The sequence below is a fragment of the Lampris incognitus genome, chromosome 5, assembly GCF_029633865.1.
Source record: "Lampris incognitus isolate fLamInc1 chromosome 5, fLamInc1.hap2, whole genome shotgun sequence".
Taxonomy (NCBI): domain Eukaryota; kingdom Metazoa; phylum Chordata; class Actinopteri; order Lampriformes; family Lampridae; genus Lampris; species Lampris incognitus.
In genome coordinates, this window is record NC_079215.1 from 33,576,048 (window position 1) to 33,648,136 (window position 72,089).

The window sequence follows — 72,089 nt, forward strand, 5'->3', positions numbered from 1 at the left end:
TGGTGGCGATCATTGGTAACCTGGGCCTTGACCGATCCGGTATGGAAATCTGATTCATGATCCGCATATTTGTGGATTTGCGGTACTGAAGGGCTGTCTGGGCTGTTTCCCCGCCTTCTGTCCAACTGCTGGGATAGGCTCCAGCATCCTCTGACCCTAATTAGGATAAGTGGCTTGGAAAATGGATGGATGGATGGATATTTGATTTGGCAAAGGTTTTATGCTGGATGCCCCCCCTGACACAACCCTCCCCATTTATCCGGGCTGGGGACCGGTACTAAGAATGCACTGGCTTGTGCATCCTCAGTGGCTGGGTTCATGGAAGCACTATTGGATAACTGATTTTTGCAAGATAATTATTAGCAATGCTTCATTGACAGGTGTTTGCATTTCTGCAATCTGAGTACTGAAATCCCATTGCTATAATACAGTCCAATGTTCCCTAACCCTGCTGTTTAAATGCTTTTATGTAAATACTTATTTTTCATTAACTTTGGGTATATGTTTAACATACACAAACAGTTAATGCTAGGGCAAACAGCATTTGAGCCCTACATAGACGTCAGCAAACAGCGTTGTCTTTTAAACTACACATGATTTAGAGAAAAGTACATCTTCTAGCCCAATCTATACAAACCTATTTCAGGGCATATCAGTCAATGGCCTGGAGAATGGCCATGGTCATTTTCTTCAGCTCATCTCTTGTAGTAGTGGGATGAGATATGGACGCACAACAGAATGGATTGCAATGCAGGTAAGTAGAGATTATCTATCAATTTCCATTAGAAATAGATAGAATGCTGATATTTCTAGAATATCTGTTACAGTACCACAGCTGTGCAGCTACAATAAAGATTACCTACTGAATCGGTGGTAAGGTGCGCACTTTGCTAGACGGTATAATTAACTGTAACCTGCCATTACACTAAAAGTAGCTCTGACCACTGGTCATTTACTAAAGCTGCAGACCAGACACCCATAACTGCTCATTGAGTCGCTTCAGTCTACTCTGATTGGATCTGAGATCAAGTGCTACACTATAAAAGCAAAAATAAGCGTTGTGGAGATATGAGACGGCCTAACAGTCACCTTTTTCTTCCACATCACCTTCAACATCTTTGTCCTTGCTGCTGTTGTCACAAAAGGTGAGATTCTTTGAACTTCAAAATGAGTTCATATGGAAATGTATTATATATATATATATATATATATAGTGTTTTTTTTCTGAAACTGTCAATGGTGTTGTTATTAGTGCTCAAATAATGAGGTGCGGAATATGAACACGGATACAGGAAAAAATATTTTAATTGTATTAAAATCTTTTTTCCTGTATCCGTGCTGATATATATATATATATATATATATATATATATATATATATATATATATATATATATATATATATATAGGACAGCACCTTCTTTTGTCCATTTTGAATGTGGATGAATTTGAACTCTCTCTATAGATCCTACACGATCCCACAAAAATGAAACTTGCCATTCTCCTGTGTCTCTATTTGACCAGCATGGTCTCTGCTGCACCAGTAAGTGCAAAATATAAATAACGATTGACATCATAACTGAGACAATATTTATTAATCTATGGAAACTACCATCTTGGTTGAGTTTACCACACTTGTTTCTGTGTTAACCCTTCCCTGTTCACCCACAGCCCTTCTTCAATTACCTGCCCCATTACGGTGGTCCCAGACAAGCTGGAGGGCCAACACAGGTAATCGCCTGTAAATTGAATTGTTGATATTCCACTGTGTAGGCCCTTGAATTCTCTGAAGGCAATATCCTGTTAAGAAACAGTTCTGCCTCTATGTTCTTAAGAGAGATTACTCTGTCAAAAGCAATGCCACTTGTCAGACTGATACTTCAATATAAATTTGTTGTGCATCACTTTAATTACATTTTTTACTCCTCTCAGGTGAATAATGGCTACCCAGCAGGTCAGCCTCCACTTCAACCTGGAGCTCCAGCCGCTATCAGCATGGAAATAGTACGTTACAGTCTGTCTTGTTGTGTATTGTTTCCCTCCATCTAAGTAGATGTATTAAGGTTCATGACACATTTATTAATTATGTGACAACAAACCTACTGCTTTCAAAGACATGAGTCTGCCTATCTTTATGTGATTACATTATTTTACGTGACTTTTGGTGGTTCTCTTTTTCTAATCATAACTGTGAAAGTTGTCACAAATGAAATTATGAATATTTGTGCCTTTTCTGCAAAGGTGTTCCCACACAGATTTGCTGGAGGCGCCGCAGGCGGGCCAATGCCTGCACCAGTAAGCATAATTGGAAAACTTTTTTGCATACCATTCATTACTTGTGACAGAATGGAATTGCATGATCTTATCTGAACGGCTCACTTTTCAGTAATTTTCACTTTTCTTTCATCTCTCCTTTGCAGTCCTATCCATCTCAAGGCTACATTAAATATTCCTTACCCAAGGCACCAGGAAGAAAGAGTGTGGAAATTGTAAGTGTTACTGTTGTCTTTCAAATTGCAGGGGCATGTGATAAAAAACACAATCTCACGTATTGCTCACAGGCTCTTAATATGCATGGTTTCTAATTTGTTGCATCATGAACTATTAATACATGTGGGTTTCGCCAAATTATACGTGAAAAAAATTATGGTTATGGCTTAACGTAACTAATGTCACGGTTCATTTCTGCCTCTGACAAATGTTTCTGACGTATTCGTATTTTTTTCTCTCCACATCCAAGTACTACCCCTATGACTTTACACAGAATAAGGTAAGTAATTCATCTTGAGATGCCAAATATTCATTTGAGTTTTTGCAACACTGTATACAACAAAGTTAATAAAGGACGCCACTCAATTTTGTTTTAGATGATGCCAAACTTCCCTTCGCTGCCACAGATTCCAAATGTGAGAGAGCGCACATCTCACAATCTAAAATATGCAAACTCGTGATTCTTTGGAGTCAGCTTGCCTTATTCACTAATCTTGATTGTGTTTCCACAGCCTTTCCCATATGAATACCCACCTCAAAACGTGCCCCAGCAAACACCCAATGTGAGCAATTCCAATAAAAATTCTCTTTCCATTGAGGTCAAAGGGTTTTCTACATCTCCCTATGTTTCTTGCACACTTCTCCTGTGAACCTGTTACTTGTTTTGTGCAGATTCCCTCCTATGACGCCAATCCTCCTCCTCCTCAGCTGCAGGGTGCTTCACCAGCAGCCCAGCAGGACCAGGTAAATCAATTTTTTATAATATTTTTATATTATTTTTATATTAATTTATAAAAAAATGTATCCACTTTATAGTAAAGCCATTGTTTCCCAATTGTTATTTATTTATTTGTTATTTATTTTTATATTGTTTATATCTTATACTTTTATAATTTTACATTTTTAATTCTTTATATTTTTCTTTCACCACCTTATTTCAATTGTTTTCATCATAATCCTTGTTTTATCAGCTCTAATTCTCTTCGCTTTAATTATGCTCTTGTGACTTTATCCTGACTGTGTTTTGCCTTGTTCTGTGTAGCGGATCTGACATTATGTCCTATATTTTTATTATATTTTGTTGTTTATCTTGACTATGTGCATTATTTTATCCTGTTGTGTAAGGCACCTTGTAATGCTGTTTAGAAAGTTGCAATATAAATAAAGTTAATTATTTATTGTTTTTATATAAAGTCATATATTTTAATAGCAAATTAAAGTGATGAATGAAGGATTTCAGGGTTAACAGTTGATTACAATCATAATGTAACTTGAATCTTTGGGTGTCCAAAAAAGAAGAATACATTCATAGACTTCATCTTCTCTATTTAGGGACATGTCTCTAAAATGAATATAGAATACTTGGAAATGAGCTCTTCAAAAGTAAAAAAAAAGAAAAAAGCTGAGGTATTTCTTTTTGTTTTTGCAGAGCCCAGTCAAGCCATAATGCAGCTACAGAAAAGAGGAAGGGGATTTTCCTCCCCTTCCTTGGATGACCCATTTGAGCAATAGCCAATATGACATCAAATGATTTTTTTTAGATTCAGACGTATATTCTTTTACCATTTTTGATGCAGTAAATACATGTACCAACCAAAGCACCTGCCTTCGCTTCTCTTTACTGTTTGAATAATGTAAGAGATAGATCCATGATAACATATTATGACATGCCATGTATATGAATAAGTGAAGAATTGACAGATCAACCTTGTCTTCTTGTATATCTTGTACATCAATGATGGGCACATCATTAGTGTACAAGATATGCAAATTATATAGTAATTTTCCAAGGAAACTTGCATATTTTTGATGTTCATTTTCATTTTGTCCCACGTAAATGTCCTTTTCTTAGTGTATTAAAACCAACATTTTCGAGCAAACATTTTCTAGCCTGTTGTTTGACAATGTGTTTGACTGATGAAATTGAGATGAAGTTGAATTGATTTCAAAGTTTATTCATTCAGAGGTTAAATTATAAAACGATTCCTAACTAACTGAATTGGATGGACACACTAGAATGAGTCTTCAACACTGAACATATCATATAGTTGCACAGTTTTAATGACACTTGCTGCTCTGCTCAGCCAAATTTTCTCTATATGGTAAGATGTGAGCATCTCAGGAGCAGATATCAAGCCTCAGGATATTGGCTGAGATCTTCATCTAATTTATTCTTCCTCTAGGGCACTGAGAGCTGCTCCAACATGTCCCCCCATCTTCTTCTCACATGGCTGTCTCTTAAAAGATTGACTATAAGACAGGCACCCTCCTCCAAAACTATGGAGATCTGTCTTGTTCTTATACGTTCTCCTGCCTGTAAATACATTTCTAGTTTTCCCATTATCAGCCACAGAACAGCTTGAGTTGTCAAAATAAGATTTAAAAGACCTGATTTAGTACGTCATTATTATTATAGGTTTTTCTTTCTCTTGCATCATCATGATGTGTACTCAAACATAAAAAAAGAATGTAAACCATTCTGACCACTTGATTGTGTATAGGACAAGTTGTCAGTTTGTAGTCTGGACTGTAAGAGCCAGATGCTCTGGGCATGCACCAGGGTAATACACAACAGCACGTTCATGCCCTACTGGGATAAATCTCGTAACCTTAGGGCAGTATTTCTCAAACTTTTTCTGTTATGCCCCCCTTTGGAGGAAGAAAAATGTTCATGCCCCCTGTCCCAACAAAATGGTGACAAAATGGGCCAAGTTTAACTTTAACTTTATTTATCATGAACATTCCTTTCAAATTTCTTTCCATAATTTCTGTTGTACAAATAATGTATGCAAGTTCCATTTCAACTTTATCAAACCTCTTTTTGTGACATTTGTCACTAGATTGCGCCATCAGTCTGTGTACTTTTTCAAAAACAGAGAAAAACGAAATACAATTTAAAAATCACTTTGCTAGAACAATAATAATAAAGTGCAATCCGTGCAAAAAAGAAGAAATGTAGATATTTGGGGAAAAACGATGAGCAAGCCAACTTGTGAGCGCTCAACTCTTATCACTGCATTGGTGGTTGCAATTACCTTTTTTTGCACTGCACGTCTTTTCAAAATGGGGTTGCAGGCTTGATACTGCCACTCAAGTCATGCCCAAAGTTGAGCTTAGATCTGCACTTTGTTTTGAGTGAGGCAACATCAGAAAAGCCCATCTCCCAGAGATAGGATGTGGCGAAGGGAAGCAGAATGCCCAAAGCCCTCTGTCCTATGAGTGGATACTCCCTCTCCACATCAAGCCAGATTTCATTCAGTGTCTGAGCTGTAAAACTCAGCCTCAGGGTGGAGCCAGATGTCATCTCGATGAACTGGTCCTCTTCAGCAGAGCTGAAATCAGCAGGTGCTGCTGCATTGAATGGATCTGTCACCCAGTCATACTGAGCACTGTTGTTTGGGAAATATTTTTGAAAGAATCTTCTCATGGAATAGATGTGTTCCTTAAGACACGAAATCATTGTGGTGCCCCCAGAATCACTGGTTTCAACAAATTCACTCTCAAAGAAATCAGTATTTCCTTGATCAAGTCGCCTGCTTCACGTCTCAAGCTTTCGAGTGAACGCACCGATCTTGTCTGCCAGGTGAGGGAGGTGCTTGTGTCTGCCTTGAAGCTGAAGATTTAGTTCATTCAGCTTTCCAAATATATCGCCGAGAAAGGCAAATTTCATCAGAAATTGTTCATCACTAAACTTGCTTGCAATTTCTTGTATAGTGTAACGTGCATGGGTAAGTAGACACGTTGACCTTTGGCTAACGGGTCGGACCCTTTAGTCGACTGGTTAACGTTGTCGCTTGCGGAGCGGGAGATACGGGCTCGCGTCCCGGCTGCGGCAGTTTCTGTGGTTGCGTATGCGCCCAGGGGCGTGAAGGAGTTGATATTGTAGCGAATTCAGCTCCTTCACGCCTCAGGGCGCATACGCTTCCGATGGCCTTACGGTCGCTCCATCCCACTTCTGACACCAATGTAGCGAATTCGGGGGACAACGCAACCACAGGAACTGCCGCGGCCGGGAAGCGAACCCGTATCGCCCGCACCGCAGGAGACATCGCTAACCGCTAAACTAAAGGGTCAGACTCGCGAGCCAGCGGCCAGCGTGTCTTCTTACACTATGCTTAAGCGCGGGGGCGCGCTTCCCGAAGGAGGGGGGTAGTGTAACGTGTATGGGTAAGTAGACACGTTGGCTAACGGGTCGGACACTTTAGTTGACAGGTTAACGTTGTACAGAAGAGTGTGTCACTGTGAAATATGTATGTTCTTTTGGTAAATACAAACAAGCCTGCATTTAAACTTACTTCCAGGTCTGTGGTCTATTATTGCCATTGTCTACTACTCCTCCGAACTTAGTCTCTGGTCCTAGATATCCTTTTACCCTCACAGGTGATACAGTAAAAATTGGTGGGCCAGCCAGGAGCAGTTAAATAAACTAAGTAAATAAGTAAACAGTTTTACTTTTGACCCAGACCTTTAACTAGTTGCAGGTCCGGTAAATATGGAATTAGTAAATAGGGAAAAATTTAAAGCACCAACCTCAGTCATTGTTAGCGGGCTCACTGATCGAGAGTTCAATGAAGGCTTAACTGATTTCTAGAGCAATAAGGGTAGATGACCCCCCAGTCTCCATATCACAGAAACGTCATTGTAGACTATGAGAGTGGGGCTGCACTGAGAAGTCTTGAACCTATGTTGCCCTACAGCTATGAGATCCCAAACCAAGTCACATATCAGATCAGAGCCCTGTCAAGTGAATATCTACCAGCTGTGATTGATAGCGCCACCCAGAGCTTTCTAAGTAAACTGCAAGAAATTGCTAAAGTGAGTGGCAAATTTTTTGAAGACATTCTTCACGAGCAGATTTCCAGATGCAGAGAATCAGTTGCTGCTAATCCCGAGTCCATTAATGAGTCTAAAATTGAGTCCTCCATCCCAGAGTCTCAAAGTGAACCTTCAACCCCAGTAATGACTGAAATACAAGTGACTTACCAAGCTTTTCCAAGTGAAACTGTGGAGCTAAGTAAATCCCTTCCAAGTGCAGCTGAGACCAAATCACTCAGCCAGACACAAGATGAAACACCTAAGGTTGCTAAACGTCCTGTAAGTCCTCCGGAGGTGCAAAGAATGGTTATAGAACTCATAGTGAGAAGCAAAGCACCTGTTTTACAGATGGGTGCACCATTCAGAATCAGACCATTCTCTGGTAAAATTCCTTGTCCTAGCCACGAGGTAGACTTCGACACATGGTGAAACAGCGTTGAGCTCATTCTACAAGATCCAGCTCTGTCAGACTTACAGTGTTCTAGAGAAATTCTTGACAGTCTTATGCCACCAGCAGCAAATGTTGTGAAGAATTTAGGTCCCCATCCTTCACCCTCAGCTTATCTTGAGCTTCTCAATTCAGCTTTCGGCACCATAGAAGATGGTGATGAGCTTTTTGTCAGATTCCTTTATACTGTCCAGGATGCTGGGGAGAAGCCGTCGCATTATCTACACCGATTACAGACAACTGTCTCCAAAGCACTGAAGAGAGGTAGTGTTTCAGCCAGTGAAGCAGGCAAATATCTTCTACATCAATTTTGTCAAGAGTGTTGGGATGATGTGCTTATAGCAGACCTTCAGCTTGAACATAAGAGACCACCCACCTCCATTCTCTGAGTTACTGCTGCAGTTACATGTTGAAGAGAATAAGTGCACTGCAAAAGACAACCGAATGGGAAAAACCAAACAAACAAAAAAACACCTTTGTGCGACCAGGACAAAAGTCACTTTGTATCTCTCACTGCAACCTCTGGTAGGCATGACACCTCATTGGAAAGCACCATTATTGAAATGAGAAAACAAGTCACTGAGCTGCAAAGTCAATTACCGAACTAAAGACATAGAAATCAGACCTACATGTTCCTTCTCAAGACAGTCTTGTCTCTGAGCTAAAAGCACAAGGTACTGAGCTTCAGGAACACCTCACAAGCCTTAAATCAACCCCCCCCCAAAAAAGAAAGAAAACGGCTAGTGTGGCTAAGGTTAGTGTGAGACATCAGACCAAATCAAAAGCACTTGACCGTCCCCCAGCAGCAGCACACCAAAAGCCTAGCAGCAGACCAAAACCATGGTATTGTTTCCAGTGCGGTGAGGATGGCCATATTGCAACTGCCTGCTCAACTGACCCCAACTGATCCTTGGTAGCTGGCTAGCTGCTAAGAGGAAACAGCTAAGAGAGAGACAATCCCTGTGGGATAGCAAAAATGACTCAGCTCCTCCTCAGTTTTTTAAATTAGAACCAGCGCTCATTGCGGGACAAATGAAGGGCTACTGGTACGCTGAAACCAGTCCCACCTCTGATATTGAACACGGAGCCAAGAAAACTGTTTTACGCACCAGACCAACCACTGTGAAAATACCTAAATATTTGATTTGAGCTAAGTATACAGCTCATATGCTCATTGATGGACAAGCTTGCAATTGTCTTCTTGATACAAGATCACAAGTGACCACAGTGTAATATCGACTCCTGTATTTTCACAATGTGTGTCTGGTGTGTGTCTGTGTGGGAGTCTATAAACGGCCAAACTAAAGCACTTGGGGCCTTGATTCTTTTTGGAGGTTATTGGGGATGATCGGGGGCACCTATAAAAAATAGCGGAAAATTAAAATTATGCATAATATGCGGAATATGCATAAAATGTGTGGAATCCCTTCAGAATCCTGAGCAGTTCAACAAGATGGCGGGCTCTGGCTACGTCACGACTCGGCTCTTTCCGCCGTTCGCACAAACCTCGCGTTCTTAACGGCTTGCTGGATGGCGGTCGGAGACAGCGAGCAGCGTTGGAAATAGAAAGCGTCCGTGAAATAAGCCACAACGTCAGAGTCGCATTTGCATGGGTCGAGCACGGGCGTATATGACGGCTGTCACGTGAAGTGAACTCAATAAAGTTTTCTGTTTTTCAATGTAAATCAGCGCGTGCGGGCGGTTCGGGTTTTGGCGGGTCTGACGAACAATAAAGTTGTCCGCTGTTGCGCGCGTGGAAGTGTCCGAGTGTCTTATCTGATGAATCAGATTTAAAGGCCCAAACATACTCGGGCGGAACGTACGCGGAGCGGACTCCACGAGGAATGTCCGCAGTCATTTGGGCTTCCATAGTCGAGCGTACTTCCGCGTTGTAGTTTCCTGTAAAACCGTCCGTGAAACACTAAATTACCCACAATGCATGCGTGTTGTTTACACTCTTCTGTCATGGCGTCCGACACTGACGACGAGGAAGAGATGCTCTTGCCTGCTGGCTCTACAAGACAATAAACTGAAGAGACGTTGGTATGTATCCTCTCTGTGACGTGTCGTACAGGTGTGGGTACTTTCGCACCTTCTACTCATATATTTTCGGAATGTGTGTGTGTGTGGTGTTAGTGTGTGTGTGTGTTAGTGTAGATAGCGGGACCGAAAACTAAAGCATTTATGATCCTAATTCTTTTTGGAGGTAGTAGGTATTGTCTCAGAGAGTAAGGGAAAAATCCCAGAAAATTAAAATTATGCATAATTATGCATAATTATGCAAAATATGCATTTTTCTAAAAATGGCTAAAAACCACTTCTCGGCATTTCAGATGATTCTGAGCATTTGGGGGGAGGGAGTTGGAGTGGGGGGGGGTTAGGGGCAGGGGGAAGGCGGTTATCTGGCAGGATGAAGAGGAGGGAGAGTGTTGGAAATAGAAAGCGTCCGATTTAGACGGGTGGATAGCTAATAAACGTCATGATCACCGCAACTTGGTTGCGGGTCACTTACTAGTTCTCTAGAATATAATAGCCCGTTTGGCTATAAGGTGGATGTGATACAAGCACTCCTATTGGCTGTTAAGTTAGCTGCAAGCTGATTGGTCCATCTGACGCATGAGTGCACAGGGGAACCACATAATCGTCAGTCTATGTTTAGCACTCAGACGAGTCACTACTGCGGAGCTAGCTACTGTATGGTTGTAACCGTCACCGTTGAAATGAAGACACTGAACTATAAAGTCGTCGTCGGATCCCTCCATATAGACAGAAAGTCAGACGTGGTGTCAGAGTAAAAGCTTGAAAAGGAGAAGAAAGAAGAAACAGAAAAGTCAGAATGGACGTCGCTGGAGTTCCTACACCCCGCATGGACTGGGAAGCTAGCAGTCTGCCCCAAGCATGGCGCAAGTTTAAACTGCACGTCGAGCTGATGTTTTCTGGACCTTTAAAGAGGAAATCGGAGGAAGAAAAATGCAGCTACCTACTGATTTGGGTAGGAGAAAATGGACGGGACATTTACAATACATGGACGCTCTCAGAAGCGGAAGGAAAGTTGTTGGAAACATACTACGGTCGTTTTGAACGGTATGTAAAACCCAAAGCAAATGTGATCTTCGCGCGCTGTAAGTTCCATGGAAGGGCACAGGCAGCTAGCGAGCCTTTCGAACAGTTTGTGACTGATTTGAGACTGCTTGTGAAGGACTGTAATTATAGAGAGAGTGAAGAGGAGATCAGAGACCGTATCGTTTTCGGAGTTCATTCACCGAGAGTGAGAGAGAAACTACTGAACATCGGTTCCGAGCTAACATTGGAAAAAGCAATAGACGTTGCTAGGTCTCATGAACTATCACAGGCACCGCTCAAAACCATTGCTAGCACCAGCACGGGCACGCGCGAACAGGCTGTGCATGCAATCGGTAGGAATGCAACAAAGAAGAAGCACTGGAAAAGGCGCGAGGATGACACAAAAGGGCGCGCAGCGTCAGACAACGCCTCATGGAGAGAGGGAGACAGCAACCGCAGTAAAGGATGCAAATACTGTGGGAACAAGACTCACAGTGGAAACGAAACCTGCCCAGCAAAAGGCAAGCAATGCAAAAGCTACAGCAAATGGAACAATTTCGCTAAAGTGTGTCTCTCCAGACCAGGAAAAGGCGTACACGCTGTGGAGGAAAATGAGTCTGACAGATGCTCAGACAATGAAGAACTGTTCATCGACGCATTGACACAAGGTAAAGACAGTAAAAATATGGATCAAGTTTCGCTGATATGCAAGTAGGTCCAAACAAAAACACAGTCAGTTTTAAAGTAGACACTGGGTCCTCAGCTAATGTCATTCCCACACAAGCTTTCAGAAGACTGGGAATACAGAGTGCATTGCAGCCCTCCACTCGCCCACTATATGGCTATGGTGGTGAGCGGCCCGTCGTTCAAGGTAAACGTGACCTGAAATGCCAGTACAAAGGCACCCAGTCAAAGTTGAAGTTCTACGTTGTTGACACACAGGCACCACCTGTGCTAGGATTAAAAGCATGCCTAGACTTTGGACTGATCAAGCTCATACTGTCTGTATCCAACACACCCGAGGTGTCACTCATTGAGGAGTACTCAGATGTTTTCAAAGGAATAGGACTGTTTCCTGGTGAATGCATAATTCACGTTGACCCAAATGTAACACCTGTGGTCCACCCACCGAGGCGCGTTCCAGTAGCCTTACGCGACCGTCTCAAAGAGGAGCTACAGAACATGGAGAAGCAATACATTATTGTGAAAGTCACCGAACCGACTGAAAGGGTCAACTCAATGGCGGCAGCAGAAAAGCCATGCACAGGAAAGCTCAGAGTGTGCCTCGACCCGAAGGACCTGAACAAGGCTGTGAAACGACCTCATTATCCTCTACCTACCCTCGACAACATCACCTCCAAACTGGCAGGGGCCTGCTATTTCAGTGTCATGGATGCTCGCTCAGGGTACTGGGCGATAAAACTCGCAGAAGAGTCGTCCAAGTTGACAACATTCAACACGGTGTTCGGAAGATACCATTTCCTTCGTCTACCCTTTGGGTTGATCTCCGCCCAGGACGAGTTTCAAGGGAAGGTTGGTGAGACCTACGAAGGTCTACAAGGAGTCACAGCCATAGTGGATGATGTCCTCGTATATGGAAAGAGCAAGGAGGAGCACGACAGCAACCTCCGAGCCATGTTGCAGCGCTCCAGAGAGCGAGGAGTGAAACTCAACCTGGAGAAGAGCACGATCTGCGCCACCGAGGTCAGCTATTTCGGGCATCGCATCACAAAGGATGGACTCAAGCCTGACCCTGGCAAGATTTCTGCTGTGAGAAACATGGAGCCACCCAAGGACAAGGGTGAGTTGGAGACAATCCTCGGTATGGTTAACTATCCGTCCAAGTTTGCCCCGATGCTCTCAGACATCAACGCCCCCATGCGTCACCTGCTGAAGGAGTCAAGTGAATTCAGATGGGATGCGCAACATGACGAAGCTGTCAGGAAGATGAAAGAAGTGATCACATGCGAACCAGGACCAGTCTTAGCCTACTATGACCCTGGTAAAGAGCTCAGACTACAAGTCGACACATCGAAGTACGGACTAGGTGCAGTCCTGCTACAGGAAGAAAAGCCATCGGATATGCATCCAAATCGCTAAATGACAGTGAAGTCAATTACGGACAAATAGAGAAAGAGATATATGCTATTCTGTTCGGATGCAAGCGTTTTCACCAATACTTCTGTGGTCGTCATGTCATCGTGGAGAGTGACAAACCGCTTGAGTCCATTATGAGAAAACCACTCGCAGCAGTGCCTCCGAGACTACAGCGGATGATCCTCCAGTTATAGCGGTATGACTTCACCATCGTGCACAGACCAGGCAAGGAGTTCCCCGTGGCAGACACGCTGTCCCGCAAGTCACTCACAGACCAGGATGACAGCCTCAGAGAAGGCATGGACATGCAGGCACATACAGTGTACAGTGGCCTGCCGGTCAGTGACACGAAACTGACAGAAATCAGAGCTGCAACTGCCGCAGACACACAGCTCACAATGCTAAGAGAGACAATCAGAGAAGGATGGCCTGAGGAGAGGAGAAGATGCCCTCAGACAGTTGCAGAATACTGGAACCACCGAGATGAACTGTCAGAGATGAATAACATTTTGTTTAAAGGCGAGAAAATCATCATACCTACCTCGCTCCGCGCAGAGATGTTATCCCGGATACACACAAGACACAGGGGCATGGAGAAATGCAAGCAGAGAGCCCGTGACATAGTGTTCTGGCCTGGGATGAACAAGCAGATTGAGGAGATGGTTGGACAGTGCCCCACCTGTCTCACCTACAGACCGTCAAACACTAAAGAGCCCATGATCAGCCACAAGATCCCGGACAGGCCATGGCAAGTTGTCGCTACTGACTTGTTCACCTGGAATCAGGACAATTACATCGTCACAGTGGACTATCACAGCAGATAATTCGAACTCGACAAGCTACACAGCACAACATCCTCAGCTGTGATACGCAAGCTGAAGGCAACCTTCGCCAGACACGGCATACCTGAGACTGTTATTTCGGATAATGGACCTCAGTACTCAAGTATGGAGTTTGAGACCTTCGCGAAGACTTGGGAGTTCACCCACACGACTACCAGTCCGCATTATCCCCAAAGCAACAGCCGCGCTGAAAAGGCAGTACAGATTGCCAAGTTGCTGATGGAAAAGGCCAAGGCTGACCAGAGAGACCCCTACCTGAGTGTACTTGAGTATCGGAACACACCTGCCGACAGCTTCAGATCACCAGCCCAGCTGCTCATGAGTCGTCGTCTACGCTCAATTCTACCCAACACACACCAGCAGCTACAGCCCAAGGTCATCAGTCACAGAGACATGCATGCCAGGAGAGTCCAACGTCAGCTGCAGCAGAAAAGGTACTACGACAGGTCAAGGAAGCCGATGTCACGGCTGCACGAAGGACAACGCATCAGACTCCAGGAGCACGGCTGTTGGAAACCAGCAGTTGTCATCCAGCCAGCGGATACAAACAGATCCTACCACGTCCGCACAGCTGAAGGACAGGAGTACAGACGAAACAGACGTCACCTCCTGGACACAAAAGAAACACACACTTGACACTCACACCAACACAGGCACTGACGAGAACTACAGTCAACTCACAATTCACAACACACCACACGTCTCACAGCCTCAGAGACTGTCCCCTACCAGACAAGGTATGGACGAGCAGTGAAGCCCAGAGAGGTTCTGGACATATAATGTACAAAGGTGTAGGCGGATCGCTGCCCTTATCTAAAAAAAAAAAAACATTATTGAAAAATGTTCTTGTGATTTGTATTACCTCTTAAGTGTTTGATTACTTACCGTAGTTTAATAAGCATACAGTAATATTGAATGAATGATATTACCTGTTTTATTAAGAGTATTGACTCTATCAGTGATTACTATAAAAGGTGTTTTCTTTCGTCCTGATTGTTCATCTGTTTGATATAGGACATGTGCTGCTAATGTTGGGAGTCTAATGTTGATTTCATTTTCTTAAGAAGGGGGATGTAATATTCTCTAGAATATAATAGCCCGTTTGGCTATAAGGTTGATGTGATACAAGCACTCCTATTGGCTGTTAAGTTAGCTGCAAGCTGATTGGTCCATCTGACACATGAGTGCGCAGGGGAACCACATAATCGTCAGTCTATGTTTAGCACTCAGACGAGTCACTACTGCGGAGCTAGCTACTGTATGGTTGTAACCGTCACCGTTGAAATGAAGACACTGAACTATAAAGTCGTCGTCGGATCCCTCCATATAGACAGACAGTCAGACACACAGTATCACTTAACTTTGGTGATTCTCCAGTTCCAGCTGAAGGGAGAGAGCAAATCATGGGGAAACTGAGTGCTATGCCAGAAGTTTTCGCTCACCATGATTCAGACTTTGGTCATACAGACAAAGTAAAGCACCAGATCAAGTTAAGTGATGAAACACCTTTCAAGCACAGACCTCATCCAATATGTCCACAAGATCTTGATGTTGTGCAAAGACATTTGCAAGAGCTGAGCGAGGCAGGAGTAATCCGAGAGTCTGAGTCATCCTTCTCTTCACCCATAGTAGTGGTTAGGAAGAAAAATGGAGATGTAAGACTCTGTGTTGGCTATCGAAAGTTAAACCTCCAGTCTATCAAAGACGCTTACGCTCTGTCTAATTTGGAGGAAACCTTCTCAGCTCTCACAAGATCAAAGTGGTTCTCCATCCTGGACCTCAAGTAGGGGTATTACCAGTTCTAGGTAGATGAGGCTGACAAACACAAAAGTGCGTTCGTCTGTCCTCTGGGTTTCTGGGAGTTTAATAGGATGCCTCGAGGCGTAACTAATGCTCCCAGCACATTCCAAAGGCTGATGGAAAAGTGCATGGGTGACATCAACCTTAAGGAGGTGCTTGTGTTTTTCGACGATCTCATTGTCTTTTCAGAAACCCTTGAAGAGCATGAAGTCCGTCTTCTCCATGTCCTTGACCATCTTAAGGAAAACAGGCTGAAATTGTCCTTGGAAAAATGCAAATTCTTCTAAATATCAGTGAGGTATTTAGGACACATTGTGTCCCAGTATGGTGTTGAAACAGATCCTGAGAAAGTTGAGGCCCTAAAGACCTGACCAAGTCTTAAAAACCTAAAAGAACTGTGCTCATTCTTGGGGTTTGTCGGTTATTACCGGCATTTCATTCAAGACTTCTCCAAGATTGTGAAACCACTGAACAACCTCATAACTGGTTACTCACCGCTAAGGAAGCGTGGTCTCAAAGTGGACAGTGGTCAGTATTTCCAACCAAAAGAGCCCTTTGGGGTAAGATGGATGGGCAGTTGCCAAAAAGCATTCAAAACAATCATTGACAAATTCACTATAGCACCAGTATTAGGTTTTGCCAACCCAAAGCTGCCGTACATTTTACACACAGATGCAAGTACAACTGGACTTGGAGCAGCACTCTATCAAGAGCAAGATGGAGAGATGCGTGTGATCGCACTCACCAGCAGAGGATTATCAAAGAGTGAAGCTCGCTATCCGGCTCACAAAATCGAGTTTCTGGTGCTTAAATGGGCTGTAACCGAGAGGCTTTGTGGCTATCTGTATGCATGTTCTTTCATCGTAGTCACAGGCAGCAACCATCTAACTTACCTTTTGACCACCGCTAAATTAGATGCAACAAGTTACCGCTGGTTGTCTGCTCTTTCCACCTTTCAATTTCAGCTTCAGTATAGAGCAGGGAGACACAACCTGGATGCGCTCCTCCTCCAGAAACACCCAAATTTCCTCTCTGAGCTCAAAGACCTGCGACAACAATTTACCTCACAAGAGCCACCTAGCCTCACTATGAAACATCCATCCATCCATTATCCACACCACTTATCCTGCTCTCAGGGTCACGGGGATGCTGGAGTCTATCCCAGCAGTCATTGGGCGGCAGGCGGGGAGATGCCGTGGACAGGCTGCCAGGCCATCACAACACAGCTGAATGTTTAGTTCCCATCTTCTCACAAAGTGCAGAGAACAGCCGCGCTCTCAGGGGTCTTGTTTTGATGAAGCTGACCACGCTAACAATATTGGTCAAAACCTCGTTTAGATCAGGGCTAATCTGTCTTGATGCTAGTGCCTCTCAATGTATGACACAATGTGTCCATTGCGTATTCGGCGAGATTAGTGCCTGCAATCCCTTGATTTTCCCTGCCATGGTCTGTGCACCATCTTTGCAAATGCCCGCACAGTTCTCCCATTTAAGCCCATGTTCTGTCAGGTAACAGTCAACAAGCCTAAAGAGCTCATCAGCTGTCGCTCTACTTGGGATGTACTTGCAAAACAACAAATCCTCACACAGACTGACGTGACAAAGCGAACATAAGTAATAAACAAGCAGTCTTTATTGCTGTCAGTAGCTTCGTCCACTTGTAAGGCAAAATGTTTGTCTTTCAGTTTCTCAATGAGTTGTTCTTCAAGGTCATTTGAAATGGCGCATGTACGTCTTGCAACTGTGTCACTGGAAAGAGGGACAGCCTTCAATTTTGCGGAGCTTGTCTCATCAAACATAATTGACACCATATCTAAAGCCATGGTAAGCATGAGCGCCTCTGCTATTGTGTGTGGTTTCTTGCACTGGGCAATTCTGTATGTGACTTTGTATGATGCCATTAGTGGTTTGTTGTTCACTAACGCAGCTTTTACAAAGCAATGTTCCTGCTGACAGTGTGAACCAATTGTCGTGTATAAAAAACAAATTAAGAAGACACTTAGAGACACTACACTGTATTGTCTGTCTTCTTAATTTGTTTTTGTTTTTTTTCCTCATATTATCAGCTGCCAGAGTTTTCAGACATAAAATACACACTGGTCACTCCTCATCTCCCACCACATTCATTGTGAACCCAAGTGCAAGTTTGGCTTCATCATATTTTCTTAACTTGGTTTTTGGTTGATTACCGTCAGCAAAGTACGTTGTCTTGTTTCTCTCGGAAGCATCGCCTGTCTTTCTTTTCATCCCTGTCAATTATCTCCATTCTGTGAACCAACAGACCCTCTGTCTCATGAAAGCACGTTTTATTGATCGTTCCGCCGTGAAAAAGATTCTGACTTAAAAACAGTAGTTCGGCACTACCCCCCCCCCCATCATGCCTCTGTGCCCCAGGGGAGAAGGGGGGCCACACACTTTGAGAAACGCTGCCTTTGGGCAAAGATGAAGCATGGAAGTGTCCCATCATGATGCCCCTTCTAATGAAAAAAGTGAGGGTCTCAAGTGCTACTCAAGTTCCCCTATGGTAGAAATCTTTTTTAAATTTTTGCCCAAATGCACAAAAGACTGTGTGTTTTCTATCGTAGAAGCACACTAAAAGCTTGTCTGATGCACTGACTTAATGTGTAACATGTTAGTCTGTGCGTCAGCCAAGCTGTGTGTGTGTGTGTGTGTGTGTGTGACATTTTTACATTTGCATGTACATAGTAATAATAATAATAATAATAACGTTGGGTATTGGACCCCTGAAACTGGTTGGTTGGATGATTGACCACTACAGGGCTCCAGTCAGAGAACACAGAGTCATCAGTTTGATTTAAGTCCTTTACTTGCAGAGTGGTTATAGTTCAAGCAGTACAAACGGTACAGCTTAATTGTGCATATCGCTGTAGTTTCTGAAATAAAAACAAAGAAATAAATGCATGACTGTCTGTCTGTGAGTTGTTACCGGTAGCCAGCATTAACAAAGCATTCAAGGGTCATCATCGAGGAAACACCCATCATCACTTTTAGAGATTTCACCCTTTTTCAGGTATTTTGTGGATTATAAACAGTTACTGTTACTTTAGTAACTTGCTAACATGTTAAAAGTGTTCAGATTGTTATTGTGATATTTTGAGCAAATCAGAGCCGAATTTTGTCCAGTTTAGTTAAGTGTGTGTGTGTGTGTGTGTGTGTGTGTGAGAGAGAGAGAGAGAGAGAGAAGAGAGAGAGAGAGAGAGAGAACGCGCCCCCACACTGTAAAAGAGCAACCTGTTGTTTTGCCGAGTGCAGATGTCATATTGTGCTAATACTGTGGATTCACATGTTGTAATATATTTTACACTGTTATGTTGTGCAGCATGTTTGATGCACTTTAGTGAGTTTTGCTGAATTTTATGAGTTACTGAGCTTCGTCTGTTTTTGGTAAAATACGGTGCGTACTGTGATGGCCTGGGGCCCTGTGATGGCCTGTAAGCCTGTCCAGGGTGTCTCTCCGCCTGCCACCCAATGACTGCTGGGATAGGTTCCAGCATCCCCGCGACCCTGAGAGCAGGATAAGCGGTTTGGATAATGGATGGACAATGAAATCTGCATCCTCTACTACTACTACTACTACTACTTCTATTACTACTACTACTACTACTACTACTACTTTCGGCTGCTCCCATTAGGGGTCGCCACAGCGGATCATCCGTTTCCATTTCTTCCTGTCTCCTGCATCTTCCTCTGTCACACCAGCCCACAGAATAGAGATCGTACAGAAGTACCAATGATGTTTGTGACATGTAAGATGTAACGTAACGTCACTGGACCACTGCCATTACTGTTCAACTGGAGCTAAAATCAAAATATTGTGAATTTTACGTGTTTTCACAATGTTTTCATGGATTATCGGTCATAATGAGTTGTGAAAATGCTGTTTCGTTCATAAAGGGGCTGATTACCGCCACTGCATTCACTGCAGTAGTAACAGCAAAGACACCATTGAGCCAAGGACGGGTAGAACCGTCCGATTCCATCGGTGAATTTTGCGTCTTTTTATTGTATCACAGTACAAAATATTCTCTCGATGTTAATGTTACTGACTGTATATTGATGTTTTGAGTTGAATGGTGAATTTGAATGGTTTGTCCTGCAAGGTTTAATCTGAAAGGGTCAACTTACATGAAAAAGGGATTTTAGAGTGTAGACTTACCTGATTCACCTGAAACTAAAAAGAGTTAACTCAAAAGATAAAATAACTGACATAAAATAGGTCTAGCTTGATAAAGTAGACTATTATCCTAGGAAAAATATAGACTGCTCTCATCTTAAGTGGAAAATATAAAATAGATAATTGACTAAACTAATTAGAAACCTTAACCTAAAACAACCTAATCGCAATTAAAAAGGGATTCAAACCAGGGATTTCAGTATATCTAAATGTATGAATGTGTGACACAAAGCTGTGAATAGTTTTCATGTTTCAAGTGAATTTACACTATTTTGTCATTAAATTAACAGCTTTTTCATTTTGTTACCCCAGTGTCTGGTCTGCTATTTTGTTGCTCAACTACTCCTTAAGAGCCTAGATCTGGTCCAGTATGAGACAGTGACAAAGTGTTATATATCTATCTATCTATCTATCTATCTATCTATCTATCTATCTATCTATCTATCTATCTATCTATCTATCTATCTATCTATATATATATATATATATATAAGTATACATTATTTATTTATTTATTTATTGCACCACAGTACAAAAAAATTCTCTTGAAATTTTTGTAACGCTTGTGTCACTATCTCACACTGGACCAGATAGTGTACATTCACTTGAACATGAAAACTATATTACTATATTTTTCCTAGGATAACAGTCTACTTTATCAAGCTATACCTATTTTGTTTCAGTTATTTTATCCTTTGAGTTAACTCTTTTAGTTTCAGGTGAATCAGGTAAATCTACACTTTAAAATCCCTTTTTCGGGTAAATTGACCCTTTGAGATTAAACCTTGTAGGAAAAACCATTCAAATTCACCATTCAACTCAAAACATCAATATAAAGTCAGTAACATCAACAATTAACCTTAATAAATACAATGTTACACTTAACAGGGTATCCCTTTCTTTTCAGTTCAGTTCAATGTCAACAGTTCAGTTCAAGTCTCACTCTGAGTGAGGTCCGATGGCGTTCAGACGGGGAATTTTGCATCTTTTTATTGCATCACAGTACAAAATATTCTCTCTATTTGAGTGATATTTCTATAGTTTGCCCATAATAATATTTGTAAATAAAGGGGCTAAGAAGAAATGATAAGATCCCGTTGAGATTGCTTCTGTGCTGATGTTTCGGGACAAATGGGGCCTATTTTGCAATTAATAATGCGTGATATTTAATACTCTTTATTGTCGATTAGGCCGGATTAACTCTCCAAAGCTTTGCATTTGTGATAAATGAACACATATTTGAATCAACTGATTTAAATTAGACAATCTTCGTCGTGGCGCCATTGAATTACTGACAGCACACGATCCCCTGCCGCTCCAGGTAAACAACAATGGCAGACGCGCTTGTGTCTACGTCTTTTGTGACGTAGAACAGCTCATTGGTACTTCTGTAGGATCGCTATTCTGTGCACCAGCCACCTGCATGTCTTCCCTCACCACACCAATAAACCTCCTCTTTGGCCTTCCTCTTTTCCTCTTCCCTGGTAGCTCCATATTTAGCATCCTTCTCCCAATACCCTGCATCTCTCCTCCACACATGTCCAAGCCATCTAAATCTTGCCTCTCTTGCTTTGTCTCCAAACCCTCCAACTTGAGCAGTTCCTCTAATATAATCATCCTGTCTTTCCGTCAGTGCCACTGTCTCCAAACCATATAACATAGCTGGTCTCACAACCATCTTGTAAACCTTCCCTTTATCTCTTGCTGGTAATCCTTCTGTTGCAAATCACTCCTGACATTCTTCTCCACCCTGCCTGCACTCTTCTTCACTCACTGTTACTTTGGACAGTTGACCCCAAGTATTTAAACTCACATACCTTCGCCACCTCTACTCCTTGCATCCTCACCATTCTGCTGTCCTCCCTTTCATTCACGCATAGGTAGTCCATCTTGCTCCAACTGACTTTCATTCCTCTTCTCTCCAGTGCATACCCCTACCTCCCCAGGCTCTCCTCAACCTGCACCCTACTCTCGCTACAGATCACAATGTCATCCGCAAACATCATAGTCCACGGAGACTCCTGCCTGATCTCGTCCGTCAGGGCTCAGAGCCAGTCCTTGATGTAATCCAAACTCAACCTTGAACCCATTTGTCATTCCAACCGCACACCTCACCATTGTCACACTTCCCTCATACATATCCTGCACCACTCCTACATACTTCTCTGCAACTCCCAGCTTCCTCATACAATACTACACCTCCTCTCTTGGCACCCTGTCATATGGTTTCTCTAAATCTACAAAGACACAATGTAACTCCTTCTGGCCTTCTCTATACTTCTCAATCAACATCCTCAAAGCAAACATCACATCTGTAGTGGTCTTTCGTGGCATGAAACCATACTGCTGCTCGCAAATCGTCACTTCTCCTCTTAGCCTAGCATCTATTACTCTTTCCAATATCTTCATGCTGTGGCTGATCAACTTTATACCTCTGTAGGTGCTACAGCTCTGCACATCGCCCTTGTTCTTGAAAATCGGTACCAGTATGCTTCTTCTCCACTCCTCAGGTATCCTCTCACTTTCCAAGATTGTGTTAAACAATCTAGTTAAAAACCCCACTGCCATCTCACCTAAACATCTCCATGCCTCCACAGGTATGTCATCAAGACCAACTGCCTTTCCAGTCTTCATCCTCTTCATAGCTTCCCTCACCTCCTCCTTGCTTATCCATTGCACTTCCTGATTCACTATCCCCACATCATCCAACCTTCTCTCTCGTTAATTTTCTTCATTCATCAGCCCCTCAAAGTACTACTTCCACCTTCTCAGTAAACTCTTCTCGCTTATCAGCGCAGTTCCATCTCTATCCTTGATCGCCCTGACTTGCTGCTCATCCTTCCCAGCTCAGTCCCTCTGTTTAGCCAATCGGTACAAGTCCCTTTCTCCTTCCTTAGAGTCTAACCTGTCATACAACTCACCATACACCTTTTCCTTTGTCACCTCTCTCTTCATTTTACGCTGCATCTCCTTGTACTCCTGTCTACTTTCTTCATCTCTCTGACTATCCCACTTTTTTTTGCCAACCACTTCCTCTGCATAATTTGCTGTACTCCCTCATTCCACCACCAAGTTTCCTTGTCTTCCTTCCTCTGTCCTGATGACACACTAAGTACCTTCCTAGCTGTCTCCCTCACTATTTCTGCAGTGCATGCCCAGCCATACGGCAACTCTTCACTACCACCCAGCAATGAAATCTGCATCCTCTCAGGGTCAATATTAAACATCCAATGTAGCATCCATCCATTATCCAAACCACTTATCCTGCTCTCAGGTTCGCAGGGATGCTGGAGCCTATCCCAGCAGTCATTGGGCAGCAGGCAGGGAGACAATAACCACTAATTTCATAATCCCGGACAAGCTCCCAATTGTTACGTTCCCCGTTAAAGGTCCAAGGGATGAGGGGAAGTAACAAAGAAAAAGTATCCTGGGGGAATAAGAAAGGTGGGAGGCGGAAGCAGGTGTAAAAACAAAATTTACATTACATTACAGTCATTTAGCCGATGCTTTTAACCAAAGCAACTTACAATAAGTGCATTTAACGTAGGAAATCAGGAGAACTACTAGTCATCAGAGGTCATAAGTGCATCTTCTATCTAAACAAGCATCTGAGAGCAAAACCAGTGCTAAATCAAAAGCGCAAGAAAGATTTTTTTTTAAGTGAGTGAATTCAATAAGTGCTTAGAGCAAGTAACAGGGTAATAGTTCTTGAAGGGGTGAGTTTTCAACCTGCGCCGAAAGATGGGCAGCTACTCCGGTGTCCTGACATCAGTGGGGAGTTCATTCCACCACTGTGGGGCCAGGACAGAAAAGAGCCGTGACCGGGTCGATCGGCAGCACGGGCCTCTGAGCGATGGGGCAACAAGGCGTCCCGAGGCAGCAGAGCGAAGTGGTCGGGCGGGGGTGTAGGGCTTGACCATGACCTGGAGATAGGAAGTAGCTGTTCCTTTCACTGCCCTGTAGGCTAGCACCAGAGTCTTAAACTGGATTTGGGCAGCTACTGGGAGCCCGTGTAGGGACATGAGAAGGGGATTTGTGTTGGAGAACTTAGGGTTATTGAACACCAGACGAGCTGCAGCTTTCTGAACAAGCAAATTTTATTAACAAAACTAACCCTAAGCCAATATATAGACAACAAAAAGGGCAACTGAAGATGCTGGCTCTTAACTAACCAGGCTTAGGTAACACACAAACTCAGATCAGACAAAAAGAAAGAAACAAGAACAATAACACAGGTTTCACCCTCCTTCTCAATGAGTATTGACCATTAACACAAGAGTTCTCTCTCTGGCTGCTAACAGCAGCCCACTGGCACTGCTGGGTGTCTCATCTCTCTCCAAGTTATATACCTAGCTGATGAGGGATTGGAATCACCTGGGCTTAACCAGCAGCTCCACAGGAGGCGGGGCATTACCTGGAGAGGGAAAATTACACACAGACACAACACACGGCACTAGGGCCGTAACAAACACACTGAAACCACGTTAATACAGGGTAAGCTAACTATAAGCTAGCCAATTAGCTTAGCATTTAACACGGCTAATTTCGGACCAGGCTAATTACTTCCTTTCTGACATTACAGTGGTACAATGAATACACTTAACATCGACCAAACAATGCAGTGTCATGAAATATACAGAGAATCAAATAATTGTGCTACATTAACCTTATAACGGTAATATTACAATTTACATTGTCAGTGACTTCTGCACGGGGAGCAACAGCAGAAACATAACAGAGAACGAGCGGACTGAAAAGGAAACGGAGCCAAACCTGTGATTTCAAAATAAGAGTCTCTGAACATAAATAATTCACAACAGCTGCCCCTACATTTGAGCAGCAAATGTGCAACAACAGGAATTATTCAAGTGTCTTTGCTATCATCCTTGAGGACAAGGAGCTGTATCAGGCAAGCAACTGGTCTTGTGTAGACTTTACTTTTCACCAGGACCTCTGCCGTTCTGATGCATCCATCCTGACTAGTGACTGTCTTAACAACCCCCCCCCCAATGGGCCATTGAGCTCTGAGGAGCAATGGGTCAAGGACTACAGAGTCCACAGCTAATGAATTCTTCCAGTTCTGCCACTTCTGCCGTATCTGAAGAGTAGGCAAGTAGTTCCTAGTGAACTGGAGCCAAAACTGGTCTACAAGAAGCTGACAGTGGCACCATCTCTGCCGCCCTATGCCCGCCGGGGCATACATTACTTGAGGCAGCACCGCATCCCGCCGCCCCATGAGAAGGATGTTACATGTGATGGGGTCAGGGTCAGTAATGTCAGCTGACACATACCCTTAGTGGTTTCAAGTTTAAGATCCCCTCTACCTCCACTAAGGTTGTGTATAGGACATCTTCAGAAACTGCTTGGCTCCCCCCTGCGACTTGAATGCCGGCCTTGATAGAACGAACTTCCCTCTCCCATGCTCCACTGAAGTGGGGAGCATTTGGTGGATTAAACTTGAAGTGGATCTGATATTCTGTCAGACATTCTTTCAAGTGTGGTTCCATGGCTGCAAAAGCCTCGTGGAGTTCCCACTCTGCACCATGGAAGTTGGTACCACAATCTGAGAGTATCTCCTTTGGTCAGCCCCGTCTCGCGATGAACCGACAAAGATCAAGTAGGAAGGCATCCACATCCATGCTGTTGAGGAGCTTGATGTGAACGGCGCAGGTCGTAAGTCACTTGAAGATGGCACCCCAGCGCTTCTCAGTCCTCCTGCCTATCTTGACTAAGTAAGGCCCAAAACAATCAACACCTCATGAATAGAAGGGTGGACAGAGAAATCTGAGGTGCTGTGGTGGTAAGTCCGCCATCTGTGGAACCTTCGGCTGAGCTATGACATAATGTGTGCAGCTGTTAAGCTTAGAGGCTCCGGTCTTCCTCAAGAGAGGGGTTGCATAATGCTGGACTTCTTCAATGTTGACTCACTGAGTTTTGGTTTCCAGAAGGTTCATGGCTTCCTGATCTTCATGAGAGCAAACAACCATTCTTTCATTTCGAAAGGACAGAGCATCAAGTTGCCATAACCTTTCGACATTTCAGTATAGGAGATCATCAGTGCTAGCAACTGAGGAGAAGAGGCACTGCTGCACCAAGGCCTGTTCTGGTGCGCACCCATTGGCACCTTGCAAAGCCCATCCAAGGACATTGTGGGTTGCTATGGGTCCACCGTTAGCTCCTTGGTGAATTGGCTTAGTGGCAGTGATATGGTGTACATGATCTGACCCAAGCAACACCAGTGAATGCACATTGAAGAATGGCTGTAGCGAGTTCCCATGTTAATTGAGGGTACCGTCTTTGGAGCATCTACACTGGGTAGAGCTGCTCTACCAGGTCTAGACCTGAAGCGGTGAACGCTCCCTGCACTTTGTAACACTTCTGTGGGTTATCGTTGGAGGACATTTCGAAGCTGACCTTCGACCCCCGGACAGAGCTTTGTAAGTTCTATTCACATGGTGAGTAGGGCAAGAGTCTCACACTCACCATTCAACTGGAGCTGCTGGGCAGTGATTGGTAAATCACAGTCTGTTGTGCTCCATCATCCAAGACGGTGAGTCTCCATTGACTTAGAACTGTTGTGCAGCAGGACCGGGACCACCTTCAGGAGCACTTTGTTTGCTGCAGTGGTGGATGTCAGATAGACTCGGAGTCCTGAGGCCCTTGAATGTGGATTGATGAAGCGATATTGGGCTACATTGTGGAGGACCTGGCGATGAATGCCACCGCAGTCACCGCAGGGTTTCTTGAGGTTGCATGACTCAGGTGCATGGGCATGTGTACACTTCTAGCAGTGCCTTCCTTCTGCTATCCACTTCTCCAGGTCTGCGCTGGCTGCTTTTTAATATTGCGGCAGCGACTGATGTAGTGCTCTTTGCTGTCGCAGAAGAGGCAATGTACTTTGAATGCTTTCTTATTCTTAGAGGGTGTGGGATTACTGGAGACGTTCAATTGTGTGGGATCTGCTCCATGATATACAGCTACACTTTGATCTTTGCCCTTAGGCAGTCTTCTCCCTCCCATTCCTAGAAGTTTCTCCAGTTGGTAGCGCTGCACCAATTTGCTGGACAGGCGCTGCTGCCGGGCTTTAACTTGAATAGAATAGAATAGAATATTCTTTATTAGTCATCTTGTACATACATACAAATGAAAATTACTCTCTGCATTTAACCCATCCTAGCTGTGTAGATAGGAGCAGTGGGCAGCCACCGTGCAGTACCCGGGGACCAACTCCAGTTATTTTTTCCATTGCCTTGGTCTGGGGTGCAGATACTTGGGTAGCTTACTGAGTAAGCGGTCAACATGGGAACATCAGTTGAGCTCAATACCCCGGGGTTCCCCTAAAGAGATTAGCATAAGAGGTGGACCCATAGGGCAAAGTTCTGGAAGGTACAGGCATCAATAGCTTTCACATCAGGTGCAGTTAAAATGGCTGCTATTTCACTTTGTGCCAGTTGGTGTGGCTGTTCATACTGGAGCTGCAACGCTTGTATGGCTGCTGAGTATAGGTATGGGTCATGGCGGCAGGACTGACTGATCATTTGAGCCTCAAGCAGCTTGAGGTGTTCAAGTAGCACATGATATTTGTACTTCTCAGTCAGCTCCAGGTGAGGCGCAAGCAGATTGTCTAAGGCCAGCTTCAAGTTAGCAAACTCCTTTTCACTATCTGTGGAGAAGTCTGGGATTTTGGGTTTCGGCACACCATATGCTGAGCGAAGTGGCAGGCCAAAGCTGAATGGGGTCATAGTCTGGCTTAATGGCCACTGAGGTTGAACAGTTGGAGGCGAGTCACCCACTATTGGAGCAGATGATGGACGATGAGGTGGCGCCATTGATGGAAGCACAGCAGCATAATAAGGTGGGCCATAGCTTGATAAGGCCTGAGGCGTCACTTGTGGTAGAGGATAGTGCAGTGCAGCAGGATAGCTGTAAGACACAGCCATGGGCTTATAGGCAGAGGCTGTAGTGGCTACCTACTGTTGTATGTGAGGCTGGAGGCCTTGTCCAGAATCATCATAGAGGTGAGGTAGCCCTGTGGCTTGAGGTTGCAGAGGGTCCGGTTTGGGGGGAGGGGGTGTTGCCAGCCCAGTGTCGACATCACCATGCCAGACAAGATGGTAGAGAAAGGGGAGCTTGGACACTTTGAAGAGGCTGGGTGTATTGGTGTGAATGCAGAGTATGCCCTTTTGTTTCCTGGTACAGGGGTGTAGTCTCTCACTTTTGCCTCACTCTCTGGTACCAAAGACGCGCACGAAGTTGTATGTCTGCCAGCCTGGGCCTCCATGTTGTGTGTCTGCCTCACTGGTGAAAGAGGAGAATGGCATGGGGAGACAAGAGACATAGAGGGACAAGCACCGAGGGACCGAGGGTGATCATGCTGGGGGGAGGGGGGTGTAGCACCTTTCCCCCTGCGATGAGCCTCACCTGTCTTCTCTTCCATTAGGAATGATGTGACGTGTTCTAACAGCTCCTGATGGCGATGCTGTTGGTTTTCATACTGATTGAGTGTTTTGGTGAGCTGTGCTACTTCAGCATTCTTCTCCCTCTCACTTCTGGAGATGGATTCAGTGAGTTTTCTAAGTGAAGTAGTGCTCAGCAGGTCACATGAGCTGGGGTTTTTGCAAGGTTACACGTCTGTCCAGATGGGAGGCTGCATCCAGTTGGCTAATGTCTACTGTGACCGCTGCTCTTCTCTGCTCCTCTGGCGCACTCTTTGGTAGGGTGGGAGGAAAGGGCCGGTCGCTGAGGATTGTAGGCAAGAATGTAGTCTTCAAGATATCTGGGGGTGCGTGGACACCTCACATGGTGCTCTTGAACATCAGGATGAGGCAGAGATGCAGACTTATCTTCTGCTGACATCTTCTGCTGTAGACAATTAAAACTGGCTCGAAGGACCTTTTGTTGGGTATTGGACCCCTGAAACTAGTTAGTTGGATGATTGACTACTACAGGGCTCTGGTCAGAGAGCACAGTCATCAGTTTGATTTAAGTCGTTTACTTGCAGAGTGGTTATAGTTCAAGCAGTACAAACGACATCTCTATAGATTCTGAAATAAAAACAAGGAAATAAATGCATGAATGTCTGAGTTGTTACTGATAGCCTGCATTAACAAAGCATTTAATGATCGTACAATGAAATCTGCATCCTCTCTGGGGTAATATTAAACATCCAATGTAGCAGTAACCACTACTGTCATAATAACACACTGAAACCACGTTAATTGCGTGTTCACAGTAATACAGGGCGAACAAACTAGGCTAGCCAACTAGCTTAGCACTTAACACGGCTAATTCGGACCAGGCTAATTACTGAAAACGAGTCCTTTCTGACATTACAGCGGTACAATGAATACACTTAACATTGACTAAAAAAACGCAATGTCATGAAATACAGAATCAAGTTTTTGTGCTACATGAATCTTATAACGGTAATATTACAACTTACATCGTCAGTGACTTTTGCACCGGGAGCAACGGCAGAAACATAACAGAGAACGAGCGGACTGAAAAGGAAATGGAGCCAAACCCGTGATTTCAGGCGTCCGGGTATCGTAGCGGTCCATTCCGTTGCCTACCAACATGGGTCGAATCCCCGTGTTACCTCCGGCTTGGTCGGGCGTCCATACAGACACAATTGGCCGTGTCTGCGGATGGGAAGTCGGATGTGGGTATTTGTCCTGGTCGCTGCACTAGTGCCTCCTCTGATCGGTCGAGGCGCCTCCTGGATCGACAGAGAAGGGGTGGCTCAGTGACCGGGAAGGCTCAAAAGGAGCGGGGTAATTGACCAGATACAATTGGGGAGAAAAAGGGGGGAAATTTAAAAAAACAAAAAACAAACAAGTGTAAGTGTAGGTGGATTAGATGGAGCCCTTTTCAAAGTAGCTTGATAATTGCTTTCATTCAGCAGTAGTTGTGGTTTCACCGCCCCGAGCTGCCTCCCCGGCACGTTCAAGCCACTTCACCAGCTCGGATGCGCCGGGAACATCGAAGCGCTCGGTTCGCGCTCTGAGGAGACGAGCGCTGCGCTGCACCAGGTGGTTGCCATCATCCATCAGGCACACCTACGGCAACCAGGCAGCCCTCTACAAGAAGTCTCCCAGAACGCCTCTCTGTGCTGCGACGTACTGAGCCCTGTGGTAAAGCGCTGACAAGCCTATTCCTGTTAACCCTTTCCTTGTGCCTATTTCCACGCAGTTGTTTTGTTTCTCCTGTGTTCCTGTTTTTCGTCTCGCTGTTTTTGTTACCCTCCTTCCAAGACTTGCACGGCTCCCCGCGTCTCCCTTGCTGCTCGTCCCCAGCGACCATCACGTTTTCCCCAGACCCCCTTCAGCAATCTCCCTCTGCGTCCCTGGACCCCTCTATTCGGACTTGACTTCCTGGATCACAGACTTGGACTGCCTTGGAAAACCCCTCGCTCAACGGATTTGGACTTTGGCAGCCAGGTGCACGCACATCGTCTCAACACCCCCATCTTAGATTCCCCTGTCATTATTTTGTGGCAGTTTGTTTATTTTTTGTTTTCCTGCATTAAAATTGCCTTCGGGTTTCTCTGTACTCTGTCCGTCTGCCTTTAGGTTCTGCTACACTGGTCTCTGGTCTTCATCCAAGACCCGTAACAGTAGTAGTGTCTACCATATTCCATCTGTTTTTTTCATTTTGAGACAAATGTCAGCAGGGGAAGGTAAGCTTTATTTTATGGTTTCTTTTTCACTTTCTTTGTCATGATGAGAAATTTGCACAACCAAAAACTGGAGGTTGTTTAGATTAGAGGAGCCAAAATGCCCACTTGCTAATATTGACCAGACATTTAAGTATTTTGATACCCTCAAACTCTTAAATAATAATTAGAGAACACACCAATATGTTTTTTTGCACACATTAAGGGGCATGGCAACCTCTGATAGTGCAGGAATTCTCCAGAATGTGTAATAGTGAAGTCAAGTCAATTTTATATGTATAGCCCAGAATCACAAATTACAAAATTGCCGCAGGGGGCTTTACAGCAATACAACGTCCTGCCTTTAGACCCTCCCATTGGTTAAGGAACAACTCCCTAAAAAAAAAAGTAAATAAATAAAGGAGAAAAAATCGGAAGAATCCTCACGGAGAGCAACAGAGGAGGGATCTCTCCCAAGACGGACAATGTGCAATGGATGCCGTGTTTACACAATTTACAGAATCCAACATTGAAAGAGGATAATAGAATAATAATGGAATTATAAGATCTATGAAGAATATGATGAGGAGGGATGTCATGCAGTATCCAGATGCCACCGGAACAGCTTAGGACCTGAGCCATGCAACCAGCATCACCATGGAGACCTGACAGGAGGACAGACTACACATGCACACAGGGGAGACTCACATCACACCATTCACACACACAGGAGAAGAGACAGGGGGAAAAAACCCAAAAACCATTATTCACTGAGGAGAGAGAAAAGGATAAAGACATCATTCAGAGAGAGAGAGAGAAAAGACTTGTGAGAGAAAAGAACAGTTTGCAATAACCAATAATCTCGTCGGCAAAACAGCGCTTGGTAAATTAATTGAGACAGAAACTGACCCACCATGCAGGATAGGTCATGAAGTACTCAACTTAAAGGCATCTAATTGTAGGTTAACGACTAAGCCGGTCATTTTGACTGTTTGGGAGTTTCAAAGTTCAATAACTTTGTGAAAATAAAAAGATACAGACCTGCCACTCCCTGGATGCTCATAAAATTGCATATATTTGCATTAAAATTAGTTTTAGATCAATTGCACAAAAAAAGTTATGATAAGCTCTACCTAAAACGACCATGACTGGTCAAAATGACTGTACTTAATTTGCACGTGACCATGCGTGTCATGTCACGATTTATGACGTGTGTTGGTCGCATTATTTCCTTCATGAAGTTCATTGCTCTGTCCTTGAAACACACTAGCATTCTCCAGCGCAGAGTCATAGTCTAAACTTGATGTTTGATTATTGCCAACATGTCTGGGTACAGACACCATTTTAGATGCACCATGACTACCACCGAGGCATTGCAGTATTTAAGGGGATTGGACAGCGGTGATTTAAAATTGTTTGAAAAATAGTATTAACGTTTTTTAAATGTTAATTTCAGTGTCAGTCATTTCTTAACAGACATACTAACATTTGCAATGCATTAATATCTCAATTGGGTATTTATTTTGACAGAATATAGAGTTTAAAAACCGTGGGCGGTCATTTTGACAGCCCACGGTAGTTCTAGTAGTTTTTAAGTTCCGGTCGTTGTTTGGGACTGTTTCAATAGTTATTTTCAGTTCTGTTTTACATTTCACGTTTTATAGGCCTTGTTACATTTGTTAGATTAGCAATATATGTTTTCCGTTTTGTTTTTCAGGTAATCTTTCCACTTTTTCAATTTTGCTATTCAAGTTCAACCATGTCTCTCTTAAGTTTAAATAGTTTTAAAAGAGTATTATAGTTGGTAAAATGTTAATTTTGGTGTCAGTCATTTCCTAACAGACATACAAACATATGCAATGCATTCATATCTCGATGTCTTTTCTGGTATGTCTTTGCTGATCTTGCCTTTTTTCTGTGAACATTAATTTGCTCTGCATTCTTGCAAAGCGTTCACCATCTGATGGTCAGTGAGTCCACATTCTAAGTATTCTTTTCATCACCTGCCCCATCATGAAAATCCCACGCATGCATACACTATTCCAGTAATAATCAACAATAGACATAACTGCTGTAACCTGTCATCAGTCCGCCATCGTGGTGCTCACTTGGGGAATTTTGTTTATGCTAAACCTGCTGTGTAATATCGAGCTGCCACTGCTGTTAGCTGCACCTAACAAGTGGCACTGCTAAATGTCAGATCCTTATCTAACAAAACGTTCATTGCTAATTACATTATATGTAACAAGAAACTTGATTGTATCATGCTCACTGAAACCAGGCTGGATGAGACTGGCAACAAAGAGTTGATAAAAACAGAACCTGAAAATTTCAATTTTGTACATTGCACAAGATACAATAGGAAGGGGGGCAGTGCTGCCCTCTATGCTGATCATTTAAGCTTAAATAATGTTTTTTGTTTTGTTTTTTGTTGACCCCCCCCCCGCCATTTCTCCCCAATTGTATCCGGCCAATTACTCCGCACTTCCGAGCCGTCCCGGTCGCTGCTCCACCCCCTCTGCCGATCCGGGGAGGGCTGCAGACTACCACATGCCTCCTCCGATACATGTGGAGTCATCAGCTGCTTCTTTTCACCTGACAGTGAGGAGTTTTGCCAGGGGGACGTAGTGCGTGGGAGGATCGCGCTATTCCCCCAGTCCCCCCCGACCAGACACCCTGCCCGACCAGAGGAGGCGCTAGTGCAGCGACCAGGACACAATCTGAGGTAACACAGGGATTCAAACCGCCGATCCCTGTGTTGGTAGGCAATGGAATAGACCGCTACGTTACCTGGACCCGCCCCCTTTAATAATGTTTCTTTTGGCACGTCCTTATCCTTTGAATATGTTGCTATCTTTTCTAAATCTTTATTCTCTACTCTACACTCTATCACTCTCCTAAGCTTAAGCACGGAATTAAAGGAATTTAGTGAGCTACAATCCAAATTTTCAATTGAATTTGACTGCACTGTCATCTCAGGGGAATTCAATATCCATACTTATAACCCCAATAATGCAGATACAAAACAGTTTACTGCTTTGTTAGTCATTTGAATTCTCATAACATGTTACAGGACTTGACCTGGTTGTCTCAGGGTCTGGATATTACAGTCACACCCATCCTACATTTTGTTTTCTCTGACCACTTCTGTATGTTTTTAGTATGACCTGGCTCCCTAAGCATGACAATGCAGTCAGAAACATAAAAAAAGCGTTTTATTGATGAAAATTCGACATGTTTATCAATATGTTTATAAATCAGTATGCTGACATGGCACCCTCCACCCTGGTTTTATGCGATGCCATGGTGGATAACTTCAACTGTGTTCTTGGTCAAATTATTGACAGTATTGCTACCATAAAAACCATAAAGGTATCTGCAAAACCATAAGCTCTTTGGAAAATGGGGTAAGAATAAAAATACTAAAGAGAGCCTGCAGGAAGGCTGAACATACGTGGCAGAAGACCAAGCTGCTGGTTCACCTCAAAATCTTTAAAAATGTACTTTAGAGCGACAACAAAGAAATGAAACTTTCTAGGCAATCCTACATTTCTCAGATAATACACGACAACCAAAGTGAAGGTACATTCAGTTATTATAGACCCAATGTCTGGAACAAAATGCCTGATGATATAAAGATGTACCACAACTGTGTCATCTTTTAAAGCAAGCATACGACCTACCTCTCTCAGGCCTATGGCTAGCTTGTGCCTCAATCTGTCTGTCTCGCTGTCTCTCTCTCTCTCCCTCGCTCACTCTCTCTCTTTGGGTATGTGTGAGTGTGTATGTTTATTATGTTTATATTGGTGGGTGGGCAGGGGGTGAATTATGCATTTATTAATTTGTTGTGCAATTATATGAACATGCCGGTAGGCAGGGGCAGCAAGTTCTCAATGCTGCATGCGCTGTGTTGTGTTAAAGAATAGAAGACATACACGTTGAGATGGCGTTAATTTAACGGCAGGAGGATTTATTTTGGTGGCACGGTGGTGCAGTGGTTAGTGCGGTCGCCTCACAGTAAGAAGGGCTTGGGTTCGAGCCTCGGGGTAGTCCAACCTTGAGGTTCGTCCCGGGTCATCCTGTGTGGAGTTTGCATGTTCTCCCCATGTCTGTGTGGGTTTCCTCTGGGGGCTCCGGTTTCCTCCCACAGTCCAAAGACATGTAGGTCAGGTGAATCGGCCATATTAAATTGTCCCTAGGTATGAGTGTGTGTGTGTGTGTGTGTGTGTGTGTGTGTGTGTGTGTGTGTGTGTGTGTGTGTGTGTGTGTGTGAATGTCGGCCCTGTGTGATAGTCTGGCAGCCTATCCAGGGTGTCTCCACGCCTGCCGCCCAATGACTGCTTGAATTGGCTCCAGCATCCCCGCGACCCTGAGAGCAGGATAAGCGGTTCGGAAAATGGATGGATAGATTTATCTTCCCGTGTATGCTGGAAATAGTATTCTATAACACCCAAGTGCAATGCGCTATTGTGGTGTATTGATAAATGTTCTATCATTCACTGTGGATACGGAACTACTTATTGTTTACATGTTGCTGACCGGATGTAACCCCGCCCAGAAAGGAGATAAATATTAGGTGCAAAAGCGTCAAAACCCAGAACTGCGCTCTCCAATGCCTTGACAGTCAGGTGGACATGTACAGCCGAGAGATATGAATAAAAGCTTCTTTACATAAAGTCATCCCCGGGTACTTTGTCCATAAGAACACAACACTGGCGACGAGGGGGATTCGTTTTTTTTCCACGAAAACTTTTTCTTCTGAGACGGAGAAAAAGGTGTGAGAGAAGAGAGAGAGCTAACCAGAGCAACGCGCTAGCTAGCAAGCAAAGGAGCAACTAGCAACGTCAGTCACAAAATGGCTGTGTTTAGCAGTGAGTCGGGTTTGTGCTTCAACGAGGCTAACGAAAGCTTCAGCACGTACGAGGATCGTTTTGCACTGTTTATCGAAGCCAACGGGACTGAGGAGGGGAAGCAACGGGCTGTGTTCCTATCCGTGGTGGGTGCAAAGATTTTCACTTTACTGACTGACTTGGTAGCGCCAAAGAAGCCATCGGAAACGCCATTAGCTGATATTTTTTAAAGCATTGAGGGACTTTTATGTGCCAAAGAAGAATGTCCTGAGCGCACGTTACAGCTTCCGTGCACGCAAACAACAAAGTGGTGAGTCTCTAGCTGAGTATGTTTCCGCGCTAAAAGGGTTAGCAGCCTCTTGCGCATTTGGCGCGACGCTAGAAGAACAACTGAGAGATCAGCTAGTATATGGTATCGGTAGTAAAGAGCTGAGAACTAAGCTGTTGAGTGCTGCTTATGGACAAGAGCTAAACTGGGCTAAAGTGATGGACACGGTGAACAATTTTGAGTGCACATCCACGAGTCTTAGAGCGTTCCAGCAAGCTCCGCTGAGAACAGACATTGTGAGAGCCAGCAGCTACAAAGGGAGCGCCAGTGCGCGCGGAAACGCGGCACACGACATGAAAAAGGGCGCCAGGGACACGGCGTGCTACCGGTACCTCGGAGAGGGACATCAAGCAGCGACATGCAGGTACAAAGAGTTCCAGTGCAGAGCCTGCAACCGGAAGGGCCATCTGGAGAGGGCGTGCAGGTCCACTGCATCATTGGAGTCGGAGACGGCCAACCACGGCGGCAGCTCCAGACGGGGACCTAGGACGAGCAGGAGGGCCACTCCTGCAGAGAGGCAGACTCGCTACATCACCAGGGAGGAGTCTCCCCACGAGCAGCAAAGTGCATCGGAGGAAGAGACTGATTATGAGGACTACAGGGCCTCCAACAAAACCCACAAGCTGATCATCATCGAGGTAACAGGGACTAAAAAAGACTTGGGGTTGTTTTCCGTTACCGGTAGGCCTAAAAATGATAATGAATATGTCAGACCATTTATGGTCATGGTGAGATGTAATGGTGTAAAGATCAAAATGGAGGTAGATACAGGTGCAGCCATGAGTATCATAAATGAGAAACTGTACAGACAGAGGTTTAGCAAGTGTCAACTAATGCCATGTGATGTAAGTTTAAAAACTTATTCTTCAGAGCCGATTCCATTCTTGGGTAAATTCCAAGTGAAAGTACAGTGTGGGGAGCAAACAGAACAGCTATCGTTGTTAGTGTGTAAGGGACATGGGCCAACACTGATGGGTAGAAACTGGATCCAGTTCTTAAAGTTAGACTGGTCTAGAGTGAACCATGTACCGGTGGTAGTAGATCCACTGACTGAGATGTATCAGAAATACTTCCAGGTGTTTGAGAGAGACAAGGGGGTCATTTCAGAAGTAAAAGCAAGGTTACAGGTGGTTAGCGACGCCACGCCCAAGTTTTGCAAAGCAAGATCAGTGCCTTATGCACTGACTACAGCAGTAGAACAGCAGCTAGACAGACTGCAAGAAAAAGGAGTATGGACCCCGGTAGAATATAGTGAATGGGCTACTCCCATAGTATGTATCCCCAAAACAAATGGAGAAGTCAGAATATGCGGGGATTATAAAGTGACAATAAACTCATGGCTAGAGGTAGACAAATATCCTCTGCCAAAGACACAAGACCTGTTTGCTAAACTAGCAGGTGGCAGGTATTTCACCAAGTTAGACCTCACACAAGCATATCAGCAAGTAGAGCTGGATGATGAATCCAAGCAGTACCTAACTATAAACACGCCTAAGGGGCTCTATCGTCTAAACAGGTTGCCATATGGAGTAGCAAGCTCCCCAGCAATATTCCACCGCATCATGGATCAGGTATTACAGGGGCTGCCAAGGGTGGTGTGCTATTTAGATGATATACTCATCACAGGGACAACAAAAGCCGAACACAGGGAAAATGTAGAACGAGTGCTGGAGCGATTACAAGACAGAGGTGTAAGGGTGAACAAAGACAAGTGTGCCTTCTGCCAGCCAAGTGTTACATATTTAGGGCACAAAATAGACAAGGAAGGGTTACACCCCATAGAAGAGAAGGTAACAGCCATAGCAAATGCTCCCACCCCAAAGAATTTCACAGAACTGAGAGCATTCTTAGCCCTACTGACATTATGGGAAGTTTATGGACAACGTATCCACTATCATAAAGCCTATGACTGAGTTGTTACAGAAAGACAAGCCATGGGTATGGTCTACTAAGTGCCAGGAAGCCTTTGAGAAGGCCAAGAGCCAGTTAACATCAGACACAGTGCTGACTCACTTTGACCCCCAGCTACCACTATTACTAGCGTGTGATGCAAGTGCCTATGGGTTAGGAGCAGTGATAGCACATAGAATGGCAGGTGGTAGTGAACGTCCAATCGCATATGCCTCACGCACGCTTAGCAAGACTGAGATCAACTACTCTCAAATTGAGAAAGAAGCAATAGGCATCATTTTTGGGATACAAAAATTTAGGGACTACTTATATGGAAGGACATTCATATTAGTGACGGAAAATAAGCCTTTAGTAAAAAATATAGGGCCAACAACAGGGGTGCCAGTGTTAGCCGCTGCCCGCCTGCAGAGATGGGCATTACTCCTCTCTGCCTATCAGTATGACATAGTCTACAAACCCTCCTTACAGCATGCAAATGCAGATGGTCTGTCCAGGCTCCCAGTACAGGGAGAAGCACCAACGAGTAACCCAGAGTACAGAGTGTCTTGGTTAGAAGCAATGCCAGTCTCAGCCAAAGATATTAAAATCCAAACAGATAAAGACAGGGTGCTCACAAAAGTTAGGCATTTTATACAGACAGGATGGCCTAAACATGTAGCAGATGAAGAATTAAAGCCATACTGAAACAGACGTGACGAGCTCACAGTGGAAGCCGACTGTGTGTTATGGGGTTTACGGGTAATCATACCCATGACACTGAGACCTACACTCTTGAAAGAGTTGCATGCAGAGCATTTGGGCATTGTGAAGACAAAAGCAGTAGCCAGAAGCCATTTTTGGTGGCCGCGCTTAGATCAGGAAATAGAAAATATGGTAAACAATTGTATTTTATGCCAAGCAAACAGACACCTGCCCACCAAAACGCCCGTACACCCATGGAAATGGCCAGAGCAGCCATGGGAACGAATCCACATCGATTTTGCAGAAAAAGGGAAACAGCAGTTTCTTTTGGTCAGTGATGCATACTCGCGCTGGCCAGAGGTCAAGCTTATGACCAGGACTACAGCTATAGCCCTAGTAGATGCAATGAGGGGCCTCTTTGCAGCGTGGGGGCTCCCCCAAGTGGTCGTTTCAGATAATGGCCCACAGCTAGTGTCAAGGGAGTTTGAAACCTTCTTAGAACAAAATGGTGTCAAACACATCAAGTCCGCTCCTTACAATCCAGCTTCCAAAGGACAGGCAGAAAGGTTGGTCCAGACTTTTAAACAGTCTTTAGAGAAGCAGAAGGAATATGGGTATCCAGTGCAACAGTGCATTGATAGTTTTTTGTTTAGTTATAGGAACACTCCATCAACAACCACAGGGAAAACCCCAGCTGAGCTTTCTGAAAAGACAGGTTCGAACCAGGTTGTCACTGATAAAGCCAAAATTCTCAGCACAGATGCAAGAGAAACACACAAAGGTTACAGGCAGTCCTAGAACCCTCCAGCCCAATCAGAAGGTGGTTAGGGATTTTCGGGGAGAGGATGGGAAGAAATGGAAACAAGGGGTGATAGAGCGAGCTCTAGGGCCAGTGACTTACTTAGTCAAGGTAGAGGGGCAAACCCTCAAGAAACACATTGACCAGTTGATCACAGATAAGACCACAGACAACACAGGAGACCCAGAATTTGACATTGCAGAACATGAGTTTGTCAGGGCTCCAGAAACAGAGGTGGTACCCAGTGGTGAACTGGAAAGAGATGAAGCACCTGCCGCTATGGAAGCACCACGCACCAGACCACAGCGAAACAGACGAGCACCTGATAGGTTAACTTTATAATCTGCTTAGGAGAAACATTGATTGTAAACAACTGTTCATTGAGTGTTGACTGTAATAGGAAAAAGAATGTCATTGCTTTGGGTGGAAAACGGGTTTTTTTTTTTGTTCAGATGAAAATATGAGGTTTAAAGTTTCTGGGGAGGAATGTGGTGTATTGATAAATGTTCTATCATTCACTGTGGATACGGAACTACTTATTGTTTACATGTTGTTGACCGGATGTAACCCCGCCCAGAAAGGATATAAATATTAGGTGCAAAAGCGCCAAAACCCAGAACTGCGCTCTCCAATGCCTTGACAGTCAGGTGGACATGTACAGCCGAGAGATATGAATAAAAGCTCCTTTACATAAAGTCATCTCCGGGTACTTTGTCCATAAGAACACAACAGCTATCTAACAGCCTGGAGGTGAAATAGTAGTGTAGTGAACTATGGGGTGTCTGTTTGTCTATCTACTCGTTTCTGAGGTTAGCTGTTTTCAACCTTCTACACTCTCCCCCACTTAAAAGAATGTCTCCTGACATTTGCTATCTTTATGTGTCCATCTCTTAGTGTACGAGAACATAACAATTGTGGCAGTATGGCTGGGACTGGATAGGGTAGGAGAAAGGGACAAAGCTTTGAGTCTCTGTGATGGGTTGGTTGGTCAAGAGGGTGTTCACATCTGCACTCCAATGCCAGTATGATGGCTGACCCAGAGTGTCATATATGAGTCTTTCTGTTGGTCTCCTTCTCCATCAGGATCTTCTCACATCTTATCTTTCCCCTGTGTTTCCATCATCCATCTTTTCCACTTGATCAGGCCCTTTCTCGACTATCTTTGGATCACCCTGAGCCTCCTCCCTGTCCTGAGTTCTCTGAGCTTCTTGTCTGACAGGAGGACAGAATTCTCTGGCTGCTGCATGAAGCTTAGCCAATTTTCAGGATTCTGCTGTGGCATGATAGGTCCTTGTTGCTGAGGCCTTACAAGTCTATAGCATGGGATTCTGATCCGGAGGTCATGATGGTATGTATACTCCTCTTCCTCATCAGCGCTATCTGTTACTGGTCTGTTGATGTCTTTTTCAGGTTGTTTCTGTCTTTTGTGTTTTGTGCTTTCTTCCACAGGGAGCGGAAGTTCTTCTTCAAGAGGAAGGTCATTTACTGGCAGCAGCAGGTTCCTGTGAAGCACACGCAGGGACTTGTTAACTCCCTCTGGCTGTACTTTATAGACAGGTCCCTCTCCCAATCTTTCTACCATGTGATGTATTGCTTTCTCTCAATATGCATGCAGTTTGCCTGGACCTCCTCTCTCTGACAGATTTTTCACCAGTACCCTGTCACCTGGTTGAAAGAGTAACAGACCTCTCTCGCCTCTATCATACTCTTTCTTGCCTATAGTTGAGGACTTCTGGCTGGTGTCTGCAGCGATTTGGTAAGCTGCTCGCATCCTATCTGCCCACTGCTGTGTGAAGGTTTGATGGTTGCTTGCCTCAGTCTCTCTCCTGGAGCTAATGAGTAAGCTGATCGGTAACCGTGGAGCTCTGCCGTACAAGAGGAAGAATGGAGGGTATTCATTTGCTTCATGCCTGATGCAGTTGTAAGCATGCACGATATGAGGCAGATGATCTTTCCATTCACTCTTCTTCTCCTTTTGTAGGGTGTGCAGCATTTGAAGAAGTGTGCGATTTAGTCTTTCACTGGGTTGCATTGTGGATGATAAGGAGAAGTTCATGAATGAGTAATTCCTACCAGTTGCTGTAGTCTTTGGAACAGGCTATTCTCAAACTCACATCCTTGATTGTGATGAAGCTTCTCTGGGTACCCAAAACGAGGGATAAAATCCTGAAATATCTTTTCAGCTGCTGTCTTCCCTGATTTGTTCATCATTGGGTAAGCCTGAGCAAAGCGTGTGAAGTGGTCGACAATATAATCATATCCTCCCTTGCTTGGCTCCAGATGTAAATAATCAATAGAAACCAACTCAAATGGTGCACTGGTTGTGATGGATCCCATCAGAGCTTTCTGCGGGACATTAGGATGTTTTTGTTTGATGCAAACACATCTCTTTGTCATGTACTGCTTGATGTCTTGCTGCATGTAAGGCCAATAAAACCTTTCACGAATGAGATGGATCACCTTATCAGCACCTATGCCCCATGTCATCATGCAAGCTCTTCAACACCACAGGTTTCAGTCTTTCAGGGAGGACCAGTTGTCTGTGTTGCTCCATTTTCCGGTAGAGTATTCCATGATCCACCTCTAGCTTGTTCCACTCAAAGAGTAGTCTTCTTGTCTGTCTTCCCATGGCTCTTTTCTCTTTTTCATTGGGAGTCCATGCATTGAGTTTCAAGGACACAACTTATTTGATCGCTGGATCTTCTTGTTGTGTAGCTCTGATGTTTTCAGGTATGACACTAGAAGTGCTATCTGTCGACACAGCATTTTAATCTTCACAGTTGAGCTGCAACGCAGCCACCCAGGGAACATTGTTGTCTTGGACTGTTTTGCTTCCTTGTCACACTGCAGACACCACCTCCGGTGACACTGTCTCTATATGCTCACCTATTCAATGTGAAAGGTTCACTGACTACCTGAACAACATATCGGCATCTGCATTCATTCGCCCTGGTCTATACTTGATGTCAAAATGGAAGTCTGCTAACTCCCCACCCACCTTTTTCCCACAGCATTTAACCTTGCAGTACTCAGGACATAGGTCAAAGGATTATTGTCTGTACAGACCGTGAAGGTTGGAGCATAATACAGATAATCCCTGAATTTGTCGCAGATGGCCCATTTGAGTGCCAGGAACTCGAGTTTACCGGAGTGGAGGTGGTAGTTTCTCTTGGCAGGTGTTAATGTCCTGGACCCACACCCGATGACATGCAGTTTGCTGTCCTGGCGTTGGTATAATACTACTCCCAGGGCTTAATTTGATGCATCTGGGTGCAATACGAATGGAAGATCAAAGTTCGGATTGGCTAGGATGGGAGGGTTAGTCGGCATTGCCACAAACCTTGATACCACACTCTGGTGTTCAGTAGTCCAAGTAATGGGTGTCCAGGAGGGGAGTTGTCCTATATCTCCTTTCTTCACTTGGCCTTTACCCTTTTTGGTCTGGGTTTTGGTGGTATCACTCATCTCAGCTAGGCTCTGGAGGAGTTCGGACAGGGGCCTTGCCAGTCATGAAAAGTCTTGGATGGATGACCGGTAACAACCAAGGAATCCAAGCAGTGTCCGGACCTCGCCGACTCTGTGGGGTTTCTTCTCTTTCAGGGCCATCACCACTTCCAAACCCCCCGGGTCAATCTGGATCCCCCCCCCCCCGACACTATCCGCTCAATGTACCGGATTTTCCTCGTAAAGAATTCACATTTTGTTGGACCGAGTTTGATGCTGTATTGTCTCATCTGGCAGAGCACTTGTTTGAGGTGGTCCACATGTTCATCGTTGGTTTTGTAGTTGCAAAGGACATCATCTAAATATGGCACAAAACACTCCTCTCTAATACCCTCTAACACTCCCTCCATTCACCGCTGAAATGCAGCGGGTGCATTCCTCAGTCCGAATGGTATTCGTACCCTTTCATACAGCCTCCAGGGGGTGCTAAAAGCTGTTAGATGTCTGTATTCCTTGCTCACAAAACCCTGATGGTATGTGCGACCCTGCTCTAATATGGAGAACCATGAGTTGCCTTCCAAGCTATCCATCAGGTCCTGAATCCATGGCAAGGGATGACGATCGGGTATGGTCTTACGGTTCAGTTTAAGTCTACACAAAGGCACAGGGTGTGTTTTTTCTTACGCGTACAAACCACGGCGGAGGAATTAACTGACACCAATTTTCTGACCCAGCCTCTATCCAGAAGATTTTGCACGTACTCCTTTACCTCCTGATATAGGGGTTTTGGAATGAAGTTGTAACATTTCTGAACATTGTTGTCATCCACTGTGTTTATTTTCAGCTTTAAGTCAGGAATACAGCTGATGTCCCCCTCCTCTCGGGCGAACACATTGGATTCTTAAAAGAGCATTTGGCGTACCACCTCCTGCTCACCCTTAGTAAGATGATCTAAATCTACTGGTGGATGCCATTTGTCCTGGGAATGGTGTACTCTGTGAGCTTCTTTGCTCCCATTTTTATGGTAAGCAGCAGCACTTACTTGGGTTGAACACAGGAGAGTGTAACTAGTCTGATTGGTTGGTGTCTGGGGAGCTGGGAGAATACTCACAGATTTAAGGCCTATAATCTCTTCAATGAGGCCCAGAACTTCTTTTGGAGGAAGTAATATGTCATGCTGTGTGGGATTCTGAATTGGGATTCTCACAGTTTTTGAGGTATTGGCTGGCACATCAACCAGAGCCGGAAACAGCCCCAACCCATCTGGTAAGCTGCTCTCCATGGCTGGCTCAAATAACACGGTCACTCATTCTGACAACGTTGTGAGGCAACATTTCACCTCGCAGATTTGGCCCCTTTGAACAGTGAGCCCTTTCTTCCCAACTTTCACCACAGGGCTTGCAGGTTCTTCCTGCAGAAATGGCCAATTGTGTCTGTAGGGATGCCCGACCAAGCCAGAGGTAACACGAGGATTCGAACTGGCGATCCCCGTGTTGGTAGGCAATGGAATAGACCGCCACGCCACCCGGACATCCCCATCTCTCTACTCATTTCTGAAGTTAGCCGTTTTCAATCTTATATATATATATATGCATATATATATGCATATGTATATATATATATATATATATGTGTGTGTGTATATATATATATGTATGTGTGTATATATATATATGTATATGTATATATATATACACACACACATATATATATATACACACACACATATATATATATATATATATATATATATATACACTACCGTTCAAAAGTTTGGGATCACCCAAACAATTTTGTGTTTTCCATGAAAAGTCACACTTATTCACCACCATATGTTGTGAAATGAATAGAAAATAGAGTCAAGACATTGACAAGGTTAGAAATAATGATTTGTATTTGAAATAAGATTTTTTTTACATCAAACTTTGCTTTCGTCAAAGAATCCTCCATTTGCAGCAATTACAGCATTGCAGACCTTTGGCATTCTAGCTGTTAATTTGTTGAGGTAATCTGGAGAAATTGCACCCCACGCTTCCAGAAGCAGCTCCCACAAGTTGGATTGGTTGGATGGGCACTTCTTTGAGCAGATTGAGTTTCTGGAGCATCACATTTGTGGGGTCAATTAAACGCTCAAAATGGCCAGAAAAAGAGAACTTTCATCTGAAACTCGACAGTCTATTCTTGTTCTTAGAAATGAAGGCTATTCCATGCGAGAAATTGCTAAGAAATTGAAGATTTCCTACACCGGTGTGTACTACTCCCTTCAGAGGACAGCACAAACAGGCTCTAACCAGAGTAGAAAAAGAAGTGGGAGGCCGCGTTGCACAACTGAGCAAGAAGATAAGTACATTAGAGTCTCTAGTTTGAGAAACAGACGCCTCACAGGTCCCCAACTGGCATCTTCATTAAATAGTACCTGTTAGAGCCTGTTTGTGCTGTCCTCTGAAGGGAGTAGTACACACCGGTGTAGGAAATCTTCAATTTCTTAGCAATTTCTCGCATGGAATAGCCTTCATTTCTAAGAACAAGAATAGACTGTCGAGTTTCAGATGAAAGTTCTCTTTTTCTGGCCATTTTGAGCGTTTAATTGACCCCACAAATGTGATGCTCCAGAAACTCAATCTGCTCAAAGAAGTGCCCATCCAACCAATCCAACTTGTGGGAGCTGCTTCTGGAAGCGTGGGGTGCAATTTCTCCAGATTACCCCAACAAATTAACAGCTAGAATGCCAAAGGTCTGCAATGCTGTAATTGCTGCAAATGGAGGATTCTTTGACGAAAGCAAAGTTTGATGTAAAAAAAAATCTTATTTCAAATACAAATCATTATTTCTAACCTTGTCAATGTCTTGACTCTATTTTCTATTCATTTCACAACATATGGTGGTGAATAAGTGTGACTTTTCATGGAAAACACGAAATTGTTTGGGTGATCCCAAACTTTTGAACGGTAGTGTATATATATATATATATATATATGTATATGATGTCACTGCCTGGAACCAAGCCTTTATCACCCTGAAGGACCACAAACTGAACTTTTTAAGCAAGCCAACTTGTAGGCTGATCAACCCCACCGGAAATCAGAAAGATAAGTAAAAAAATCATCGAAAACATGAACGATCAAATCTTGAAAAAAGTCCTGGTAAACCAATGGAAAAACACGGACCGGGTATTAGAATGGTTTAAGAACATAGATGACAAGAAGAACTGCAAATCTATATGTTTTGATATCTGCGAGTTCTACCCCTCCATAAGCAAAGACTACTATCCAAAGCCATTGATTTTGCTGCAAATACACAGTGATATCCGAGCAAGACAGAGACATTATATACCAGGCGAAGGAATCACTTTTGTGCCACAATGGAAACCCATGGCAGGAAAAAAAAATGATAGCAAATTTGATGTCACCATGGGCAGCTTCGACGGGGTGGAAACTTGTGAACTAATTGGAATATATTTGTTATCTCAACTACAAGACCTAGACATCAATGTCAGATTCTGTAGGGATGATGGGCTGGCAATTTGTAGAAAAACACCAAGAGAGGTCGAGCAAATTTAGAAAACAATATGCAAAATTTCTCAAACAATGGGCGAAAAATCACAATTGAAGCAAACAAAAAACAAATTGACTTTCTGGACATCTCAATGGAATGGCACATACAAGCCGTATATTAAGCCCAAAAACACGCTGCAGTATGTCCATAGAGAAAGCAACCACCCACCCTCCATCTTGAAGAACATCCCAGAAAGCATTAATAGAAGACTCAAAATTATCATCTAGTGAGTCCATCTTCAATGAAGCTACACCCCCATACCAAGATGCATTACAAAAGAGCGGCTACAATTTTAAGTTCAAGTACCCACCATTAAATACTGACTGCCAGCAAATCAACAAACGTAGCAGAAAACAAAATCACCTTGCACAACCCACCCTACAGTGATACCGTGGCCACAAACATCGGTAGGCAGTTTTTTGAACTTTGGATAAGTGCTTTACCCCAGACCATCAAGTGAGGAAGATATTCAATCGGAACGCCATCAGTTACAGCTGTATGTCAAACATTCAACAAATAATATCATCTCACAACACAAGAATCATGAACAAATCAATGACACCTTAACCGGACTCCCCCAACTGCTACTGTTGTGTGAACAACTCATGCCCCCCTCGAAAGAAAATGCCAGACGAAAGGAGTTATCTACCAAGCTACGACAACGACAAAATAGAGACATACATCGGTCTAACATAGGGAACATTCAGAAAGAGGTTTAATGCACACGTGTAGCTTTAGAAACAACCGTTTCAAGAATATAACATCTTTAAGCCGTTATATTTGGTCATTGGCGGACAGAAACATTAATTTATTCAAAATCCTCTCAAAGAACTAAGCATATTCAACCAGTAGTAAAATGTGCAGTCTATGCCTAACAGAAAAATATTTTGTCATTTGCAAACAATAAATGTCCACATTGAATAACAAGAATGAATTGGCCAGCAGTTGATTGCTTATGGCAAGAAACAGGCTTGTACTGTCTCATGAAGAATTTGCTTGACTCACTGGATTATATATATATATATATGTATGTATGTGTGTATATATGTATGTGTGTGTGTGTATATATATATATGGGTGTGTGTGTGTGTATGTATATATATATATTCATATTTTGTTTTATTTTTGTTCATATTTGTTGTGTGAAGCACATTGAGCTTACATTGTATGAAATGTGCTATATAGTAAATAAAATTTGACTTGACTTAATTTCATTGACTTTTTGATGAGAAGCATGTCTGTTTCAGCTTCATGATAAACCAATAAGAAGTATATGTATAAAAATGTTATGAAAAAATTCCTTCTTATTTGAAATCTATAATTGTCACCGGCATTTCTTTAATTAGCAAATCATGGGGCACTAACATTTTCATTCATGGTAGCAAAAGATTAAAGGTACATTTGTGGTTAATCAGGCATTTTCTTGATATCCTAATTACCTTGCTGTCTTTGCCTTGGAGCCATTTTTTTTCCCACTTGCCAGTCACAGGAAATATGATGATTGCAAAGATAATGCAATAAAAGTTTTGGAGGACCTATAAAGAGATTGCTATCTTATTTGTATTAAAATGCATTTGATCAGCATGTTCAAGTGTGTGAGGACTGTCTACAGTAGTTATGATTACAGTGTAACTCATTCATTATCTGATCTGGTCTGACAGCATCAACAAAGGCAATCTGCCACATTCAACAATACTATTTAGCATTTCGTAGGTACGCCAAGCAAGCTTGAACAAAGCAGCATGTGTGAAAGCCAGACACAATGAAGAGAAAAGTGTCTCTCTTTTTTCTTCACACTACATATGGAGAAAGATCAACTTCAGTTAGATGATAACCCCCCCCCCTGTTATTGTTCATGTCTTAATTTAACCTTTTTTTTTTTGGTTTTGATATACTTTATTGATCCCAGTAGGGAAGTTACACTTTGCATTTAACCCACCCTAGCTGTGTAGCTAGGTGCAGCCGCCTTGCTGCACCTGGGGACCAACTCCAGCTCATATTGCCATGCTGTGGTCAGGGGCACAGACAGGAGTAATAACCCTAACGTGCATGTCTTTTTTTGATAGTGGGGGAAACCAGAGCACCCGGAGAAAACCCACCGCAGAAACGGGGAGAACATGCAAACTCCACAAAGAGGACAGCCTGGGATGACCCCCAAGGTTGGACGACCCTGGGGTTTGAACACAGCACCTTCTTGTTGTGAGGTGACAGCGCTAACTACTGGGCCACCGTGCCGCCCATTTGAACATTAATAGATAGATTTACTCTGGTAGCCCGACATAGAATTTATGGACGTGACACCTTTTGCAGCAATCTCAGTGTCTAACATTGTTTTCTGCCTTTTGCAATTTCAGTAGCACATCAAAAGAGCTGTTCAGCAATATATATAAACAAAATGTCAGCTCATACCCTCTGGTTTCTTAAAGTTTGGGTTTATTGCGATCACAATGGTATGTGTGCTAAGCCAACTTGCACAGCATGTAATTATACATAATGGGGGCATCAAACCTACATGTTTTTTCAAGTTTTGAAACGGCAGAGGTTTGCATGTTTTCTAGGGCTTTGAGAATGTGATTGGCTGTCATGGACTGTTTAGGGGTATAAATAGCATCTATCTCAGTGGTGTAGTAGTTGACTTGGTGTACCTTGTCAGACATATGCGCAACTGCTTTTTTCAACCAGGAACAGGGTGAGATGCAGTTTCATTGGGAAATATATTACATTCGCTGTGTTAGAAATGTTAACGTTAACTGAAGATACTGTGGATTTTGTACCCAATCAGTTTCTCTTCATGGATATTTTATTTACAAATATTTATCTGGATGGGTCAAAAAGCAATTTTTTATTAGAATGCATCTTTCTCCATTTCTCTCTCTCTCCTCTCTTTCTCTCTATTTATCTGTCTGTCTGTATCTCTCTCGCTCTCTCTCTCTCTCTCTCTCTCTCTCTCTCTCTCTCCCTCTTTCTCTCTCCATCTCAAGGAAACAAATGATGAAACCAGTTGTGTTTCTCGCCTGTCTGCTGGGCATGACCCTTGCTGCTCCGGTAAGTTTCTCCAAAATGTCTTTAAGACCGATTGAAATTGTTATTCTGAAGGGAGGGCGTGATAACAGGGCTATGACTTCTTCTTGCTTCTTTTACTTGGTTATTTAGGCTCAGGAGAGTGGAAGCAATGAGGTAAAAGTCAATTTTTTCCCACAAAAATGTTGTTCCTCTCAAGCATGGCATGTGCTATCATGTTTGTAACATGCCGTCAATTTAAATGTTCCTGTGAGAAAGATTATAATTGACTTAATTGCATGTTTGGAGTCATGCTGTCTTTTTTCTTTACCTAGCAAGTTGCAGCACATGCTAATGCGGCCCTGAGGTGGATGGAGTTGTACAGACTCTACCAGCAGCAGGTTAGTGACTGGCTGCTAGGTGTTTATTGATGTGTAAACTGTGTAGCTGGGTAGAACATAATGTGATGGAAAATTAATTTAATAGCACTTCTGTTTCTTGGAACTGGAGAATGGATTCTGATTTCATTGATTAACAAGTTTTCATGAATGATGGATCAAAATGAATGAAGTTACAGAAAGTGTGCTTTATCTGTCATTGATTATTTTCAGGGAGTAGCTGGCAATCCTTTCCTCCCTGCAGCTGATCATGTAAGTTTCCATCTTCTTCCTTTGCGGAGTTAATCCCGCTATAATGTGAATGTTTATATGGGTAACATCAATGGAAAAGATTGTTTTTGTAGAATACATAATTTTCAGTAAAAAAAAAAGTCACATGAATGCTTTGTTGTGACAACTGTTTTGAATAAACTGTTTACATGTGCTATTATCCCTCATGACAGGCTGCAGCAGCACAGCCACCAGCGGTAAACACATCTTATCCCATTTTTGATATCTGTTTGACAAATATATGTGAGAAAAATTAAGCAAATGTATAAAAAAAATAGTGATCCATCTGTCGAAACCTTGCATTCAGTTAACTTTAATGTTATTTGCACAGATGAATGATATACCTGCTCAGCCCTTTAATTTACCCCCACCCCCACCCCCACCCATGCCTGTTGGAGAGGGATCAAATGAAGAGGCGGTGGTGAGCAGAGTGTTTTGTGTCACGTTGATGTTGTTTATGGACACCTACTGAACCCTTCCTTTTCACTGGTCTTTGATATCTGTTTCTCTCTGTGAAAAAAAAAAGGAAAAATCTTTGTGATTTTTTTTTTGTTCCCAAAAGATTGAAAGCAATCTTTTATCTAGGATTGCTTTCAATACAGCTATCAACAATGGCAGTAGAACAGCACAAGAAAAAACTTGTATCATTATCAAATGTAGACTGTGATGATGTAAGAGGTCTACAGCCATTCACTGTAATGGTCATTAGCAGGAAACAGATAGTATATGGACTGCATGTAATGTACGTCATATCTTAAAGAGTGCATATGTTGCTTACGTCATGTGGGTCTCAGCATCTTTGATGCCCCCATATTAAGTCAACAATCAGAGGGGGTTGATTGTAATGTGTGTTTTCCTCCAGAAGTAAGGGGGGAAAAAAACAGAAGTTCTCTCTCAGAGTGGCTTTGTGATGCATACCCTGTTTTGTTGAATTTATCATGAGAGCAATCAGTTCTGCTGTCCTTGGCTCATACAAACCTGCTTTCAGCTCAGAAAATGTAAATGGAAAAAATGATTTCTACTCCTTTAATAATAGCCTTTTCATCTCCCAATCTCAGCATGGATTCTACCCTGCACCCAATGCTGCAGCACCTGCTGCCCCCCTAAACTCTGATGAAGTTGGTGAGGATGTTGTGGAGGAGGAGGCAGCTGAGGCTGAACCAGCTGCAGAACCAACTGCAGAACCAGCCGCAGACCCTTCGAATGGTGTAGAGGTTCCTGTGGATGTGGCCCCTTTTGACCCTATGGCCCCTGAGGTTGATGTGGGTGCTGATTTTCCTGCTGGTGCTGATATCCCTGTTGCTATTGATCCTGCCACTTCTTCTGTTGCTTCCTATGTTGACCCAGCGGGGGCACCACTGCCTGTTGAGATTTACAACCCTATTGCTGGAGCACCTGCAGATAGTGTCACTCTGTTGTAGGCAACCTGGTCATGTTACCAGCGTGAGTGTTTGTCCTTTGAGCTAAGCATTCCTCCCTTATCATTCAGGAATATAGTTTGGAGTCAGAATCAGATTCAGAATCAGATTTATTGCCAAGTAGATTAAGAACATACAAGGAATTTATCTTGGTATGTTGGTGCAAGAGGGAAAATTACAGTAAATAGTAAAGATATAAATTAAAAGAATAATTAAATATATATACAAGATAAAATAAACATAAATAAAAATAAAAATAAGGTGCAATAATGGGGAAACACTGGAAATATGGCAAATGCTCAATTTACAAAATGTTAAATGAGAATTTTAAATAAAAATCTATTTACAGAATAAGAAGTTACTTGTAAGTAAGCTGTGGTTGGCACGAAAGAATGAAAAAAAAAACCTAATTGATTTTTGAAAAGGGCCCTGAACATATTTGTATTGCTGTTATACAATGAATTGTTTTCTGTAATGTCCTTTCGGGGAAAAGAATATGCAGTGTGTTGCTGTCAAAAAAAAATATTCTTTTCATACTTCATCTGTGATAATAATAATAAAAAAAATTGTCAAAATACTGTATTGAGAATCTTCATTGTTCAAGAAAGTCTGATATTAAAGTGAAACATTCAAATTCTTCAAAGCTCTTTGTCAAAAACATGCTATGCGAGACAAATCCATTACACATCCAGAAACATAAAGCAGTTCATTGATTAGGTTCCATGAAGTGTCTGCAATGTCTGGTTGATAAAATTGGACCAAGCCAATAGTTAGTAGTTGCAATTTTCATTTATTATTACTATTATTATTATTATTTCTTTCATGTTTCCTGTTTTACATCCTGTAGCGCCAGGGCCAACCTATGGACCTGAGGCACCATAGGGCAGATGTCACTTGATTTTGTTTGTTTGTTTGTTTATTTGTTGACAGTACTCATCGTAATATGTGGGCTGTATTATTATTATTATTATTGTATTTCATTTATTTATTACTTATTTTATTTATTTATTCATTCACTGGTCTAGATGAGACCAGAAGACAAATCCAACTAAAATATCTATTAAACATCTACATGGAAGCTGAGCTCACTGATATTGGACAATGTTTCAACATTGTCATAGACACCATCATAATCATCAACTACACCGTTTGTGCAATTAAACATTTCACAAGTTATTCGATTATTTTCATTAAAGGTATGCAATGGTGAAAATCAAAGTGCATTTTGTAGATCACAAACTAGTTTAAAGAAGCTCTGTTCTCCTTATGTTGCTCTGATGGCTTAGAATCAGGGACACTGAATCAAGGCAAGGAAATCTTGCCTAAATTTCTCACATTCCTTCTAACTTTTTTCTTAACCTGTATTGTCGGTAGGCTTGGCATACAGCACAGGGAATTTGTATGTAACTGTGTCCTAGACAAGAGTTAAACTGCAAGCGGAGTTCAGGTTCTCCACGTGCAAAGGCAATATTTATTAATTATCAAGAACTGCTTACAATAACTCTGTCCTTAGGATGATCTGTGGGATGATGAGCACAGAAGTTTTTTTTGTTTTTGTTTTTTTTGATAGATATAGCCACCGGTCCCCCTCTTCCACATGTTTGATCAGTATCAACAACCAATCAGCATTGGAGTGCCTTTTCATCAAACTTTACAACGTGGCCTCAACCCGTTAAGCCTGTTAGAAGTAAATGAGGATTGCCGCTGAACCTCAGGATGTCAACATGAGTCCAGGGAGGGCACTGTAGCTGACAGAATTAGATTCTGTTCAATTGTTCTGATTTATATTATGAAATCCATCATAGTTGTATGTGTAACATGAAACAGGTCTGCCTGGCATCAGATCGGTGGTGAAGGTGATGACACACAGCGGGTGTGCTTTAATAGGATTAGACATGGCTATCAGAGAGAGTGCTGAGTGAGCAGGAGGTGCTGATAGAAGGCATCTGGTCTGCAAGGTGGACTAAACGTTTTATAGTCACCTTACTGTTAGGGATAAATTATGGAGGGTATAGAGCTGTCACGAATAGAAGATATCCCATCATTTTGGTTGCAGATAGCATAACGTGACCCCCAGGTTAAAGTTGTAAAGTTGAAGTTTTTGTGACATTTGAAATAACTCACTTGGTATTATGGTAAACATATTTTGATGTTTATTTAAGCATAATTGGTCTTCTTGTCATTAAGTGATTACATATCAGTTGTATGGTTGGTCCTATAACTAGACATATAATGTTGAATATATGCTGCCTTTCATTGGAAGTGGAGTGTATAAATATGGTGGATGAGATACTTTGCCTTCAACAGTTAATTAATTCTCTAATCCACAAATCCCTTTCAGGGTCACCAAGACTATTGGACACAGTTATTAAGTCCTTCAGTGTCAGCTACCCAGCTACATTTTGATGTATAGCTTATTTTAACTAAAATTCAATGACCAATGTAGTAAATACACTGCTAATTTGAGTAGTCACACAATCAGCTTAAAGGTCTGAAGATTGCCTAAGGAGCTAAGGAATATGGACTTTGCATTACATTACACCGTATAAGAAAGGTAAGTTCAGCTTCATGAAACTAATTGCATGCTATGTCATTTATTACGTAGGTTATTTTATTTATTTGTGATGGTAAATTTGTCATCTATTTGCCTTACTGAGATGCTGTGCCTGAGTAACAGTATGTACTGAAACTGTATTGAAACTGAGGGAAACCTCTGTGCATATCTGAGCACCGTTAAACACTTATTCACAGCAAATGCTTAAAGATATTCCATTATTTCTGTTTCCCTTTCAAGCCCATCGGAGGTAGTGTGGTTCAACATACAGCATTGTTTGTAAATGATTTGGATTGGACAGGTTTCAACAACAAATCTGCTGCCATGATCACCCTTCCCCACCTTACAGACCTGCCTCACGTTACACCACAGTTGGCGAAGGACAGGGAAGAGCGCAGCAAAGATAACATGTAGGCAAAGCCTGGTGGATATTGCAACTTCTAACACATGTGGTATGATTACAGTACAATAAAAAAAACTAACAATCATATACTAACTGATTACCATTACATGTCATGTGTAGTGAGTGTTCCAGAGGAGAGGCTCAGCCAAGCCTTGGCTATGTGTGTAATGTGAACAACAGTAACAACAATGACGAGTAAGTATGATAACACCAGAGAGCTGGCTTCTGTTGAACTCCCCACTTTGATGTACTTTAAAGAGCACTTCATTATACTTGGTTAATGTGTGTTTTCCATCATTTGTCAAGGGAGAAAAAGAAAAAAAGGAAAAAGGAGAAGAAAGAAAAGAAGGAGAAGACAGAGTATTTTTTTTCTTAAATATCACCAACCCATTAAGTAAAGGTGACATAAATGAATGTTGGAGCCTTGCTAATTAATCCCTGTTGCTGCTGTGCCTATTTCAGGAAAAGGAAGAAAAAAGAAGAGAAGGAAAAGGAAGAAAAGGAGAAGGAGGCAAAAGAGAAGGAGGCAAAAGAAAAGGAGGAGAAGGAAAAACAAAAACAGAAGGAAAAAGAAAAGTAAGTTCACTATTCAGAACAGGTTTTCAATTGAGGCATTTTTCCCCCCACAAAATCCTCAAATGTTTCATCATTCCAGTGTTGAATTGACCCATTCTATTTCTCTCACCGCAGGCCCAAAGAATTATTTGTTATAAACCCAGCTGGAAATTTGTACTATAACTGGCTGTTCATCATTACACTGCCAGTTATGTACAACTGGACCATGATCATAGCCAGGTGACTACTAGTAATCTCATCCAGTCCTTTGGCATAACTCTCTCAATCTCTCTGATACTGCCACCCCATGTCAGCTGTTGTACAATGTTGACACATGAGCCTGATATTAATCATACATTTGTAGGAATGATAGACAGCACATGTAAAGTGCAAGTTTGACTTTCAAGGGACATGCTAGCTTTGTTTAACCACAATGGTAGCAAAGCCTACTGACCTACTGTGATATGGAGGTGCCACAAAGGAAAAGCCCTTACAAGTGTCAGCCACCAGTATTTTTCAATTTACTTTTGTGAAGTTACTAGATATATTTATTGCTCAGTCATATCATCTTCTTTTCTTATATACAGGGCATGTTTTGAGGAGCTGCAACATAACTATTTAATCTACTGGGTTCTTCTGGACTATATCTCTGACTTTATCTACCTAGCTGATATGGCTTTCAGGAGCAGGACAGGTTGAATAAGTCTTTAATTCACTTATATCCACAGGATTTACATTTTAAAAATGCATTTTATTAAAATTTTTACCTTTTATTTTATTTCTCTTTTCTTTTCAATAGTTAATTCATTATGTAATGCAGGATAAGCATGAACCTTGTACAATTGATTTCTCATGCAGGCTACCTGGAGCAAGGCCTCATCGTGAAGGATGAGAAGCTGCTGAGAGAGCGTTACATCAACAGCTTTCAGTTTCGTCTGGATGTGCTCTCGATGCTGCCCACTGACATTTTCTACCTTGCCCTGGGACTCGACTACCCCGAGATCCGTATCAACAAGCTACTAAGAATTGGCCGCATGATGGAGTTCTTCACAATGACAGAGACAAAAACCAACTACCCGAACATATTCCGCATTGCCAATTTGATCATGTACATCATCATCATCATCCACTGGAATGCATGTCTATACTTCTCGTTCTCGAAGTCCATAGGTTTCGGCTCGGATGATTGGGTTTATCCCGCATTGGATGATCCTGATGAGCCCGCATTTGGGTTGCCAATGAGGAAATACGCTTTCAGCCTCTACTGGTCCACACTGACGCTAACCACTATCGGAGAGACACCGTCCCCAGCACTGGATTCAGAGTTTCTCTTCCACGTGGTGGATTTCCTAGTTGGAGTCCTGATCTTTGCCACTATTGTGGGAAACATCGCAACTATGATCTCAAACATGAACGCAGCCCAGGCCCAGTTTCAGTCACGCATTGACAACATAAAACAATACATGCACGTGGGTAACTTTCTTTTCCCTTGACTCAAGATCTAAAAAAAGAGACAAAAGTAATCAGCAGATTTATCTGTTTTGCATTTTGATTCCAGCTGATATTTGTTTATATTTCTTAATAGGTGCGGAAGGTCAGCAAGGATCTGGAACTGCGTGTCATCAAGTGGTTTGACTATCTGTGGAATAATGGCAAGGCACAGGATGAAAGGGAGGTGTTGAGATATCTACCAGACAAGCTGAAGGCTGAAATTGCTATCCAAGTCCACATGGAGACTCTGAAGAAAGTTCGAATCTTTGCAGACTGTGAGGCAGGCCTACTGATTGAGCTGGTGCTTAAGCTTCGGCCTCAGGTGTTCAGCCCTGGAGACTACATCTGCAAGAAGGGGGACATTGGGCGTGAGATGTACATTATCAAAGATGGTAAACTTGCAGTCGTTGCTGATGATGGGGTTACCCAGTTTGTTGTTCTGGGTAGTGGCAGCTATTTTGGTGAGATTAGTATCCTTAATATCAAAGGCAGCAAAGCGGGCAACCGAAGGACGGCAAACATCCGCAGCATTGGGTACTCAGACCTCTTCTGCCTGTCCAAAGATGACCTGATGGAGTCACTGACAGAGTACCCAGACGCCAAGGGCATGCTAGAAGACAAGGGTCGGCAGATCCTGATGAAGGATGGCCTGATAGATCTGGACCCAGCCAACATCATACCCGAGACCAAGGAGCTGGAGGAAAAAGTCACCCGTCTCTACAGCACCATGGAACTGATGCAGTTCAAGCTGAAAACGTTGCTGGGAAACTATAGGAACACACAGAGGACCATCAAAGAGCGCTTAACTGATCTGGAGCACCTGACAGGAGAGGAGGAGGAAGATGAGGATGAGGATGAAGGACAAGAAAAGAAGGAGGAAAAGGTGGCAGAAAAATTGAAAAAGGAGGAAGAGGAGGATAAAGGTGATGGGGAGGAAAAGTTACAGGAGGGAGGTGAAGAAACAAAGAAAGAAGATGAAGGTAAAGAGGGGGAGGAAAAGGAGAAAAAAGATGAACAAACTACAGAGGAGGATAAAAAGTAAACGCATAGCTTCTACAAAAGATCAAGTCTGAATAGATTCTTTCAAGTGAATAAGTATTTCTGAATGGACTTACTTTTAAAATGATGTCCACAAACACTGTAATATATTTTAAAAGAAACACTAGAGACTTATTAAAACACCAAATTAAAAAAAAATTATATTAAGTATCACTGATTTTTAATCACACATTTTTACGAATGGAAAATGAATTCAGTAATGCTGTGAACAATTATAATTATTATATTATTGTTTATTATTATAATTATAACATTATCTATTTACCAATAAAAAACACCAGAATCAATTGTTTCTCATTGTGATTGTATTTTACTTTCTTTTATTACAGCTATCTCTACTTTTCTACTCTTGCAGCACACGCTACAATCCACATAAGAAATGTAAATAGCAAAGAGTTTTAGTGCAAGGCCCTACTTACTATAAGAAAGGTGTGATAAGTCCTCCAATTTGGAAATCCTTGGGGCTACTACATCCTCTGACCTAGACTATTTTGACACCAAAGGTGACAGTGCAACAGGATATGACTGATAAACTTGATCAGAAACATCCAGAAATATTCTTTGGTTAACAAATTCCCTTATACACAAAAGATGAAACAATATTTTTGCAATATATTTTTTTCAATTTCTTTTTCCATTATTCACCAATCAGTTGATCAATCAACTAGTATTTTGCAGTTTTTGCACAACAGAATTGGTAAGTTATATTTTGAAATCTCCAGCTGCATGTGCTCTCTTCTGCGGGAATACCAAAAAGATATCTTTTGTTTAACAATGCCATAGCCTTTATTCCTGTACAGCCATGTAAAACCACTATTGTGAGCTGCAGCACTAACAAAATCTCAACTATGGGCTGGTTTGATTTGCTCTTCCTGTTTCACTATTTTGCTTTTTTTTTTCCAGTTATAAATACTGGAGCAATTCATTTGAAATTTAACATGCAAACATGTTGCTTTACTGAGAAGAGATGATTGGTGAACAGTGGACAGCCTCACACCCAAAGAAAGGTATTTCCCTTCCCCTTAGATTTGTTTCCTGATCCATTAAGAATTAATTGGAATCAAATATGATTATGCCACTAGTGATTTCCTGGGGATATTTGTATTTTCATAGTCCTAAACTTACACAAGTGAAATGTCATTTAAGGCTATATTTCAACAGAAAATCTACAAAGTCAGTCTTCACTTCATCATCAATAAATGCAAGGTGCAAGTGATCACAGATATTGAATTTATAGAAAGATAGCCCCTTGAGATGTAGCATTTCATTTTCAAGGGGGTCCTACAGACAAATACAAAATTATAAAACCCATACAAAGAAAAACAGCATTACATAACAAACATACACTGCAAATACACAGATACAGACAACTCGCTCATCCTGTCCCACCCACGTCCCCAGGCCTCACAACAGGAACAATTGGATGAAACGGCCCTGATGGTAAATCAGTTACATCAACATAAAGAGCAATTGAAGTGGTTTGTCTTCAAGTGCACACAAGTTAAAAGCATAAACAGGTTGTTTTAAGATGAGAAAATAAAGATGTCCTGAAGCAGGAGAAAGAGGAAATAGAACTCAGAAAAAGAGAAAGACTTCTTTAAAAATTCTTGGGACAAAAAAAAAAAAAACAAACAGGGGGGGGTATTGCGTATGTCTGATTGGATATGAAGATCTACATGGAACAAAACACTGTTTCAAGGAGGAAGTACAATTAAATTAAACACGTTTGAAGATTAACTGCACCTAGTGAATTTGCCTTCTAGATTTAAGCTGCAACCAATTAAGCGATTCATGCATGAAGCAGTGATGAGTAAAATGCGCAGGCGTCGATCAGGACGGTTTCTTGTTGCAGTCGTTCTCACTCTTTTTTAAATAAATCTTCTATTTGTTCTTACTGTTTAGCTAAATTGACACGATCACTGGCCAGAGGATCAGAAGCCAACAGGTGACATCTCCCTATCGGCCTGCAATCAGCCAATATGGGTGGCACCTGCATACTGGTTGGCCTGTGATTATGTGCACCTGTCATGGTCTGTGATCTGGGCTCTCCCATTTCCTGATTGGTGCTTTGGTTCACCTGCGCCCAGTCTCCTTGACTGGCCTGTGATGTGGTGCACTTGTGCTGGGGACTATTTGACTGTGTTTTGCAGACATTCTTGGTCGAGTCTTCACGTCGGTCCGCAGAAGCGCTTGTATTCTGAACCCTTATCTGCCTTCTCTGTGTGAGAGAGTGTTGTGCTTAATTTAATATTTTGTTTATTCAAGTTTGCTTTATTGCCTACCCTGTTTGGTAGTGTTTTTTTTTGTCATTGTGTTTTGCTAAAGTCCAGTAAAGAGGCTTCGTACTTTACCAACTGCCTCTTTTCTGCAATTGGGTCCAAATACACGGCGTTACATACACAACTGTAAACTACTAATAACACACGTTAGTCCCTAGTTACCGGATCTGACCCTTTAGCCGAGCGGTTAGTGATGTCGCCTTGTGGTGCAGTACACTCGTATCGAATCCCGCACAGGGCAAGAAAATAACCGGTGGCAGCGGTGGGATCCGGAAGTGTGCAGATCCTCAGAAGTCTCTTCGGAGCGCGGGAATAACAAAGCAAGAGGGTGCGCTTTCGGGAAGGGTGACGACTGTAAACTACTAATAAGACACGTTAGTCCCTAGCTAATGTGTCTGACCCTTTAGCCGAGCGGTTACTGATGTCGCCTTGTGGTGCAGTACACCTCGTATCGAATCCCGCACTGGGCAAGAAAATAACCGGTTACACAAATACCTAAGATTTTCTAAGTTGTGCCTTTCTGTAACAATGTGGTCAGAGGAGTTTGTATGATATTTGGTGTACTTTCTGAGCGTCGTGTCGACAGTGCTCAACAGCACTGTGGCTCCATTGTTTCCGTTTCCGTTTCTTTTTTTTAATCTTGTATCTCGTTAGTTTTTATTTATTAGAGCGTGTGTTTCTGTAATAGAACCCAATTTCCCCTCGGGGATGAATAAAGTATTCTGATGATTGTATATGGACGCCTAAAAACAAATCTACATAGAGAATTATACACAACATTAAGGGGACTAAGATGAGGGTCAAATGTGTTCTGATGGCCAATGCCAGCATAACCGATAGTAGGTAGTATCACCTGAGAAATTACTTTTTTTTCTGACTTGAAATGTTTAACAATTAATTCAGCGACACAGTGAACTCAGACAACTATATATTATTTTTATAATAAAATCAATACGGGGGAGAATTCAGGGTCAAATCCAAAGTCCAAGATATTTGAACGAATCAATACGAATTCAGTACGAGAGTCAAGTCTTAGACCCTGTTTACACTTGGTTTTAAAATGTGTTTTGGGCGCTCGGATCACATGTGGACAAGGAGACGCATCGCCGTTTACACCTGTGTCTATCATGCGTCTCCAAAATGCGTTCTACTGACCACTTACGATCAGATTTCGTTACTCCAAAGAAGAAGAATATTTCCTGTGACGTCCTTGTTGGGGACGCATCAGGACGCATTAGTGTTTACACTACACAAGATGTGTAGTCAAATGCGTCCCAGACCACGGCGGCAAGTGGTTTGTGTAACCGGTTCACAAAATATTTTGGTGGTCGTTTACACTTGTATTTAGCACTGTCCACTTGTGATCCGATCACAAAAAAAACAAAAAAACGCATTTAAACCCGAGTGTAAACGGGGTCTTAGTTGCCTGGTCTCGTTTCGAGAGCTTGATTCTGTAGATAAATGTTTAAAACACTGTGCCAAATAATGGGAATATTTTGTCTTGTGGAGGGTTTTGCTGTGTAATGGTACTGACATGGCAGACCCGATCATTGCCTTCGCCTCTGAGCTAATTAAAATCAACAATACACCTGTGATTATATTTCCATCTTTTTGGGAGGCCATAAACCTCAGAGAATAAGATAAATGGTCAAGTTATCTCTCTGTTCAAGATATTAGCGAAAGCTCAGCCGACAGTGAGGCTATTCCATCATCCTTTGAGTTGTTCCCTCAACACAGATGGCTAGTTAGCGTCAAGAGACAGAGTCCTCATGCATCAATCAAGTTGCTGATAGTGCCACAGTATATTCTGCAAAATGACCGCTTGGAGGTAACTCAGAGGGCTGGATGGTTGAGATGAAGCTATGTTGATTTGTTATTATTCTTTATGCATGCTTTGGTGTACTGCTTAAATTAGGCACTCATAAAGAGTAGGTGTGTGTGTGTGTGTGTGTGTGTGTGTGTGTGTGTGTGTGTGTGTGTGTGTGTGTGTGTGTGTGTGTGTGTAAATACTCTAAGCATACTGTATGTATGTACAGAATCCACACTGTACATTGAAGAAATACTAATGTCATATATTGTGTTGTGGGGGGGTAGTTATAATAGATGTTATAATACACAGGCACCATGTGGGGGGGGGGTGTAGTTATAATAGACAGGCACCATGCAACAGGGAAGGTCTTCACTTTTCATTCCTTCTGTTACACTGTGGTCATTTTTATCCTTGTTGGCAATGTGCCCCTGAGAGCTATCAGTTAAAGAGTTGGTGTGGTTGAAAAATAAATCCCCAACTACCTACTGAGAGACTCATCAAATAGATCAGTGGTGGTGCTGGCTTGTTGGTGCTCTGGGCAAGATCATCCATGGCTCGACCCCCGCCCCCCCTCCTCCTCCCCCAGAAAAAAAAAACAACAACACACAAATGCCCTTTCCTTGCCACAGCAAAAAAAAAAAAACCCTCTCTGACAGGAACAGACTGTTAATCACCCTCAACCCGGTCATAAAGTCGCCCAATCAGTCTGGGTCAAACCTCACAATCTCGTCTACTGGTATTATACAGTATATAAACAAAACTCATTGAATTATCCTTACAACCATGGAGGAGACAGAGTGCTAATGGCAGAGCTGGACCCACTGATTCATTCCTCCCGTCTTTATGTACTTACTGAAACCAATGGCGTGAACTAAACTAGAAGGGAAGCATGACCATTTTGATTTTGATTTTGCTACAACCTTTGGGAATGACAACCACAGTTAATTTAGTTAGCAAACAGGTAACCTAAAGTCTGGGATTTACAGTGTACAGCTCATATATATATATATATATATATATATATATATATATATATATATATATGTGTGTGTGTGTGTGTGTGTGTGTGTGTGTGTGTTTAAATACACACACACACACACACACACACACACATAAACACAAACACATTTTTTCCATTAAAGAACATCAAACAAGCTGACTGGCAATCTGTAGAGCAGCTACTCGCTTTCCTTTGATCTTTGACTTTAGAGGTAGAGTAAGAAATAAAAATATCCATTGTGACAGATACCAGTAATACCACCATTTGTGATGGACTCCTCATATGCTTTCTTGCATTGCAGTCTTGCTTTCTGTGATTTGCTTGGTCTCTAACACCATGTTTCACTCAGCTAAGGTCAGTGATACACAGCGTGTATGTATGCTTATTACTGTGTGCTTTGCTTGTACTGAGCTGTCAGGGGAGATCTCAGCAGCTGGCTTCCCACACCTCTTTATTAAGAGTTCCTGTAGGCAATGAAAGTGAGAGGAGCGACAGTGTGATCCAACTAATTAGTGCTTATTAGGGGGCAAGTACCCTATATGTCACCCCTGCCACCCCTTCAATAACTATGAAGCTATTCTTGGTGCAAATTGTACCACAGGATGATCTATTTGTGAACTAGAGGAGTGCATTCAGTAGGGTGCAGATCTCTGCCATGCATACACTACCGTTCAAAAGTTTGGGGTCACCCAAACAATTTTGTGTTTTCCATGAAAAGTCACACTTATTCACCACCATATGTTGTGAAATGAATAGAAAATAGAGTCAAGACATTGACAAGGTTAGAAATAATGATTTGTATTTGAAATAAGATTTTTTTTACATCAAACTTTGCTTTCGTCAAAGAATCCTCCATTTGCAGCAATTACAGCATTGCAGACCTTTGGCATTCTAGCTGTTAATTTGTTGAGGTAATCTGGAGAAATTGCACCCCACGCTTCAAGAAGCAGCTCCCACAAGTTGGATTGGTTGGATGGGCACTTCTTGCGTACCATACGGTCCAGCTGCTCCCACAACAGCTCAATGGGGTTCAGATCTGGTGACTGCGCTGGCCACTCCATTACCGATAGAATACCAGCTGCCTGCTTCTGCTCTAAATAGTTCTTGCACAATTTGGAGGTGTGTTTAGGGTCATTGTCCTGTTGTAGGATGAAATTGGCTCCAATCAAGCGCTGTCCACTGGGTATGGCATGGCGTTGCAAAATGGAGTGATAGCCTTCCTTATTCAGAATCCCTTTTACCCTGTACAAATCTCCCACTTTACCAGCACCAAAGCAACCCCAGACCATCACATTACCTCCACCATGCTTAACAGATGGCGTCAGGCATTCTTCCAGCATCTTTTCATTTGTTCTGCGTCTCACAAACGTTCTTCTTTGTGATCCAAACACCTCAAACTTGGATTCATCCGTCCACAACACTTTTTTCCAGTCTTCTTCTGTCCAATGTCTGTGTTCTTTTGCCCATCTTAATCTTTTTCTTTTATTGGTCAGTCTCAGATATGGCTTTTTCTTTGCCACTCTGCCCTGAAGCCCAGAATCCCGCAGCCGCCTCTTCACTGTAGATGTTGACACTGGTGTTTTGCGGGTACTATTTAATGAAGATGCCAGTTGGGGACCTGTGAGGCGTCTGTTTCTCAAACTAGAGACTCTAATGTACTTATCTTCTTGCTCAGTTGTGCAACGCGGCCTCCCACTTCTTTTTCTACTCTGGTTAGAGCCTGTTTGTGCTGTCCTCTGAAGGGAGTAGTACACACCGGTGTAGGAAATCTTCAATTTCTTAGCAATTTCTCGCATGGAATAGCCTTCATTTCTAAGAACAAGAATAGACTGTCGAGTTTCAGATGAAAGTACTCTTTTTCTGGCCATTTTGAGCGTTTAATTGACCCCACAAATGTGATGCTCCAGAAACTCAATCTGCTCAAAGGAAGGTCAGTTTTGTAGCTTCTGTAACGAGCTAAACTGTTTTCAGATGTGTGAACATGATTGCACAAGGGTTTTCTAATCATCAATTAGCCTTCTGAGCCAATGAGCAAACACATTGTACCATTAGAACACTGGAGTGATAGTTGCTTGAAATGGGCCTCTATACACCTATGTAGATATTGCACCAAAAACCAGACATTTGCAGCTAGAATAGTCATTTACCACATTAGCAATGTATAGAGTGTATTTCATTAAAGTTAAGACTAGTTTAAAGTTATCTTCATTGAAAAGTACAGTGCTTTTCCTTCAAAAATATGGACATTTCAATGTGATCCCAAACTTTTGAACGGTAGTGTATGTATCTCCCCTTCTCTGTACACGCACACACGGACAGAAAAACCAGTGTTTTTCCTGCCATTGTAAGACGTTTGTGCCGCGCCCAAGTCAATTGAAAAGGAATTATGGGGGGAAGAATAATATGCAGCGCTCATTAATATGCAGCGCTCATTAACATGCAGCGCTCAAGCTAAAAAAATCTACCTAATACAAACATTTCGCTTGTCAGTCTGTGGATATGCTGTGCAGCGTCTTAGGCGGACCCTCGCATGAATACGACCAACTCTAATATGAAATGACAGAGATCAGGCTATCATAATCTCAAAGCCCTTATTAAAAGACCTCAAATGTGTTTAACCATCGTGGTTTTAATGATATGAAACGAATGAAGGCGAATGGCTGCTCCGCTGATTGACTTTCACTCATTAAACAACGGGAAGAAAACATAGCTTAGCCATGGGAAATGTTGTATTGTTGCTACTGAGATTATTTCCAGCTGTGACTGTGATTAATCCTACTCTTGAAATTGTATTTTTACAGTGGAGTTCTAACATTGGAGACTATCGCACTTCCGTGTGGTGGCGAGGTGAATAAGGCGAATTATCTTTGGTTCATCCCATGTTCCTCCAGTTCTCCTGGGCTGACATCGGAAGTGAATGATTTGTTGGCTTGCGAAATACGATCGACTTCTCGTTTACTTTCAAGACTCATACCCGAATACATAATGTTTTGGCTTTGACGCTGTTGCTCGATGGCGTTTTAAGCCCCCAACGCACTCTTCAAGGCAGCGCTGCATGGAAGGCACTCCCCGCCCCCTACAGTTTCAGCCAATCACAGCACTGGCGCTAACCCTAACCAGTGCTGTGATTGGATGAAACTGTCGGGGGCGGGGAGTGCCTTCCATGCGGCGCTGCATGGAACAGTACGTTGGGGGCTTAAAACACCATCGAGTCATATAAGCGCGTGCAACCAATTTCATGATCTCCCCAGGCTACTGCCTGGCGGACATCATTATCAGGATAGTTTTATAGTCAAAGTGACTTTGCATCTTTGCTTGGTCATGGTGACATCTTTAAGAAGAAGACATTAAGACGGGGAGACATTTGTTTGTTCCCTAAACCCAGCGTGACAACCATGAGATCTACACTATGCATCTGGAATTGTAAATACGCTGTCAATATACCTTTATCTCTGTTCACCACTGCTAGAAATACAGTTTTGAAGCACTAGGCCTATCCATGTTGTGTGATCTGCTATTACTTATCATTGGAGGGCCCACGCAGTGTAAGTTTCAGATCATTAAAAGTCAAAGGTTGTACACTCCTTTCTCTGCTCTATGACATTAATTTATGCATGATTTATTCTGCAGGCTATCATCGTCAGTGCACACCAGTGCAAAACTACTGTGGCAATATGCTACACACATAATGGTGCTGCAATAAGTTTCCTTATGGTTTGTGTTAAAAGCCCCACAAACAATATACACTCACCGGCCACTTTATTAGGCACACCTGTCCAACTGCTCGTTAACGCAAATTTCTAATCAGCCAATCACATGGCAGCAACTCAATGCATTTAGGCATGTAGACATGGTCAAGACGATCTGCTGCAGTTCAAACCGAGCATCAGAATGGGGAAGAAAGGTGATTTAAGTGACTTTGAACGTGGCATGGTTGTTGGTGCCAGACGGGCTGGTCTGAGTATTTCACAAACTGCTGATCTACTGGGATTTTCACGCACAACCATCTCTAGGGTTTACAGAGAATGGTCCGAAAAAGAGAAAATATCCAGTGAGCGGCAGTTCTGTGGGCGAAAATGCCTTGTTGATGCCAGAGGTCAGAGGAGAATGGCCAGACTGGTTCGAGCTGATAGAAAGGCAACAGTAACTCAAATAACCACTCATTACAACCGAGGTATGCAGAAGAGCATCTCTGAACGCACAACACGTCGAACCTTGAGGCAGATGGGCTACAGCAGCAGAAGACCACACCGGGTGCCACTCCTGTCAGCTAAGAACAGGAAACTGAGGCTACAATTCGCACAGGCTCACCAAAATTGGACAATAGAAGATTGGAAAAACGTTGCCTGGTCTGATGAGTCTCGATTTCTGCTGCGACATTCGGATGGTAGGGTCAGAATTTGGCGTCAACAACATGAAAGCATAGATCCATCCTGCCTTGTATCAACGGTTCAGGCTGGTGGTGGTGGTGTAATGGTGTGGGGGATATTTTCTTGGCACACTTTGGGCCCCTTAGTACCAATTGAGCATCGTGTCAACGCCACAGCCTACCTGAGTATTATTGCTGACCATGTCCATCCCTTTATGACCACAGTGTTCCCATCTTCTGATGGCTACTTCCAGCAGGATAACGCGCCATGTCATAAAGCTCGAATCATCTCAGACTGGTTTCTTCAACATGACAATGAGTTCACTGTACTCACATGGCCTCCACAGTGACCAGATCTCAATCCAATAGAGCACCTTTGGGATGTGGTGGACCGGGAGATTCGCATCATGGATGTGCAGCCGACAAATCTGCAGCAACTGCGTGATGCTATCATGTCAATATGGACCAAACTCTCTGAGGAATGTTTCCAGTGCCTTGTTGAATCTATGCCACGAAGGATTAAGGCAGTTCTGTAGGCAAAAGGGGGTCCAACCCGGTACTAGCAAGGTGTACCTAATAAAGTGGCCAGTGAGTGTATATACATGTTCTAAAATATATGTGTAATATATAATATATGTTCTAAAACTGATACACTGAAGATATGCCCCAGTCTTTTCTTGCCAATTTACACCCAGAGTATTCAGGGAAATGTATTGATTCCCAGTCCGTATAGAGGATATCCCCTAATTTACATCAGCTAATCAATGATTTGATGACTCTGACATCCGAAATGGTGGACACAACCCAACTTGAGTAAAGCCAGTGTAAACGTATTTTTTCCTTTGGGTAAAATCTATACAGCATATTAAACTTTCACAGTGCATGATAATAATTTACTGGGACATAAATTAAGAATTCACTCCCATTAACAAATAAAATGAAATTTACATTTTGATGAAAAGAGTGATTGCTGATTAAACTTGAATTGACCTGGCACAAATAATGACCCATTACAGAAGTTATGGTGGGCTCACAGTATAAATCTAGGCCCAGCTAAGTTAAACAATTACTACCCACAACAAGCAGATAATGTCGGCGGCAAGCTGCAACAACAGCTGATTACAATATCTAAATTGAAAATAACAAACAAAAGAAAAAGAAAGTTAATGATGATTCAGATAATAACCACAAAGGATTACATGATTAGAGCTACATCATGGAAGACTACCACAGCCAAACTTAATATAATAATAGGCAGACACTGTCTTGAGTGCTTCATTAGTCAGGCATCCTTAAAAAGAAGGGCCAATAAAAAGGCAGATATATGACATGTCTGAGCACTGCAGATCCGTGCATTCCATGCAAATGAAGCTGTGTTGTTTTGTTTTTTTGGTCCACCGGACCTTGAAAGTTCACTTAGCCTTTGTCTGTCATATGTTGTTGTTCTTTTAATGACTCCATATGCTGCATTAATTAAACCAATGTGCCACCAAAATACACCCTGGTGGCACCCCAAAGGTGCCTTTTGTCACTCTGTCTATCTCTGAAGATGTCATTTTTTCCTGCTAGAAAAAAAAGAGAATTTCAGCTGCTCTCAGGATAAAAATAGAATAGATTAGAATACACTTTATTTGTCATTTGTACATACATACAGTGATATTCACTCTCTGCATTTAACCCATCCTAGCAGTGTAGTTAGGAGCAGTGGGCAGCCACAGTGCAGCACCCGGGGACCAACTCCAGTTTTTCTTTCCATTGCCTTGCTCAGGGGCACAGACAGAAGTATATGCCTTTTTGATGGTGGGAGGAAACCAGAGCACCCAGAGGAAACCCACACAGACACGGGGAGAACACGCAAACTCCATACAGTAATGACCTGGGACGGACGGCCTGGGGTTCAAACCCAGGACAACAGTACTAACCACTGGGCCACCGTGCCCGTTGCATGATTTGTCAACGTATTGTACTCTAGATATGGCTAGCAGTCCTTCTAAAATCCCATTTATGTTGAGCAGCTGGCCAGAGAAAACACAGGGGATGAAACATATAGGAGACAATGTATTCCTCATTTCAAATTGAAACAGTTTACTTTAGCTAAAGGTTATCCTGGGATACGGATGGGTTTTATTTAACTTTGTCAGTTTAACTATATAGGTCAAAGAAAATGTCAATTAAAATCAATGAATATTCTTTTTAGAGAACACGGATATACATGACAGCTTTGAAAAACGTTTACTTTTGTTTTTGTTTTGTTTTTTGCTTGCCATGTGAGAGTTGGTAACAAGGAACTGTCAATCAGAAGTTGTTGGGAGTTGCTCTCTTGGTTTTGTGACTATCTTAACTAAAGATTTTCCACAATTGTTCCAAGTATCCACATTTACATGTTTTCTTTTTTGTGAGTAAGTTGTCTATGGCATTTTGTTTGGATACACTGAATTAATTTCCATCAAGAAACATACACATGTTCTGTTGCTGCCAAATGTCATTGATCTTCAGTGCCACTGTGCATTTACATATAGATGAAGTGACCAGAAAATGTCTGCTTTTCCTGTGGAAGATGATTGACACTAAATATGATCACAAAATTTGACAGCATACAAGTAATGGACATGATATACACTGCATACAAATACCATGCTCCCCTGCTATAGGTGCTATTGGGAATCAAGAATTATTGGTGAACACTTAGATTTATGTTGCATTCTTGTAACAGTGTTGATGGGATATCTGTATTGAAACCAATTGTTGGTTTCGGTCATTATGCAACTATATTGTTTATAAGGGTGGGGATGCCTGCAGTCAGTTTAGACTGAAGAGGTCACTTAGATGAGTGATGAAACATGTATGTCAATAAACGTATCCAGAGGAACCGATTCAAATTTCTTTGATATCTGTTTTGAAAATATGTAAATGCATTTCAGTCTCATAGGTAACCAGAACATAGTACGGCATTTGAGAGTGTCGTAACAATAGTGAATAGACTGATATCTAAGAAGGAATTACCCTGGCGGTTGTGAATGTTAGCCAAACAGAAATGCGGAGGTTCAAGGTTATGCAGTAATGTACCTGTCATAGCTAAGTTCTCTGTGTTTGCTCACCTGTTCCCCATTCTCTAATTGGCCCCTGCCCCTGCTTGCTTACCTGTTCCCCATTCCCTGACTGGCTCCCCAGCAGTTATATTCCCCCTGGTTGCGCTGTCTCTTTGTTGGATTGTTACTGTAGCTGTAGCAGGAAAATTTGCTTCTTTCTTAATATCTTAAAAAAAACTTTCCAGAGGATATAGTTTGTTTAGTATAATACATTTTGTTGTGTAATAATATCTTAAATAATATTTGTAAATATAACTTTTGGTTTCACAATGGTTTGGGTAATAACACCCACTGTTCAGATAAGTGAGCTACGTTGAATAGGCAAGACACTGGTCATGTGATTAAGTTGACTAATTTAAGAGGAAATGCATACATTGGCGGAACAATCTGAAGTTACACGCAGTAAAGTGTCTTTGCAAAAGAAGAGACTCAGCAACATTAAAAGATAATAATGACTCCTTAAGTTCTGGTCAGAAGGCGCACACGGTATGTGATTGTTTGTTAATCATTCTACCTTTGTTTAATTCATTTATTGTTTCATAAGTTAATATGAATGCAAGTTTCAAGAGGGCACTGATGCTAGTTTTAGTTGGTAAGCTACATGGCTAACTAAGTCCTCGTAGACACTAAAATGTATTTTTCTAAGAAATTGCTATTGGCCAACAGAGACTAATTTTGCACTTGTAATATGATAAAATGTAATATTTATTTCATTTCAGTTTTTCACAGTGTTTGAAGTTGTGAAAGAAGACAATAAAACACTTGTCAAACATCAGTCGGAACACAGTTTTGTCTGTACCAGAAGAACTTTGGGAGTAGTTACACAGTGAAAAACGTAGCCAACGTTCATGGGAGTGGGCAACGAGGTTCGCCAGCGTTCCTGCGGAGATTGGAAAAGCCCGAGTCTCTTCAAGACTCCATTACCACAACCCACGTGGAAGGTCTGCCTGCATATCCCAGCATTCGTCCGGCGTGATATTGCGAGCTACAATAACTTCTTCAATTGTAATTGGAGAATCACAAATTAACGTATCCTCCTGGCTAATTGAATTTACACCATCCAAATATTTAGAAACTGTCGACATAACATCCTCATTGTAATTAGAGTTGTATAAAGAAGAAGAATATTCATAACAAAACTTTGAGATATTCTTCTTATTATCAGTAACCATTCCTGCAATATTCAACTGCAGGACAGAATTATACTTGGCTTGTGATTTCTCTAAATTAAAAGAAATATGTAGACATCTGCTCGCCTTGCTCTAGCCATTTCTGCCTAGATCTTACAAAAGCTCCCTCTGCTTTCATTTTAAACATGTCATTTAATTTGATTTGTAACTCAGCTAATTTTAATCTCTCCTCTTCAGATATTTTTTTTGATGGGATATTAGACAGGGATGTGATTTCTAAATAACATCTTCTTCTGAGATTTGCTTGGATTTGGCTAGCATACTGCCATAATTCCTCAAGTTTTTACAAATTTCAAATTTAAGAAGCTCCCAATTGGTTCCAAACAATCCTTCTCTTTGAGCTTTGTTCCAGTAGAGTAATAAGATTGTCCAGCTTTTTTTTCACACTGCTGTGATTTAATAGGAAACTATTCATTTTCCAGTAGGAGAAATTTTTAACCCATATTCACCAGAGAAAAAATTAATACCAATGGTTACAGCTCTGTGATCTGTTAATGGTGTTGTTAAAATATTGACTGTAATACTGTCTTTATTTAACGTTTAAGAGACAAGCCAGAAGTCTATACGTGACCGTCTGGAGCAGTCTTTATTGCTCCAGGTGTACACCCTACCATTCGGGAATGTATCCCTCCATATATCAGTTAAGTCAAACCTGCTCATAAGTAGCTTTGATGTAGAGTTGGAGTTTGAGAGACGACCTGGAGGCCATCTATCACTAACCTCATCCATAACGACTTTGAAATCACCCCCTATCAGTAAGCATCAGGAAATTTAATTAATCAATAAGCCAGCCTACCTTCCAAAGAATCAAGTATCTGATCATTGTCTGCTTTAGAATTGAAACCACAGATATTGACAACAATCAAAATTATGATATTAACCTTGAGAACCAAACAGACAGTGACCATAAGTATCACAGTCGGAGTGCAAAATGTCTCCTCCAAAATGGTTTTTTAAACAAGATACCCTTGCAGAATGTTCTGATCCATGAGACAGCCACATGTCATTTCCCCATCGTGACCTCCAAAAATTAAAATCTTTGGCAAGTGAGTGTGCTTCTTGAAAAAATACAAAACATTTTTTTAGCCGTTTGGCAAATAAAAACAAGGCCTTATGTTTTACATTGTTTCTTTACCCCCTGGCATTTAAAGACAGAATAGACAAAGACATGAAAAAAACCCAAAAAAAACCAAAACTATAAAAAAGGAACAAAAGTTGATTATAACCTCTTT

General features: G+C 42.5%; 1 protein-coding gene across 1 annotated transcript; it reads left to right on the forward strand.

Moving 5' to 3' along the window:
* Window positions 1–27,503: 27,503 nt before the first annotated feature.
* On the forward strand, window positions 27,504–57,496 carry cnga1a (cyclic nucleotide gated channel subunit alpha 1a). Its single transcript, XM_056280490.1, has 12 exons — window positions 27,504–27,675; window positions 39,868–39,952; window positions 40,423–40,477; window positions 50,699–51,057; window positions 54,136–54,210; window positions 54,322–54,375; window positions 54,478–54,591; window positions 54,706–54,810; window positions 55,158–55,264; window positions 55,429–56,039; window positions 56,156–57,014; window positions 57,450–57,496. The coding sequence occupies exons 1-12, from the start codon at window positions 27,504–27,506 to the stop codon at window positions 57,494–57,496; spliced, it is 2,643 nt and encodes an 880-aa protein (XP_056136465.1).
* Window positions 57,497–72,089: the final 14,593 nt, after the last annotated feature.

What these genes read in the sequence shown, in the direction of transcription:
- cnga1a (XM_056280490.1), top strand. Translation starts at nt 27,504, where the DNA reads ATGGCCACTGAGGTTGAACAGTTGGAGGCGAGTCACCCACTATTGGAG. An exon ending in GCTTTGAGTCTCTGTGATGG is followed by an intron (nt 39,953 to 40,422) that starts GTTGGTTGGTCA and finishes TTTCTTCCACAG; the next exon opens with GGAGCGGAAGTTCTTCTTCA. An exon ending in GAAAAGAAGGAGAAGACAGA is followed by an intron (nt 54,376 to 54,477) that starts GTATTTTTTTTC and finishes TGCCTATTTCAG; the next exon opens with GAAAAGGAAGAAAAAAGAAG.